General features: G+C 52.7%; 1 protein-coding gene across 1 annotated transcript; it reads right to left on the reverse strand.

Moving 5' to 3' along the window:
* Window positions 1-993: 993 nt before the first annotated feature.
* PRMT8 (protein arginine methyltransferase 8) lies at window positions 994-41113 on the reverse strand. Its single transcript, XM_052640812.1, has 10 exons — window positions 41084-41113; window positions 40546-40731; window positions 32261-32416; window positions 29649-29712; window positions 23292-23434; window positions 22633-22720; window positions 14047-14162; window positions 7940-8090; window positions 1529-1650; window positions 994-1077 (listed from the first exon to the last, which is right to left on the reverse strand). Exons 1-10 carry the CDS (start codon window positions 41111-41113, stop codon window positions 994-996), a joined length of 1140 nt encoding a protein of 379 aa, XP_052496772.1.
* Window positions 41114-70849: the final 29736 nt, after the last annotated feature.

The raw sequence follows: 70849 nt of genomic DNA on the forward strand, positions 1-70849 counted from the left end.
CCCGATGTTAGCCCATGTCCACTGACCCCCACTCCAGAACCCTCCTCCCATCCCCGAGGGTCACAGGGGAGATGCCTTCAGACAGGTCCTAGCTTCACGGCTCCCTCACCAAGCAGCCGCCTTCCTTTTGAGAGCAGCACCATCGGATCTTCTGTCCCACTGTGGCCTCTGACCTCCTCCCACACCACCTCCCCCCACGCCTCCAAGAGCACGAGGAATGCAGCCGCCCCATCCCTTCACTCTCATGTGCATTTATTGAGCGCCCACGGAGTGCGTGGTCCTATGCCCAGGGTTCGGAGCCACAGTCTAGTCAAAAGGAGACCGGAGCTAATACAGAGAACGTTTCATAGCTGGGAAGGGCTGGGGACGGGAGAGAACTAATCACAAAACAAATTTCTATTGGAAAGCAACAGAATCTCCTCTGAGAGTAATATATGTTCTATGCACGCACACACACACACACACGCACACACACTCCTGTGATGAACACGGACGTCACCCGCTTGACTGTATCTGCACACACATACAGGTGCGCGGGGTTAAGTAACTAACCGGGATGCTGTCCGCGCACGCGCACCGCCGCACGCACGTAGAGTCTGGCTTATGCTATCAAAGACACTAGTCTCCAGGTTCTAGAGAAGCAATCTGACCTAGATGCCTGCAGCATGCAAAACTTGAGGATCCGAGAGTCACGGTTAAGGAGGACGATGGGGACACGTGTGGACTCCTCCATTGGGGCCCGGCTGCCGCGCTGGCCGTGGCTCAAGGTCGGGAAAACAGAGCCTCTGAGAAGGGCCCCCGGGAGCAGAGCCGAGGGGCTGGGGGCCCTTGGTCCAGGGGCAGGGCCCTCGGGAGGCCGGCGGAGTTCACCAGTCTCGAGGGCACTCCAGGATGGATCGTGTCGTCCTGCAAACAGGGTCCCTGGTGGCCGAGCTGCAGATGGAGGCGAGTTTCCGGGCTGGCTCGCTCGCTCTCTGCAGCCTCCCACGTGTGCTAACGCATTTTGTAGTAATTAGATACAGATGTTTCGCACAGCTGTCCCTTAAAATCCAAGTCTACTGTGAAATCGAGGTCTCGCTGCAAAGGAGGAGGAGTCGGGGCGTCAGCACCAAGGAGCCCTGGGACCACGCCCCTCCCCGCGGGCGGAGGGCCGCGCGCATCTGAGCTGCTAACGGTTTCCAGCTCAGGACACCCCACAGACAGCCCTTACGAGCCTTTTCCGGAGCCTCATTATCATCTTGGGAAAGTCGTTGCTTTCTAACCTAAATCCTTCCTGTGAGAATATAGAGATGTCCCCTCCGGTTTCAACTCGGGAAGAGTGGAGCGGTTGCTTCTCAGAGGAAGAGGCCCCAGACGCCCCCACCCCACCCCCAACCTGGCCAGCTGGAGGAATGCGAACTTGTCTTCCAGGCCACCAGACACGGTGGTTTCCTGGCTCAGCTCATCCCAAACGAGATGAAACCCATGGCCACAGTCTGCCACCTCCCCCTCCAAACCCCCAACTCCCCCCATCTCCCCCAGCACTCACCACGTTTTTGGCATTTGGCTTCATGGATATAGTTCCGTAGATCTCCTCCCCTCTCCGGACAGTGAGGTAATCTTCCAGGTAGAAGACTGTCTGCTTCCAGTGGGTGTAGGGGGCATCAGGGGCTGAGGGAGAGAAGGGAGAGTCAGGAGATGCCTCCAGGGACTTTCCTGGTGGTCCACTGGCTAAGACCTCTGCGCTCCCAGTGCAGGGGAAAGTGAAAGTCGCTCAGCTGGGTCCGACTCTTGACGACCCCATGGACTATACAGTCCATGGAATTCTCCAGGCTAGAATACTGGAGTCGATAGCCTGTCCCTTCTCCAGCAGATCTTCCCGACCCAGAAATCAAAACGGGGTTCCTGTATTGCAGGTGCACTCTTTACTAGCTGGGCTCCCAGGAAAGCCCCCAGTGCAGGGGGCCAGGGTTCAATTCCTAGTCAGGGAACTAGATCCTCCATGCTGCAACTAAAGATCCCACGTGCTGAACTAAGACCTGGTACAGTCAAATGAATAAGTATTTTTTAAAAAGTGAGAGAGAGATGTCTCCAGAAGGGCTGGGACCCCACCTGGAAGCTGCTGGGTTTCTTTGGGACATGCTGAACACCCTGCCCAGCCCTCTCGCTGGGTCAGGCGCCCAAGTTGTGGCAGGCCTCCCCACTCAGCCCAGGGGTTCAACTTGTCATTGACTTCCCACCCCCTCCAGACTGAGGATCTTAGTGGAGAACCAGAGGAGAAACAAACTGACATTACAAGGTCATACCAAGGGTGATATTAACACAAATGAATCTCAGAATGCTGCTGTTTCATTGGTTCAACAGAGTGAAGACTTGCAGACAAGTGTAGGGGAGAGATATGGAGGGTAGTCCACCCATTCTCCTGTTAAATGACACCAATCACGCCAACTCCACGGCTAACCCAGTTTCCCCAATTTCATGGATATCCCAGCCCTACAAATAGTTTTCCCTGCCTGCCTCTCTGCCCTAGATCAGTGGTTCCTAACCTTTTTGGCATCAGGGACCGCTTTTGTAAAGGTAATTTGTCCACAAACCAGGGGTGGGGGGTGGCTTCAGGGATGATTCCAGTGTACTGCATTCATTAGGCACTTTATTTCTATTATTATTACATCAGCTCACCTCAGATCATCAGGCATTACATCCCAGAGGTTGGGCACCCCCAGCATAACCCATCCTGCTACCCTTGGCTCAGGCCTGCCGTGAGGTTTTGGCTGAGCCTTCCTACCTAGATAGAGTAAAAATTCAGAATGATTCTCCTTCCATGGACCCAACGCTGGTCCACAGCTCACACCTCATGCATGAACCAAAGTCACACTGACTCTCGCACCTCCCATGAAATCCCATCCATCCTCTGGGCTCATGACAAATTCTACGACTAGATGAGGGGTCCTGTCCCAGCAGCATCTGTCCCTCAGACACTCTTCCCTCCTTAACCACCAGCCTCTCCCTTCCTCATCCTCCAAGGTCAATTCTCGGGAGAGCCTCACCTGACCACCCAGCTGGATTAATGGCGTCCTGAGCCTGTGTGGTTACTGTAGTGGTCACACCACTGCATAACCATCTCTGTCTCTTTTTACTTTCTGTAGTCTCCACAAGACTGCAGCCTCCATCAGGATAGGGGTCTGATGGACTATTACTATTACACCCTTGGAGCCCATCACCACCCTTGCTAGGTCTGTGAGCACCGAATACACGGCTGAAAGTAAAAAGCCAGAGGGGGTCTGGTGTGAGGCTTCAAGGTACCCAGGTATGTTCAGCAACATTGAGACTTTGGAACCAAAGGATTGTAGAAGAATACATCTTACAGCCAGTTCCTCTTGCCCTGCAGGCTCTTACCTTCCTCCACCAGGAGGCGTGACTCATGAACACTGATTCACTCTCTTTGCTTACAACCAGAGCTGAAGGTGGGCAGCCTTGGGGAGGACTTTCAAATACTTCCAAGGCTGTTGCATGAAGAGTCTGTGGCCTTATGGATGGCTTTGGAGGCAGAACAAAGGCTAGGCCCTGGACATCATCAGAAGGCAGAGATTTAATTCGCAGGAAGAATTGGGGCTGTCCCTCAGTCGTACTGGCCACTGGTGGTCCAGCCTGAAGGAATTCACACACAGCCTGCCTGGAGATTTATTGTACCCCCAGTGGGACCAAGATCATTCAACCCTCAGGATCTATTTTAATAGTGGTGAAGAGTCTGTCTGTGTCCTTCGTAATAGACTAGCTTGATCAAATGTCAGTGCTTTGAATACAGATTTGAGTAGCCTTCAATGTGTGTGTTTGGGAAATCGATGCAAAGTCAAGGTCATGGGGAGGGGAAGCAGCCTGAGCATTTGGAAGGGCTTGAAGGAGGATCATGAACATGGAGTTTGTGCTGCTCAGATTGTGAATCTCCAAACATGTCCAGCCTTCCTGGCCTCCAAGGCATACTGCAGTCCATGGGCAAAGTCCAGCTGTTCCCAGTAACTTCTCTGTCAAGGGCACCTAAACAAATTGTCAAAAGATAGTTTCCGGGGTGTGCAGAGAATGGCAGTGAGTGACTGATAGCACTCTCGCCCCCACCGCCACCCACATCAGCCCAGACAGGTGCCTCTCCTGTTCTTAAAGACCTTCAGGCAAGGAGATTCCAGCAGCTTCCTTCTGTCTCCTAGTCAGATGCCCTGGGAGACTCCCAGAGACTTCACTGACTCAGATCTGCCAGCCAGTGAGCCCAGACCATCCGCCTCTGATGCTGGCCCCCCAAAACGTGCCAGCCTTGAGTTGGAGGAAAGGGATTTTTTTTCCCTCAACATCAACATCAAAAAGTTAACAACTTCCCCAAACATCTCATTTCTGTGATGGGTCCACAGACTCATTGTCTAAAGCAGTTTTTTCAATCTGGAGTCTCCATCAGGGTCTCCAGGAGAAGCTGATTGCAATATAGATGTTTTGACTCTGGTCCTAGGCATTTGAAATCAGTAATTCTAGGGTGTGAGAAGGGAGCAGATCTGCTGAGACATAAAAATCTTGTGTAGATACACAACCAAGGCCGCAAAGGCTGTGCAGACCCAGTCCTTCAAACTCTATACATCTTTTGGGTGGCTATCAGTGGAAAGGACATTTAATGAGGCAACAAGAGGCCCAGTGTCCAGCCTCCTCCTCCACTGTGACTCTGGAACTCATGTTCTACATCTGCAGAAGGTTTATCTCCTGAGGGACTGTAAGGATTAGGTGATGGGAAGGTGGGGAGGACACACCGAGCGTGACCATCTCCTGTTGCGCCCACGTCCATGTTCCCAGCGTAATTATCAAGAGCTCTCCTCTTTACTCTCAAACTGTCCTCAGTTGAAAGATGAATTGCATGGTCACCTTATATTTATATAACATATCAGGCCCAGATCAGGGTATTCTTAAGCCATTGCATTAGGTGGTTATTGACTCTTTGTGGAAAGCGGTATGTCATGTCATTTATCCATCAACTATGGCTCTGGTTGGTAAAGCAGGGCTGCCACACTGTCTTGGCCTGGAATGTTCTAGGACTAATTCCCCAGAGAGTTGCTGTGCACAAAGGTGAGCCCTCAGCATCACTGTGGACCACGACATCTGGAGATGTGGTCAGTGAACGGGCCTTTCCCTCCCTCCCAGCCCCAGCTACAACTGTCAAGGTCATATGAGTGGCTTTTAAATTTCCATTATGATGATACTGTCATTCACTCCCTCATCCATGCATTCGCTCCCTCATTCATGCATTCGCTCATTCATTCAGCAGACATCCACTCAGGATGCCCGTCATACACTTGACATGGTCCTGAAAGTGGGGAACGGCAGCCAGTACAGCCTTGCCCCACGAGATCCGACAGCCTACGTGAGAAGACACTCGGGTAGCTGGCCAGAACATCCAGCGGGAGTTGTGACTGGTTGTGACAGAGGCTGGGAGTGGGGCACACAGGGGCCAGTGGGTATGAACAGAGGGCCCTCTCGCAGGAAGGTTTTTCCTGGTGCTTTTGGAGACAGAGTGGAATCCGGCCTTCTGGTCTCTTCCCAGTGATTAAGGGGATGGTAGTTCTTTCTGGAATTTAATACTTCTTCAGCTGTAAATTTGTCATTCTATTCCCTAGGGTTTTCAGAAGCTTTTCAGAGAATTCAAGACTATGCATGAAGAAGCTTCTCTGACCTGAGAAGCTGACTCAGTGTCACAGGGTAGCCAAGCTGGGAAAGGGGCTGCCAGGCCACTGAAGTCCATCCATGCCATTTCACTCATAATGAGCCCAAGGCCCAGAAAGGGACCCACTCAGATTTATCTCCACTGCCCGCCACCCTCCCTTGCTGATTCCTGGAAAAACTAATACTTAACCCCAGGCCTGCTTCTACTCAGCACCGCCCGTCCACCCACACAGTCTCCCCAAGGGGCCCAGTTCACGTTTCCTACCCCCACCCACAGAGGATATGTCCAAGAGGTGGGGCCGCTGGGCCCGCCGGCTGGTTGGCACAGCCCAGAGCCCTGCGTGGCTGTGCCCATTTGCAACAGCTTCTGCCCAGAGCTTCGGGGGGAAGACACGGGCAGAGCCATTAGCAGGGATGGTTTCCAAGCTGCACAACGTGAGATGCTTTCCAACGTGTCTCCTGGAGCAGCTCCAGCCCCTGGGGGCCCATGGGAAGTAATCACTTAGAACAACCTGCATTTCAACTCAAGTTCAAAGCTAGCTGAGACCAAACAATACCTTATTTAGGCCTATACATACGCGTGAAACAACTTTTTAAAAATAGCAGGGGATAATTAACCCAAAATTCAGGATAATGTTCATCTGGAGGCGATGTGGGGAATGGGATAAGGGGACCATCCAGGTATATGCAAAGATGTTGGTAGCACTGACGTCCTTGAGTTAGGTAGTAAGCTGCAGGGATTTATTTTGTGACTCTGAATTAATTTAATCTCCTGTGTTATCAGTCATGTCTGACTCTGTGACCTCGTGGACTGTAGCCCACCAGGTTCCTCTGTCCATGTAATTTTCCAGGCAAGAATACTGGAGCAGGTCACTTCCTACTCCAGGGGCTCTTCTCGACCCAGGGAGTGAACCCATGTCTCCTGCTTGGCAGGCAGATTCTTTACCACTGAGCCACCTGGGAAGCCCCCTGAATTAATTGACTTACATTTATTCATTATAAACCTTATTGTATTATGCTTGTTAATAATGTATTCCAGTTTAATATTTATATTCTAATTAACAATAGTTATCTCTTGATATTAACTAATACATTTACATTCTACTACTAATAAACTTATTTCTAGTCACTATTTCATTCAAATTAATAATACTTTATTTACAATCTAGTTACTGAGCTAGGTGGCAAGTTCACGAGTGTTTGTTGTATTAATTAAAATATAAGCAAAAAGTGAACGGCGCGTGGCAGTATATCATGAGCCACGAGTTAGGATTAATCTATTTCTGTGTATCTGGGGTCCTTAAACACAAAGAGGAAATACTCTTTCCTTGGTGGTCAGAGTGCAGAGGGTCTGAGTAAACCCGACCGCCAAACCCATGCCAGCTGGTAAAGATGGTAAGAAACATCTGTTACACGCTAGACCAAAGCCCTATGCTGACATCCACCAGAAACAGACCATGTCAGGGAGAGAAAGACCCCAGCTGGGAGCTAGCTACAAGGCTGGAGCCCAGAGAACCCTTGCCTCCTGACTTTCTCATTTCCGGCAGCAGAGTGGGTGGGCCCTGCGGGAGGCACATCCCAGGGATGGAAGAGGGAGAAACAGCCATATGGCTCCACCCTTGGCCTCCAGTCACAGCCGTGAGCCGCCAGAGGGCTCCTCCTCAGCCCCACTGTCCCACCCCTCACCACTGAAAGGCTGAGTCTCACCCATCTTTCAAGGTTCAGGTGAAATAGCCCACTCCCTGTGGGCTGAAGGAAGGGGAGCGGCTGATAATGACCGGGACCACGGTCCTCTGGTTTTCACCAGGGCTGGTCTGGCTGATGGAGATCAGAGGACCCTGGTCTTGGTGGTCAGGAGACATCACCTCTGGAAGAAGCCCTCCTGTGAGGAATTAAGGTAAGTCTCTTGCCTGCTCTTTGCCACAAGAAAGCCTCACACCCCTCCGTACCCTCTCCCGCACACAGGAGGTGCTCAGGAAACACTAAATGAATGCGCGTGCATTCAGAAAGGCAGCCCCAACACCTGCCCCTGCCCACCCGACGCTGGCTCTCAGCGCTGGCCACGGCTGCTACAGTTTTTTACCTTCTCCTCCTAGCACCCAGAACTGTGGCATTCCTCCAGGACTGGAGAGGCTTGCGAGGTGCCAAGTGAGGATCCCTGGCTGATGCCCCCAGGCCCTTGCCCCACGTCCAGGCCGGGGAGGTCACATCCTACAGAGCCTGGGCACCAGGCCGGGTGGGTCTGGAAGGCCAGCAGGAGGCTCACCTGTGGAAAACCCCATTTTCTTGTGGCACTTGGTAAACTCGATATTGAAATAGGTGACCAGGGCGTGGACGTAGTCGTTGCGCTGTACCTGCAGGCAGAAGGCAGACGTGAAGGACAGCTCCTCCGTCTTCACCGTGTAAATGTCCACCTCCTGCAGTCCAGAGGAGAGAGAGTGCGGGTCAGCACCTCTGCCGGGTCTGGGTCCCGCCTGAGGCTTCATCCTCCAGGGAGGCTACAGACCGCAGACTCCCCTGGGTGTCACATTTCTTGGGACCACGTCCCAGGCGCACCTGCCACCCTCCCACAAGCTCCCCCACCCTTTCTAGGGTGGAGTCTGCTCAGTGCGTGCGTGTGTGCATGCTCGGTCGCTCGGTCCTCTCCGACTCTTTGCAATCGCATGGACTGTCGCCCGCCAGGCTCCTCTGTCTATGGGATTCTCCAGGCAAGAATACTGGAGTGAGCTGCCATTCCCTTCTCCAGGGCGATCGTCCCGACCCAAGGATCCGACTCATGTCTCGTGTCTTCTGCACTGCCAGGCGGGTTCTTAACCACTAGCGCCACCTGGGAAGCCTCGTACCAGGGGGCAAATTCCAAGGAGTGGGGTGCGGGGGGGGCACCCGAGACCCACTGCATTAAAGCAGCCACCTGCTCCATCAAGCCCTCCCGGATTCCAGCAGAGCTGACTGCTCACTTCCCTTCGACAGGAGGCACTGAGAACCGAGCCCACACCATCACAGGCTGAGCCAAGGGAAGTCTGCTGACCATTTATCACCAGCCGGACACTTAGATACATAGAAAGGGGAAATAAGAGGCAAGAATTTTCCAGTTCTAGCTGGGAATGGAGAACACAAGGATCTGATAACTCGAACAGTTTCAGTCAGACCGGGAAGTGACTGAAAATCAATCTTGGGCGGCCGCAGGAGTCGTGAATGACGGTTTGCAGTGTGGTGTTCTCTCTGTGCAGAGGATGCTGACTGACGTGGGCCAGCTCCAGTGAGACAGGGCAAAGCTCCCCAGGCACCCAGACCACTTTCAGCGAGGCCTAACTGCCGGGTTGCACAGTAGGGACCTCTGTCCTGAAAGCTCTGTGTGAAGCAGACAGACACCTGTGTGCCTGGAAATGGTTCCCAAGAGTGTGCCTGAGACCTGGATGATTGAAGATGCTGGGAAAGTAGGAGAGAGGGGTCTCAGGGGATGGGGGAGGAAAGACAAAGAGGCTTTTATCTCTACAGGTTTCTAGGATGAAGAAAGGAGTCCCAGGACCTTCAAAACCAAGTCCTGCCTCCACAGGGTGGACAGAGGCAGGAGCGAGGCCAAGTCAGTGGCCAACCCAGAGCCTTATTACGGTGCAGGGTGGCAACTACAATACCCGATGACCTGTTGGTTGGGAAGAAGGAGTGACTGCAGGTGTCGGGGACTGTGGGAGCCCCTGATGTCGGTGACATCACTTCAGATAAGCCACGCTATGCTTCTAGAGCCCAAGGATGGGGAACAAGGACTAAAGATCCTTGTGAGGCCAGGTCGGGCATCCAGAATCCAGCGGAGTCAGAAAGCTGGTCCCCTGTTACCCTGGGAATGCATGAGCCTGAAGAGCATCCCCAGGAAGTTAGTGGCCCTGGACACCTGACCACCCCCAGGCAGGATTCGCTCACTGCCTATCAGGCGGCCAGTCCTCCCCGACGACTCCAGTCAGTAGGTCCTACTTCGAAAGCAGCCTCTGTAGCTTCCACCCGCAGAACAAGCCAATGCCCGCTCCTGCTCACGCGGATCCCCCAACTTCCTCTTCTCCGGTGGAAACGGCCTCTCCTAAGTCATGATTTCATCTCCTTCTCCCTCCTCGCTGGGGCTCCCAGGCGGCGCTGGTGGCAAAGAACCCGCCTGCCAGTGCAGGAGATGTAAGCGACATGGGTGCGACCCCTGCGTCGGGAAGATCTCCTGGAGGGGGAAGGGGCACCCGCTCCAGTATTCTTGCCTGGGAAAGTCCCTGGACAGAGGAGCCTGGTGGGCTACAGCCCACGGGGCTGGAAAGAGTTGGACACAACCAGGGACCCATTTCTAGCAGCTATGTGCTGTGTGTGCGCTCATTTGCCTCCTGACCCAGGGATCGAGCGGGCATCTCCTGCACTGGCAGGCGGACTTTTTCACCATTGTGAAGCCTGGGAAGCCCCACTTCTAGCAGCCTCTGACCTCCAGGACCACCCTGCTGGCTCCGACTGCCTTTAGGCAGGCAAGCCCCTCCCCCACCGAGTCCCTCTCAGAATCATTGTCCTTTCCACCTGGGACCAGAGTGCAGGCACCGGGGGCGTGGTGGCGGGGGGTGTCCTTCATTCTATGTCACCCTGTTAGCTTGGGCCACTGCCTCATCGGGGCGCCTGTCTAGCTCCAGCACCCGTCAGCTCATTGGTTATCCCTCCTGTGCACGTGTCTGGAGGTCCCTCCAACCCGACAACTCTCAGAGCACCGGAGCTTAACTGGGTCTTTGCTGGGGGCTTCAGCTCAGTCTCCAGGGCTGGGCTCGTGGTGTCTACACTCACTAGCTTCTCCATCTCTTTCTCCATTGGGGCCAGCCCACTGTCTTCAGGCTCCTCCCAAGGTCCCTGTTCCTGTCCCTGTGCCCTTGGCCACCAGCCCAGCCTGGTCTTTGTACACTGCTTCTGGCTCAGCTCAGCGGTCGCACCACCTCTGCCCCCATCCCCACCATTAGCCCAGAGCTCATTAGACGTGGGGACTGGCCGTGACGGTCTGTGCACCTCGGTGTGTGACCTGCCCCTAAACTCATCATTTTCCTCCTAACACTGTCTTCCAGCCTGACGACTTTCCCTCCCATCCACCCCAGGCCTCCCCTTCAGTGTGCATTTGTGTGAGCTCAGTTATGCCCGACTCTGTGTGACCCCAAGGACTGTAGCCCGCTGCGCCTCTGTCCACGAGATGCTCCAGGCAAGAATACTGAAGTGGGTTCAGACCAACCCACCAACCTCTCTAAGATGGATTCAGACTATGCTGCTCCCTGGATCTAAAGCCTTCCAGAACTTTCTTGGACTCCCCTGTAAATAGCCCAGGCTCTGGGCCTGGACACAGAGAACAACCTGGGAAGGACGCCGTGTGACTCACCTGAACTTGGTTCCTTCCTCCTCTGGCCTCCCCTCACTTCCTCACCACTCTCAGCGTGCGCAAGAGCACACATGCACGCATACGCACGCACGCGCGTGCGCGCGCGCGCACACACACACACCACCCCATTTATCAGGGATTTTGTCTCTATGGGGGTCTCAGATGTCCATCAGCAAAATGTCAGCCACCAGTGCTCTGACCGCACTCTCTAGGTCCTCTGGATATTTGCCTCTAAACAGGGGCCTCTGCAGGAACAAAAGCCGTCCAGACTGAAAGTCTGATATACATTAAAATGGGTGAGACAGAGGGGCAGCTGCTCTTTTGGACTGCCCGCCCCCGCCCTGCCATCTGTGCCTCAGAGACACAAGGCCCTCTGGGTCAGATCCCCCCTCCTCTTAGGCTCAAAGTCTCCAGAGTCAGAGCCCTGATCCCTCTGCCAGAAAGCTTCCTCTTTCTGCAGCAGCAACAGCAGTAGCTCTGAGATCCCCGGGGGGACCTGTGACCAGGCCTCAGGCCACCCCACCAGGCGCAGGGCTCCGCAGGCATCGGTGACTCTGAGGAGCTGGGCCGCTGCTGTCCCCACTAAGTCATGTTACAAATGGACGTCTCCGAGCAGAAGGCTGGTCAAAACAGAGTCTTAATTATCATCAAGTGTCACAAGCCGCAACGTTAATAGCGATGAAAATAGCAATTAAGTGTGTGAAGAAGGGCAAGTGTTTTCCCAACAGACCCAGGAAGACAGTGCTGAGCGCATTAGCAAGAGCTGACGGACGGCTCTCCTGGTGGCAGAAGCAAACACAGCCGACCTTGTCCTTCTCAGAGAGTGCAGGAAGGAAGGTGACTGGCCGGGGAGGGCCCAGAGCTCCAGTTTCTGCTATGCCCCCAGCCCCAGGCTGCACTCAGGAGAGACCCTGGCCTGTTCCTGGCTGGGAGGGGGAGAGGAAGGAGGGGAGACAGAGCAGGCCAGTCTAGGACCAGCAGTGGGTGTGCACAAAGGCTGTGGCCACCCTGCCAGGTAGGGGCAGAGAGTGACCTGGGAAGGAATTTCATCCCCTATGGGAAAATGCTTAATGGCTCCATGTAGCTGCCATATGCCACTTGGGCAAATTCAACAGCACCAGGCAATTTCCACTCATACTACAATATTTGCAGGAATGTTTGGCACCATGGGTGAATTATTTGGGGGTGTATTTTGCTGGACCTGGGCTTCCCTGGTGGTGCAGATGGTAAAGAATCTGCCTGCAGTGCAGGAGACCCAGGTCCAGTCCCTAGGTCGGGAAGGTCCTCTGGAGAAGGGAATGCCTACCCACTCCAGTATTCTTGCCTGGAGAATCCCATGGACAGAGGAGCCTGTCCTGTAGATCCCCACGGCTACACAGTTCATGGGGTCACAAAAAGACAGGACAGAGCAGCTAAGCACATGATAGTTTGCTGGGCCTTGTTTGGAGCGCCAGAAGGAAGAAGCTTCATGGACAGAGGGGCCGGTGGGGAGAAATAAAAGGACGTTTGCTCGTCATTAGTCCTGCCTGGACTCGGAACCGGCCGAGGTAATAGGTGGCAAAACCCTCCAGCATGAGGACAAGGCTCTCAGGCAGGATAAGAGGGAAGCATCTTTCATCTGATGGGACTTGTATGAGGTTCACCTAGTTTCATTTGTCCTCCAGGGACCCTTCTAAATCCAAGAAGACAAGGGTTCCTTATCAAGAACACAGTGACCAGGGACCGAGGACTGACTGCTCTCGCCTGGACAAAACAGCGTTTGCATTCATCCTGCAGGAACCTCCCCTTCCCCCAGTGGCCCTGGGCTCTTCCCTGTCCCGTCCACCAGAGCTCCTGGAACTGCAGTGATGCTCACTGGACCGGAGCGGACAGGTGTGTTTCAGCACAATGAAGGCTGGGGGGAGGGCTGAAGACAACTGACACAATGAACCCAGATTCTTTGATTAAAAAGTGAACTTGAACCCTGTGAAATGGATGGCTTTCTGGACTTTAAGAAAGCAGTCAAGTACCAAGAGTTTTCCTTGGGTCAGGAGGATAGGTCAGCATATGTAAATACAGATACTTAGACAAAGGGCTGGAAAGGTTAACCCATTGTGTGGACAGTGGTTACCTCCAGGGGGAACGTGGGGTTGGAAGGGTGGGGAGGTCAAGGGGGGCTTTTATCTGTACTCCAGCAAAAGGGGCTTCCCAGGTGGCACTAGTGGTAAAGAATCCACCTGCCAATGTAGGAGACATAAGAGACGCCGGTCCGATCCCTGGGTCCGGAAGATCCCCTGGAGGAGGCAATGGCAACCCACTCCAGTGTTCTTGCCTGGAGAATCCCGGGGACCGGGGAGCCTGGCGGGCTACAGTCTATGGGGTCACAGAGTCGGACAGGACTGAGCGCACAGGCACACAGCAAAGCTGGCGTGTTTGGAAATTTAGTAATCGGAGTACCCTGGGGGAGGACCCTGGTGAGCAGTTCTCCATCTGCACTGAAGACAGAAAGCCGTGGAGGACAAGATATGAAGCCGTGTACAAACCAGGGAGCCCAGGATGCGGTGAGCCCTGCCCGGCCACTCACAGGTACGCTTGGAAGCAGGGGAGTGTGACTCTGACTGCATACCTGATTGAGGTTAGGGATTTCTTCTCTAAAGCTGCTGTCTTGCTCCGAATGGAGGGGCTTCCCCCGACCTGAGCCACCAGGACTTCTCTCTCTGATGCTCCCATTCCCCCAACACACACCCCTGCTCACATCACCAGCAGATATGCACCGACCACCCCCCAGCTGTGCCACCGTGGAGTCCACTGGCCCTCTTTCGACAGCTCTGCTAAGGGCCAGCGCCCGTTCTCACTGGTCACCCTGGGCTGCCGGAGGCTCCGGCCGGCCGAGGTGGCCTTGCCTCACAGCCGGGGGCCCTGCAGGAGCCTGGGTGGCCTTGGGCACAGGCCCAAGCATCCAGGTGGCACAGTCGGCTTTCCGCACCCCCAGGCCCACGCAGGATGCATCCACAGACCTTGATTAAACAGGCGTTGGTTACCACTTGCTTTGGATCCACGATGTCCACCAGGGGCTCCTTCATGGCAACGTCCCGAATACAAGTCATGTCAAAGCCATAGACGTTCTCCCACCCTGTGGGGACAAAGCAACACGTGAGGGCCAGCAGTGGGACCCCCAGAAGTCCCTGGGCCCCCCTGAGTCCTAGAGGGTGGGCGGCAGCTTGTGTTCCCTGGTCTGACAACAGGAGAGGTGCTTGCCTGGTGGAGAGTTTCACAAGGTGCCAAACGTTCCTTCACATCATCTAATGTGCACAGGTCCCAATTTAGGGATAGGAAAAGTAAAGCTCAGAGAGGGTAAGAAACTTCTCCGAAGTCACACAGCTAGACTCCTGTCAGGCCAGGACTAGAACCCAGATTCCTGACTCTTCTGTATCTGCTCTCTTCCCTTCTCTCTGAGCCTCAATGTCTCCTAAGAACTCTCTCCTCCACCGTCCCATTTCTACCCCACTGCCTCAGCTCCATCCCGCCCCACAGCTATAAAGCTGTCTCTCTTCCTCCTCCCTTTCCCACCTACTGAAGCTCTCATGAAGCAGAAAGAAACATGGGATTTCCTGGTTCATGAAACAGGCTGCCGTCAGAATCCCAGTGCCACCTTTTACTAGCCAGCTGCCGCTGCTGCTGCTAAATCGCTTCAGTCGTGTCTGACTCTGTGCGACCCCATAGATGGCAGCCCACCAGGCTCCCTTGTCCCTGGGATTCTCCAGGCAAGAACACTGGAGTGGGTTGCCATTTCCTTCTGCATGCCCTCATGCAAATCTCCTGGCCTCTCTGATCCTCTGTTTTCTCAACTGCAAAATATGAGGTGGGGAGCCGGGGTGTCCAGCAGAGGCCTTGCTTTTCTCACACACCACAATGTCCTCATTAGGACCCATCCCATGAGACATATCCCCCAGGTGGGGCACAGAGCACCCCAGCAGTGCCTCTTAGCCCCCAGGGGCTGTTCATAAGATGCATTAATCAGGGAATGGATTCAGGGTTCAGGGTTGGAAGTCAATGAATGCAAGTCTGATGGTCCAAGTGTTGGTCACTCAGTCATGTCAGGCTCTTTGCAATCCCATGGACTATAGCCCACCAGGCTCCTCTGTCCATGGGATTCTCTAGGCAAGAATACTGGAGTGGGTAGCTATGCCCTTCTCCAGGGTTCTTCCCAACCTAGGGACTGAACCTGGGTCTTATGCATTGCAGGCAGGCTCTCTACCATCTGAGCCACGAGGAAGTCCATGATGGTGCCAGATCACCGATAAATGATGGTCATCACTGCTACCACTGATTGATCACCCAGTCCTGGCCAGACCTATCACTGACTTTCACTAGCAACCCCATGAGGATGCCTCGATACAGCAGATGAGAAAATGGGGCTGGCAGCAGCTGGCGCTTGGCTTACATGTATGTGAGATACTGGGCTGGTATCCCACAGCAGGGAAACCGTGGCGCTGGGGCACAAACCCTGTGTCCTTACCCTTGAGCTGCACCGACACAGTCGTGACAGCAATGCCAGTTGCTCTCCCCACAGTGCAGAGCCATCCCCAATCTTTTTGGCACCAGGGACCAGTTTAGTAGCTCAGCTGGTAAAGAATACACCTGCGGTGCGGGAGACCTGGGTTCGATCCCTGGGTTGGGAAGATTCCCTGGAGAAGGGAACAGCTACCCACTCCAATATTCTGGCCTGGAGAATTCCACAGACTGTATAGTCCATGAGGTTGCAAAGAATCAGACATGACTGAGTGACTTTCACTGGTTTCATATAAGACAATCTTTCCCCAGACAAGGTTGGAGAGGAGGTTTCAGGACGACTCAAGTGCATTACATGTGTTGGGTGCTTCATTTTTGGTATTTTATGTGAGCCCCACCTCAGATCATCAGCATTAGATCTGGAGGTTGAGGACCCCTGCTTTAGCAGAGTCTCGTTACTGGGTGGCTGAATCTCACTTGTTCGTTTACTCAGAGGAGTTTAGAAATACATTGAAATAGACTTGCTTTTCTCTTAAATCTTACAGGATTAAATTATTTTTAAATGTTCACCAAACAAATGGAACCATAGGAAACTTATGTCCCTCTGTGTGTTTCGGAGATGGGGGTGAAATGGGGGAGGCGCGAACAGTCAGGGAATGCTGTGTTCCTTTCACTCAGGATCTTTTCAAGGGCACACAAAGGCTTTCCTAGAAGAGAAGAGGCTGAGAAAATAATCATCTCCTAGAGGGCAAGCACTTGTGCAATTCTGGCTTGAGGATTAAATGCCAGTCATATCCCATTTTATACCCGAGGCTGGAGCCAAACTCCCAACTGAGCCTACCTATGTTTGCGGCTTCCCTGTTGGCTCAGATAGTAAAGAATCTGCCTGAAATGTGAGAGATCTGGGTTCGATTCTGGGTCAGGAAGATCCCCCAGAGAAGGGAATGGCAACCCACTCCAGTATTCTTGCCTGGAGAATCCCATGGACAGAGGAGCCTGGTGGGCTAGAGTCGATGGGTTGCAAAGAGTCAGACACAATTGAGCAACTAACACTTAATGTTTGGGGAAGCGTGGTGACAGCTCCAGAGAAGATCCCCTGCTAGAGTCTGGAAAGAGCTGTCCATGCTTACCCAGTTAGAACATGCACACCCACACACACTGTCTGCTTTTAAAACCCTTTCTCAAGACACCTACCGCTACACTTTTGTTCTTGCCCTCCACCCTCCTTTAAGTTAAGGCTCTGTGAAAGTGTATCTGAGAGTCTATGTTAAATGGTTAAAATCCTGGGTTTGGGCTTCAAACCTTGGCTCTGTTTATTTGCTGTGCGACTTCAGGCAAGAATTTAACCTCTCAAAGAGCTGATTTCTTCTTTAAAATAGAGACAATGAGCTTATAGTTACCAGGGGATGGGGGCGGGGAAAGGATTGGGAGAAGGGATAGTTAAGGGATTTGGGGATGGACAGACATGCATTGCTATATTTAGAATGGATCACCAATACAGCATTCAGTGATATGCGGCGGCCTGGATGGGACGGGGTTTGGGGAGAATGGATACATGTATATGTATGGCTGAGTGCCCCTACTGTGCACCTGGAGCTATCACCACATTGTTACGCTCCAATATAAAATAACAGGTTTTTAAAAATGGAGATGATGATGATGACGATGATAGTTGCTCTATAGGGTTATTATGAGGATCAAATGTGATGATATATATAAAGTTCACAACAGGGTCTGGCACATAGAAAGCCCTTGAGATGTGATAGTTACTGTGGTTACGTGGTTGAGCTCTGGCTTTGCCATCATCCAAGCTTGTGACCCTGGCAGCTTGGCCCCCTTCTTTCCGAATTGTTTGTAAAGTGAGGAGTTTGGTCCACTGGTTCTGTGTTCCAGAATCATCTGGGACACTTCTTAAAATACAGATTCCTGGACCATAACCAGACCTACTGAATCAGAATCTCCAGATTTGGGCCCCACGGAGATGGGATTTCCAAGTCAACATAAGCAGTTCCAATCAGTTGGTAATCCTTGGGCTCCGTGATCTTTGAGGTCCCTTCCAGTCCAATTTTCAAATGGAGTTAAAGTCTCAAATGGCCACTGTGACATCTCCAACCACCTGTGGAACCCCTCTCCTTCTGTATCCTCAGCACCCTCAACAGAGCATCTGGCACAGTACAGGTCCACCAATAATGCTGGGTTTTTTAAGTGAATTTATTAAGTTTAATTCATTCATTAAATTTAATGAATTTATTCCCAAATATTTAATGCCTGCAACTGCTTCACAACACCTGGTTAATTCATGTCTGATCTTCCCGGGCAGATGGCCCTACCTCCAGTTATTCAGTGACAGGTTATCTAGGACATTAGGGTTTTTTCCTCTCCTTTCCACTGACCATGCATTTCCCACTAGCTTCTCTACCACACGTGCAGCAGGGATGGGCGAGTATACACACCAAGCATGTTAATGTTTTGTTGCAATCGTCTTATCTATTAAATGAGTGAATATGGAGTGAGGGTTATCAGCCACCAGGAAAGTGTTAGCTAACTTTCTAGGGATTCAAAAATAATAACAAAAGACCTGCGAAATTTAGTTTATGGATTGAAACAAACTCTTGAAAAGGACCACACCATGGTGCACGGAATGTAACTAAAACAACAATGAAGTCCAGACCTGCCAGCTAGTCCAGACTAGGTGAACTAAATTCCCACTTGAATGGACTGGTAGTGGAAGAGGCATGCTCTTCTCTGGGCACAAATTATTCATCTGTCTCTACTGTCCAGCACTACTCACAATGTCCAGCATTAATTAAAAATTACAAAACACATGGAAAAGAAAGAAAAATATGACCCATTACCAAAAGGAAAAATAGTTAATAGAACCAGACTCAGAGCTCAGGTAGTGGGAATATGGAACAAGGATGTTCAAGTACTTTAATAAATATTTTAAAGAATCTAATGCAGAAAAAACATGCATGAACAGATGCAGAATTTCATCAGTGACATAGAAATGCTGGAAATGAAAAAAGTCACAATATCAAAGATGTATAATTCTTCCAATGAGCTTATGGGCAGAATGGATATATATTAGAGGAAATAATAACCTGAAAACAAAGACAGGAATATGAAGTACTGGAAAACAAGCTTCACTTTTCAGTGGAGAGATCTGTAGCTATATTCCCTGTCCCTGTCCTGGCCCCAGTAATTTGGGCTTCTCTGCTAGAAATAGTGGGGGAGCCTCAGGGAAAAATAGAGCAGGTGGCACCAGGCGCCACTGACAACTCCTCCTCTAGATAGAAAGGAAGGTATGTATAATAGTTTAATACATTTTAAGCTCTCAGATCAAAGTCAACTCCTTGTGTAAAATAGGCTAGAGCCAGGCAATAGAGCTCGGATGTCAGGGTGGTGGAGAAACTCATGGAGAGCACCTGAACCCTCCAAGAGGTCCTGCCCACCAAGCCTCCAGCTACAGGCACCACCATCTCTATGCGAGAGGTCCCTTGTCATCTTCTCATCAGCCAGGAAGCCGGTGCCCATCCTCTGACCCTCAGCAGGTTCTAGAGTCAACTACTGGGTAAGAAAATCACATGGAATATCTACCCAAATTCCTTCCAATTTTGAGATTCTAGAAATCTTCAGAGTAAACAAAAAAAATTAATGATTGCACCTCTGTCTGGGAATCCTCACTGGATCACTGGTAAAGAATCTTCCTGCAATGCAGGAGACCCTGGTTCAATCCCTGGGTCAGGAAGATCCCCTGGAGGAGGAAATGGCAACCCACTCCAGTATTCTTGCTGGGAAATCCCACGGACAGAGGAGCCTGGTGGGCTACAGTCCATGGGGTCACAAGAGTCGAACATGACTTAGCGACTAAATCACTGTCAACCACACATTGGCACTTGCCGTGGGTGCTTGCCTTCTACCTCTACAAGGATTAAATCACATGCTGCTGCAGCGGGTGCCCTCCAACACCCCCTGAAGAAGTCCAGGGTGGAGAGCAGAAACGAGGCACTCTGTGCTCCAGAAAGCTGGCAGGACAGGTCTTCAGATACATGTTCTCAGGAGTTGATTTTAAGAGCCCAATTCTAGTACCTCTTCTATCTAGAAAAACACTAAAGTCCTTCATTGTGATGACCGTTTCTCGTGACTAACAGAAGCTTCACAAGACCAGCAGAAACTTTCTAAAAAAATAAATGTGCCTGACCACATGTCCTTCCCCTTTACCAAAATCACATATATACTGTTCTTCCCCCGACGTCTTTGGAGCAGTTTCTCAGAGCCGTCTGAGGTGCTGTCTCCCAGGCTGCAGTCCTCATATTGCCCCAAATAAAACTTAACTCGTAGCTCTCACATTATGCTTTTTTTTCTAAGTCGACAACGCCGCCGCCGCTCTCACCACCATCACTTTGTACATTCCTTTGCTGGTTTACTTCTATTCCTTCATTAATTTTCTCATTCATTCACTTAACAAGCTGTGCGTTGTGAGCCTGGTACATGCCAATGATCTGTGTGTGTGTGTGTGTGTGTGTGTGTGTGTGTGTGTTCTCTAGCAGTTGGTGAGCAAACTGAGGGCAATATCTGAGTTTCACTCATGCTTGTGTTCCCATGTTGTGTGTGACTGAGAAAAGAGGGGAGGAGAAGGGCAAGGAGGGGGCGAGGAGGGGACAAACTGTTTTCCTAACAATTTTCTTTCTGAAAGGGATTGGGCACAACTCCTTCTCCTGCCCTATTTAAGATTTTTCTTTTTTAGCCGGTTCTTGAGCCATCAGAATTTGCTTACAATTGTTCCCTTAGCAACCAGCAACCTTTATGCTTTCACTTCAGATTTAGAACTCTGAGTAACCAAAATCTCTGTTTATTTAAAACAGATTTCTAAATGCGCTTGCTTCCTTTCCTAAAAACAGAAACAGGTCATTTTTTAAAAGAAATGTTTAAATAGAAAACTTGGAAACTATGTTAAATAAAATGTAAAGGTGCATTTGATTCTGAGTTTGCGGGGAATGCTGTTGACAGACCCCAGAGATTCCACAAGAGATTTTTTTCTTTTTCAGATGATGTGAAAACTGCAATAAGCAGGAGGAGACTCAATCCCATGGTCTCCGGTCCTGGGCTGGCACCTGAGTAGCAGCCAGTGCCCCAGGGCTTGTCAGGGCCGATCCAGTCCTCATGGCAAGGTGCGTGAGGTCAAGGTCCCGAACAGGATCCAGGCAAGGAGGAGGGTGAGATCTGTTTGCCTTTAAACCATGAGGAAGCTCCTTAAAGCGCCAAGCTGAGGGTCAGAGTTCAATCAGTTTAGAGCACGTGAGAACAAAGAATGTGCCTGTAGGTTCTCCTCCAAACACAATTTATACAGTTACAGCAAGAACTCCAAAGGCAGCATAACCATACAGCTCCAGGGCAAAATATGTCCTATTTATTCATGCATTTGATCAACATTCGCTGTTGAGCTGTTTCTGAAACCTATCACGAGAGCGCATCTGGCCTAGATTCTGAGCCTCTGGAGGCCAGCGAGCTCAGCAGTCAGGCTCAGGGCCAGGCCCACAGGCAGGAAGGGGCTTAATGACACAATTGGGGACCAGGTCCAGGCTGCCACGTGCGGCATCAACTGTCACGCCCCTTATATACATCATCTCACTTCATCCTCCCAACACGTCTATAGGTTGGGGGAGTTTTATTTCAGACCAAGGCTCAGAGATGTTAGGTGACTCGTTCACGGTCACCCAGAGGATATGAAGCCAGAGCTGGCCACCTTCAAAGCACCATCATCTAACCTCCTACTTCTCATTGCTCACTGAACGTTAGAAATGATGCCAGATGGGCGGGAGGGCTCAGACAAATGTCCCATTTCCGTCTTCTCCTGACCTGGCTCTGAACATGCTCTGAGTTTATATTTCCAGAAAGGTGCGGACGCAGGTGGACGCACACACTCCTTGGCACGGCCCAGCAGCACAGACAACGACTAGACGTTGTTGGACTCTGGAGTCCTAGCCTCTGGGGGCCAGGAGCTAGTCTGTTCTATCTGGGAACCCCTCCGTCACAGGGAGTCTAGACGAGAGGTGTTTAGCGCTGTGCTGGCAGGAACCCAGATCTGCGGAGACTGTTGGACTGTTTGGAGTTTCTGCTCATGCTTGGGGTTGGATCATGCGTGTGCTCACTTGTATGTGTGCGGGGGGTGGGGGGGAGGGCTGGATCGTGTGCATACTCACTTGTAAGTGTGTGTGGAGGAGGGGAGGTGGTCTTTGCACTTTGTCGCTTTAGTTAGTTCTGGCTAAGGACCCAAGTCTCTCTTTAAACCTTGTGTGTGTGTTCAGATGCTAAGTCATGTCTGACTCTTTGTGACCACTTGGACTGGAGCATGCTAGGCTTCCCTGTCCTTCTAAACCTTATGGAAGCATAATCCGTTTAATCACATGGAGGACCAGGCTTGTATCCCTTGAGAACAGTCACTCTTTAAATGAAACAGAATCAAACGACTCTTTGGGGACCAGATCAAATGTTGGAGAGTTGTGCGGGGGTGGGGGATGTTTTTCCTAAGAGAGCACCTTTTCAACTGATTAAGCACAAAGAGCACAGATTGGGATAAGCCCCCACCCCCACCCCATTGCTCCCCCACCCACATGCTCAGCCTCCATCTCCCTCTGTATCTTACTTATATGAAGGAGAATCAATGTTATGCTGACAAATTTCAGGCATACAAAGGCAGAGTTCAAACGACTGGCCTGGCTGGAGACCCTCCCTGCCCTTATGTGGATGTTAGGGAGAAATGACCTTTAGTAGCTTGCAGCCACCTGCCGGCTCTGCAAAAATACCTCAGCTTCTGCTGCTTCATTCATTTTCCATCCACACTGTGCTCATTCTCTCCTCGCTTTACCTCCCACCAGCCACATTCTTATTTCCTCTCTGTAGAACCCCCACCCTTGGAACCAGCGGAAAACATCCAGAGAGAAGAATCCGGAAAAGGTCACAGGTATAAACTCCTCAGAGTCACAGCAGCTGTGTCCACGAGACTGACCACTCATGCCCAGCCCTCTGAAGTGCTTCCTGCCCCCCAAAGCCCCCCTAAAAGCCCAGCAGAGAATGCAAAGGTGACTTACAGTGGATTTTGAAGTCCTTGTACTGTCTGTCCTCAATTGCTACCACGTACAAAGCTGCCCGGTCTGGAAACATAAGCCCTCCAGGTTTCTGTTGATGAATTGTGGGGAAATGGGTCTCGTAATCTATTCACCTGACAAAGACATACATTTTTGAACTGCACATAGAGTCACCAGACAAGCACCCCCTCGCCAGCATTCCTCATGCAGCAGACTGTCACCTCGGCCAGGGAGAGGGCTGGGTGGGGAGGCACCAGGAAAAACCCAAGGGGCCGAGGTGGGGCCCATAGGACAAATGTGGACGGGCAGAGATGTGTCCAGTGAGGGCGGTGGAAGATGTTTTGACTTCTCAGTCTGGAGAAGCTAAGGTCAAAAGCACACTGGCTTACTGGCAGCCATGCAAACCCTTAGTACTTGTTGACCAGCATAGACTTTGGACAGCAAACAATGGGTCTATTATGGCAAAAAAGGCCAAGGTTAGACCTACGAACGCTCATTCTGTCCCCCAGAGGCAGATCTAGTCTAAAGAGAGGGGTCTGGGAGCAGTAACCCTGTAGCCCAGGTCCTCTCTGAAGTCCTCGTAGTCTCCCTCGGCTACAGGCGGGGGCTGAACAGCCAGGCAGCCGGCGGGGCGACCAGGGGACAGCATGCAGCAGGCTCACCAGCCACTTGTCCCTGGCGAAGATGACGGTGGCGAGCATCGACTCGTAGAACAGGCAGTAGCCCATCCACTCGCTGATGATGATGTCCACCTTCTCCACGGGCAGCTCCACCTCCTCCACCTTCCCCTTGAATATGGTGATGACTGCAAAATAAGAACCCCACGGCCGCACTTTGCAGGGACCCAGGCCAGGAAGCACCCCGCATCAGGACATGATCAATCTGCAGGGGTCAGCGCGGTTCTGATTCTTCTCTCCCTTCACCATGCCAGTTTATACTAAGGGCTGAAGACTCCTTGTGTGGTTCCTCCTGAAGTGTATTGGGCAGTTAAGATCAAACCAGTCCATCCTAAAGGAAATCAATCCTGAAAAGTCACTGGAAGGACTGATGCTGAAGCTGAAGCTCCAATACTTTGGCTACCTGATATGAAGAGCCAGCTCATTGGAAAAGACCCCAGTGCTGGGAAAGATCGAAGGCAGGAGGAGAAGAGGGCAACAGAGATTGAGATGGTTGGATGGCATCACTGACTCAGTGGACATGGATTTCATCAAGCTCCTGGAGACGGTGAAAGACAGAAAAGTGTGGCATGCAGCAGTCCATAGGGTCGCAAAGACACGGCTGAGCAACTGAACAACTAAGGGCCCGTGCTGTGCTAAGCCCAGGATGGACACTAGGTCCCAACAAGTCCTTGAAGCAGACACAGCATTCTCATTCTCATTTTTAAGGAAAGTGAGGCTTAGAGGGGTTCAATGATCACTATGGAAACAGAGCCCAGGTCTAATAACCAATGACCCATACCCTTGCCAGGGCCCCAACCCCACGTCAGGCTACCGTGACAACTCAAACTCACAGGAGGCTGAGAGACTGCTGCCACTGCATCTGTTCACAGCCTGGGCTCAGCCCCAAGGATGCCTGGCTAGTGTTGGAGAAGAGGGGACTTGGTGTTTTGACAAGAGTATGGGCTTTGCACTCAAGAAAACTGGCTTTAAGTGCTGGGTCTTCTCATGATTAGCTGTACCACTTTCCACAAGTTACTTGACTGAACTCCAGTTATCCAGAGAACAATCAGGAGAAGTGACATCTACTTGGCAAGAGGCTGTACTGATGAAATGAAATGACACAGGTGAAGGGCAAGCTCGCAACACACTGACATTGTTTCCTTGGTGATTGGATGACTGAGACGTAAGGTGCATAGGATTTAGGCAAAGCCCCTGCTCTAAACATCCTCTGCCCCTGAGTCCCTTCCCAGAACTGTCCCTCCCTCTACGGCAGGAGAAACTTCTCAGTTGAGTTTTTGATTATTCAAGACAGACATACACTTCATCTGGGGGCTCATTTTGCATTCATTGCTGTGAAGATCCCAGCAAAAGCTATCCTGGATGCTGCTGTGCAATTGACAGGGTGATGGATGAGTTGGCTGGTTCCATCAGAACCTTTCCTCTAGAAGGAAACTCATGCTTCACCATCCTCTGAAAGACCACCTGGTGCCTGAGCTTTTCTGGGGAAACTAAATGATGATCTGCGTGTGTTCAGTTGTGTTCAGACTCTGCAACCCCCTGGACCGTAGCCCACCAGGCTAATCTGTCCCCGGGATTCTCCAGGCAAGAGCACTGGAGCAGGTTGCCGTTTCCTTCTCCAGGGCATCTTCTTGGCTCAGGGATCGAACCTGCATCTTCTGCACTGGCAGGCAGATTCTTTACCACTCTGCCACCAGGAATTCCCCCAGGATGTCAAAAGAGGATGCCAGAGTCTAGGCCTGAGCCTGGATGGGAGGGGAGTTCGGGGGAGAACGTATATGTACAGCTGAGTCACTCTGCTGAAACTATCACAACATTGTCAATTTGATTCCCTGGTGGCTCAGTTGGTAAAAAATGTGCCTGAAATGTGGGAGACCCAGGTTCGATGCCTGGGTTGGGAAAATCCCCTGGAGAAGGAAATGGCAACCCACTCCAGTTTTCTTGCCTGGAGAATCCCATGGACAGAGGAGCCTGGTGGACTACAGTCCATGGGGTTGCAGAGTCAGACACGACTGAGCGACAAACACTTTCACTCTCAATATAAAATAAGGCTTCCCAGATGGCAGCGTCATAAAAAATCTGCCTGCCAATGCAGAAGTGGCAGGTTTGATCCCTGAGATGGGAAGATCCCCTGGAGAAGGAAATGGCAACCCACTCCAGTATTCTCGCCTGGAGAAATCATGGACGGAGGAGCCTGGTGGGCTACAGTCCATGGGGTCGCAAAGAGACAAACACGACTGAGCACACGCACACTAATATAAAACAAAAAGTTGAAGAAAAATCCAGGCCTGCTGTTCAACCTGGTAAAAGCCACTGGAGACCCCCGTCCTGCATCTGCACACAGACAGGATCACGACCTGACCACCCACTGCTGTTTGTGGTGTAGACACTCCCACCCTTGCCCTGTTCTGGCTCAGCCGTGGTGTCACGGGCAGCAGGGCTGGGAGTGAGGCCCTCGCCCACGGTATGAGCAGAGTCAGACACGCCTGGGCGGCCACCCCATCCAAAGCAGACCCCAGCTTTCTCAACTGCTCCATCCTGTCCTCCAGAGCGCTGCACCATTTGTGATTCTATTGGGATGCTGTGTGTCCACTTGCTTTTGTGTCTGTGCCCTCCCTGAGACTGTAAGCATCATGAGAGCACAGAGCTCATCTGTGCTCTTCTCCCCAGCTCCCCTGCATCTGGCCCGGGGCCCAGACTGTGGGTGACATCCCTCCCCCAGGGGTGGGTGCATGAACCCAGTCCTGGAATTATTCATGGGCTGCCTCTGAGGGAAGCAGCCATTTCCAAGAGCCACTACAGGTTCATTAACAGCCATTATATCTGATTAACCTCATCCCTTCTTTGGACCAGCCTATTAGTCAAGTTAATGAATGAAATAATCATAACAATAGCTAACATGTATTGGCTGCTAATGGCACATGTACACTGTCGTGCTTTACACAGAGCTGTGCTGGGAGACACTTAACAGGGGGTTCTCCAGGAAGGAAGGATACCCTGACTTGCAGCATCTGCCTGTTTCTCCACATAAATACTCCCACTGAGGCCAATTTCAAGCCACCAAATGCCCTGCATCCATTTTGCAAATTCACTGAAAATATGGTAGCTCTGTGAAACCCTCTGTGGTCTGTCTCACTGTCGTTCCCATTTCCCAGAGCAGGAAATGGAGGTACAGAAGGTTGGGTGCCCAAGATCACAAGCTGATCTTTTGGAACTGAGGGTGAACCTGCCAGAGTTCTCAACTACCATGCCAGGCCCCACGTCCGGACTGGCAAGGCACCTTCTCCACAGCCTCTCTGGAGTGGAAGCTGACCGATTATTGTGCAAATTCACAGCTGTTCCCTGACTGTATTCAAAGGTGCTGGCTCAGAGCTGAACTGGATTAGACCCGCCTACAGGGGCCGCCCCACTGCCTCCACCCCAGCTCCTCCTTATGTAGATGGCGCCTCACAGAGAACAGTGATCCCCAAAGAGCAAGGCTCTGGGGACTCCTGCGTACGTGCTCAGTCCTATTGGACTCCTTGCAACCCCAGGGGCCGTAGCTTGTCAGGCTACCCTGTCCATGGGATTTCCCAGGCAAGAATGCTGGAGTGGGTTGCCATTTCCTCCTCCAAGGGATCTTCCCTACCCAGGGATTGAACCCACATCTCTTGCATCTCCTGCATTGGCAAGCAGGTTCTTTGTCACTGAGCCTCGAGGGAAGCCTTCGTATTTGCCTAGGGACTCCGAGTAGATTATAGTGAAAGTGCCAAAGTGAAACTCGCTCAGTTGTGTCTGACTCTTTGTGACCTCCTGGCCTATACAGTCCATGGACTTCTCCAGGCCAGAATACTAGAGTGGGTAGCCTTTCCCTTCTCCAAAGGACCTTCCCAACCTAGGGATCGAACCCAGGTCACCTGCATTGCAGGCAGATTCTTTCCCAGCTGAGCCACAAGGGAAGCCCAGCAGATTGCAAGGAAGAACCAAACCTAACAACATGAGGCTTGATATGTAGATAAGGTGTGATTCTCAGTTTGGATTCAAAGTATCCACAGACTGGACAGAAGTGAGGAGTTGCAGCTAGGCAGACACATGTGGGTAGATTGCAGATCATGGCTGATACCAGCTGAGCGCCAGTGTGGCCTGAGGTCCCCACAGCTGCTAAGGGAGCCAGAGCATCCTCTGCCAGGGTGAGAGGGATGCTGGCACATGGCCCAAGGAGAAGGGGGCTGAAACCAAAGCCACGGGTGAAGGAACGGGGGCTGTGTCCCTGCATCTGTGAGAGTAGGGCTGCCAGGTGAAGGGGCCCCTTACTCTGTGTGGTCCCAAAGTGATGACCCAGAGCATTGTGGTCAGGCTGCAGAGAGGCAGACTCCAGCGGAAGGAAGTTCTTCAAATCATCACAGCCCCAGGTGGCTGCTGGTGGGACCCTCATCAGGGGAATCATCCCAGGACTGGATGGCCGCAAGCATGGAGGGATGCTACAGGGCAGAGAATTCAAGTATCGTCTACAAAAGGCTTGGGATACGTGACCAGGAATGAGCAAAGTGCAGAACATAAAGCTGGAAAGATCTACAGTTAAGGCTTGCTGTACAGGCCCATTGCGTGTATTCACTCTAATCCCCCCGTAATCCTGTGAGTTGAGTGTGGCGGCGTCTCCTGCACCAGGAGCCAGGGCTCAGAAGGGGAGCCACCTGATGAAGCCCTTCCTGCTGCCTCTCTGTGCCTCACACTCTCCTCGGGCTTCTGCATGCGTGACCTTCATGCTCCAGGGCAGAAGAAGAGAAAGGAGGGCCCGACTATTCCCTTTAGTGTTCTGAAAAGTCAACAGATTAGCATTTGTCTTCTAGAACTATGGGTCTCCTGGGCGGGCAAAGAGAGGAAGTGGCGGCTGTCAGCCCTGGTGTCCGAGACGACACCCTGATCTGAGCACGTGTGTGGGCCACGTGGGTGGCAGGAGCCACGTGAAGGCCACACGCACGCCTGCAGGTGGCCGTGTGGAGGTGCACGTCTGCCTGGGAACAAACCCATCCAGGGAGCCGTACGGAGGTGGAGAGGGAGGGAGATTGATTGATTCTGGGTAGCAGGTATTTTATGTCCTGGGTTGTTATTTATGTCTCTACACCTACGCTCCCGAGACCCACACAATTGGCTGTTGCCACGTTTCAGAAGCATTTCCATGGAAGCCAAGCTGTCCTCTTTCTAGTATACATGCCAAGGCAGAACACGCTTTGCCTTGAAAAGACCACCCCGGACCTGTGTGAAGAGGATAAGCATGGGCCATGGGGGTAGCCATCCACCTGGGGACAACTGTTTGTCCCTCCCAGGTCTTTGCCTCCATAGCACAGAATCAAATGTGAGCCATTGAAACACAGAGCAGGGAATGATTCTCTCCTGGAGCCACGAGGTGGGCTGAGAAGATGCCACCAGCAAAAGACAGGCCAGATGGGGTCTGAGGCCACGTGATGAGCAGGGGCTCACCCTTGGAGGGGCGTGGTCAGCAGGGGCAGCCAGGCTCCGCCCACCTGAGCCTGAGCCCAGAGATCGGGCATCCACGCAGGGGCCTGCCCAGCCAGGGGTGGGAGCCCAGCACTGCCTGGCAGGTGGGAGAGCAGGAGGTGGTGACCACACACAGGAAACCGATCCAGTGTGTGCGCGCACACTAAGTCGCTCCAGTCGTGTCCGACTCTTCGCGACTTCAAGGACTGTAGCCCACCAGGTTCCTCTGTTCACGGAGATTCTCCGGGCAAGAATACTGGGGGATGGGAGATACAGGAGTTATTCTGATTAGGGGTCCTCATGAGGGTGAGCATATTCAAGATGAGTCCCAGGGGGAGGGGCCAAGGAGATCACAAACGCCTGGGAAAGGAATGAGGAGAAGAAGGGAAGGAAACACAGCTCCTTGTGCTCAGACTAGCTGTAAGAGGGTCTCACTTCCAGGGGCAAGCTACTTGCCAAGACAGTCCATCAGCAGCGGGGCCTGTGGGCATGAGAAGATGACCTTTCTCCAAATACAGAGCCTGGGATCTGCTGGGATGTTGCTCAGTGGACACAGGGCTGGAGGCATTGAGAGGGAACGGGAGGAGGAGGGACAGCTGGGGCCAAGCAGAGGGCTTGGAAATGAAGGTTTTAGCCTCAGGCTGGGCTCAGCGCAGGCTGAGCTGGGACAGACGTGCCCTTGGCCGGCCTGGCAGGGACTGGGAAACTCTGAGCCCTGTGGACACAGTCCTACTAATAAGGCAGTGGCTGGCCTCCACCTTTTCAAGGCCAAGTGGTCTTACATCAGTCTCTGCCACCCAAACAAGGAAGTACAAACCCCTCGCCCCCTCCCTCCACAGGAAAGCAGGCAGAGGTGAGTCTTACTGTTGTCCAAGTGGTTGGCCTTAATGATCTTCTCTGAGTAGTCAGAAATACTGGAGCATTCAATCTGGAGGGGATACAGAGCAAAGGAGCCAGGCATTAAAAGAATCACAGCACGCAATTTAGGGCCAGTAGAACAGAGGTGCTCAGGAGGTGCTGAGGCCTGGGGGTGCGATGACCTACCCAAGGCCACATGGCTACTTCGTGACAGATGGAAACCTAACCTGCAACACTTCCGAAGCACAGGCCAGTGGCTTTCCCACTAAACTGGCTGCTTTTGCCCCGCAGTGGAGAGCTTGGCCTCTGACTTGGGAGATCTGGTAGGAACAACCAGGCCTGGCAACTCCCCTGGCATGGCCACTGTCTTGGGGGTGGTGGGGTGAAGGGGGTGGGAAGGCAGAGCCCCCAGAGCGACTATGAGCCTTCCTGCTGTCATTCTCCTTCCCCTGGCCCTCCCTGGCTAAACGGGTACCGTCCCCAAGAAAGGCCATCGGAAAAGGGCAGGTCAGGGACTCAGGACGTCTTGAGACCCTTCCCCGCCCCATGGGCAGACTTGTGTTAACCCTAACTCCTTCTGCCATCTCCACCTTTGAAAGAATTGATTCTTCTTAATCTAGAAGTCTTGCCAGGCTCTCCACATCTCCTAGGTAAAGTGTGAGAGTGTTAGTTGCTCAGTCGAGTCCAGCTCTTTGTGAGCCCACAGACTGTGGCCTGCCAGGCTTCTCTGTCTATGGAACTTCCTAGGCAAGAATACTGGAGTGGGTTGCCATTTCCTCCTCCAGGGGATCTTCCCAACCTGGGGATCAAACCCCAGTCCCCTGCATTGCAGGCAGATTCTTCACCATCTGAGTCACCAGGGAAGCCCCTCCTAAGCAAAGGGCTAAGATGCTCAAGAAATTCATTGACTTTCAGCTGAGAGTAAGACCTTGTGGGAACAGCAGGAGAACAAGCCCCAGTCTGACGGTAGAAAACCTGTTTCCCGGGTGCTAGAAACAGAGGAGCAGCCATCAAAACCTGCAGCTGAAGCCCCCTGACTTGGAAGCGAATGATGGCTGCCCTGCCTTGCTTGGCTCTGCCCTGGGCTCCTGTGTGACTCTGGAGCTGAGCGGGGACCTCAGAGAGCCCCTGAAGGGAGGACAGAGGGAGTCACAGGGGTGTACACCAAGCCCTGAGGCTCTGTGAGCACCTTGGAAGGGAATCAGTCCCTTGACCAGAAGCCCCCATCCTGAGGAAGAGGCCCCATGAAGGAAGGAAGGTTAGAGGGTGGGGAGAGGCAGTGCCGTGGAGACAGCAGGACTTGGCCGTGTGCAGCCGGGCTGGCTCTGCACCCTCTACTTGGACCTCAGCAAGTACATCACGGCTCTGCTGGTCAAGGCTACACCAGAGGGGCCTTGAGACCGCCCTGAGACCCCTTCCAACCAGGACCTGGGTATCTTTCAAGTCAGGCGTGTAAAGTGAAAGTGTCAGTTGCTCAGTCGTGTCTGACTCTTTGCAACCCCATGGACTGTAGCTCGCCAGGCTCCTCTGTCCATTGAATTCTCCAGGCAAGAATACTGGAATGGGTTGCCATTTCCTTCTCCAGGGGATCTTCCCAACCCAGGGATCGAACTCCAGTCTCCTGAATTGCAGGCAGTTTCTTTACCATCTGAGCCATTAAGGAAGGCATGGAGGGGGATGTTGTTCAGGCAGGGGGTTGTGAGGTGCAGGGGAGTTTGAGGGGCTCTAGTCAACCAGGAGCCTGGCAGGGGGCAGGATCTTGAGACAAGCTGCAGGATGGTTCAGCTAATGAAGGACCATCAAAAGCTTCCCGCCGGCCTCTGCATTGGGCCGTCCTGTGCACACGCTGTGTGTTTAACTGCAGCGTGCCTTGTATTTTGATCAAGATGAATTCCCGTTTTCCAGCCCTAGACCCACTATGTCAGCCAGCAGCTCAGAGCTCTGCTTTCTCAGTTTCTCCCCAGTTCTGGACCCTCCCAGCCCCCCGTCCTGGCGCTGCGTCCAGCTGCATTGCGGGAGCTCTCCCAGTGGGTCCCCCATCACCACCTCTAGCTGGAGAGGCTGTAGGAGTCAGAAGAGCAGGATGAAAGCTATCAGCTTGCCTTTAAAGAACAGAGGAAGGAGACTGTCTCGTTAGCGCTGAGGCCCCCTCCCAATTCTGCTAATAAAGACTGGGCATTTGACTTGCACCAAGCACTGTGCTAAGCACTTGATTTGTGTATTAAACTCATCCCCTCCTTGTAGTCACCCTGAGGTACAGAAGAGAAGTGAATAGTCTGGGTCATACCTATTGGGAGTGGAAGAGCGGAGATTCCAACCAGAGCTCACAGGTGTAGCCACCCTGCCCTGCCTCTCAAGCCCACATAGGACTAAGGACTCTGAGGTAATGATGAGCCCAAAATGGTTTCAGAAAAGTCAAAATCCTGTATACACATCAGCAGCTCCAGGGCAAGGCCAGGAGCAATGCCCAGGTGACAGGGAGCTAAGGAGCTTGCTTGCCTCCCGAGAGCCATGACTGACTGCCTCCTGCAGGGTGTGTGTGACCCCAGCAAGGACGGGAACTGGGAAGGGCCAGAAGGACCAGGAAGGGCCAGTGTCCCCACAGAGGCCATGCTTACCCCGAACACCTTCTTGGCCCCTGCCTTGGCAGCAAACATGGAGAGGATCCCGGTGCCGCTCCCCACGTCCAGCACCACCTTGTCCTTGAACACATGTTTGTTGTGGTACATGGAGTTCCGGTAAGTGAGCGTCCGCACCTCATCCTTCAGCATCTCCTGTGTGGAAGGAAAGGCAGAGTCAATGTGTTTAGGGCACCTGGCCACACACCTACAGGGTCACACGGCCCCGGGGCTGTCCCGCCAAGTTCTTCAGGAACCTCAGCTCTGTCATGAGGACAAGCCACGGAAAAGCATGGCTAGGCCAGGGCACCCGCATAGGACACACAGTGCCCTAAAAGTCTGCCCCGGGAAGGTCGCTTTGTACCCTCAAAGGAGGTTAAACTCCCGTCCAGACCTGGGAAGGCTCCGATTTCTCAAAAACCAAAATAAGGGGGAAGTATGAGCACAGTGTGAGGGATTTAAGTTAGACCCAAAGCAGAACTTTCTGTTGTGGTGAGAGAACTGTCATTCTTGCTCCTTTCCTGATTACGTGCCCTGGACTTCAACTCCACCATGAGACATGGAGACAATGACCTTACACAATTGCCTGAGGTACCAAGAATAGCTCCTAAGGAACAGAGCTTAAGGATGGGTTCTCTGAATAAGTTCTGAGTTTTCTGGGATTGGTTCTCTGATCTGATTAGATTTAAAGGCATTAATGAATCTGTTGCCATTGGTGAAGAGGGCTCTGGTGAAATGGCAAAAGAGTTACTCAGATTTTAGCCTTAGATATCTGTGATTAAGTTCCTACAAAAGACAGGACTCTGAGTGACCAAGTATTTGCAACCTTAGAGCATTTTAATGGGGTGGATTGATTGGTTGGTTGGTCATTGCTAATTGTACTAGAAAACTTAAAGGAAGAAAATGATGAGCTCAGGGACTTAAATTCCCAGCTCATTTAGCACCTGAAAACTTCTATGACTTCTAGGAGGAAAAAAAAAAGGAAGAAAAGAATAAAAGCGGGGCGTGAAACTCTTATTTTCTTGCAAGGTCAAGATTTCTGAAAAGCAAAGCCAAAGTCTAATCTTGTCTGAATGACAACATGGATTGAATCCCCTATCCTTGCAGGGTCTCTTTGTTAAAGTTGAGTCATTGACTGGGAAAAAATGAGGTCCTGAGAACTGGAATGGGAACATACAAGCAGATTCGGGTAAAGCTGGGACTTCACGTTCCTAAATTGCACAGTCTTGTCTGCCAGCAAAAGCACCTTCTACCCTTGCCAAAGAAAGCTTGTTTCCCTTTTCCTGAAGAGTCTTACCCGTATGCACTGTGCTGTGCTAAGTCGCCTTATTCGTGTCGGACTCTTTGCAACCCCATGGACTGTGGCCCATTCTCCAGGCAAGAATACCAGAGTGGGTTGCCATTTCCTCCTCCAGGGGATCTTCCTGACCTGGGGATCGAACTCGTATTTCTTACGTCTCCTGCGTTGGCAGGTGGGTTGTTTTTACCCCTAGTGCCACCTGGGATAGGGTTGGTGAGGGTGGTTCTGAGGAGTATTTGTGTTACTTTGCAAGCAACTGTACCAGTATGGGGCTTCCCAGGTGGCGCTAGAGACGAAGAACCATCCCCACCCCCGCTGATATAGGAGACGCAAGAGACCTGGGTTTGAGCCCTGGGTCAGAAAAATCCCCTGGAGGAGAGCATGGCAGCCCAGTCCAGTATTCTTGCCTGGAGAATCCCAGGGACAAAAGAGTGTGGCAAGCTACAGTCCATGGGGTCATGAAGAGTCAGACACAACTTAGTGACTAAACAACAAGAAAATAGCAAGGCACAAAGAGTGACGCAGGAGGAGGGGTGACGCACACCAAAATAACTACACGGTACTTCTAACTTATGCAGATGGGAATCTGGGGAATAGTTGCGGGGGGGGGGCGGCTGCTGTTTAAGAAGAGTGAGAGAACAGTTGGACGGGAACATAAAGTTGGGTTGAGCCCAGTCTATTGACATGGGTCCGTGAGCAAAGATTGTGGCTTCACTGTTTTACCTCCAGGGGCTTGGAGTGCCTCTAATGGTTGTGGTTGGTCAAAGGAAACATGGTCAAAGTCAGTTGACGCTGAATGAATTGGAAGTGCCAGCACATCCCTGATAAGCAGAAAAGGAAGGTATCCAAAAAGAGTCAGGGAGATTGGAAAGTTAAAACACATCTGTCATGCGAGACCCACACACCCATGTCAGAGAACAGACCCACCGCTGTGAGGCAGAAGTTTATGGGGGAAGTCCAGCATCCTTGACCAGCTCTGTGTGCCCTTCTCTCTAGGTCAGAAATTACGCTGGGAACTGAGATCCAAGTTACCATGGGATCAACATCCAGCTGGGATCCTGGGGTAGCAGGGGCCAATTTGTAGCATGTAATCGCCAAAGATGCGGAGAGTGTGAAGGACAGGAGAGCCACAGCTGTATTTGTAAGAGCTTGGCTCACCAAACCCTAGCGGGCGACTGGTTAATTAAAATACTTCTAGAAAATAAGTCATGAGAAGCATACTAAATTCTTACTTGTTCTGTTTCAGCAGAAAAGCTACAGGTCTAGTGAATGGAAGTCTGGCTTGAATCACCAAAACAGGGTCATCACTCCTCAAGGGATTCCCAGACCTAAGCCAGTTTACAGACTCAGAATTCCTCGAATGAAAGGGAGGCTGCGTTATAGGAGAAGAAGCCTTGTCACACTGCCTAAAGTGTGTACTGTCCATCTTTCTCCACGTCTTCCTCCTAGAAAACCTGTAGGCATTTAGTAGTGTGTCTTCCTTGGAAAAGGAAAATAAACAGGTTTTTGAGGATTATTGGGCACTGGCTCTGAACTATTGGATCACTAGTTTCATGAGATCCATGAGACCACGAGACTATTTCCAGGAAACCCACATCTGCATTCAGTTTGTCCATTTGGCCTGTGCCGAAGAGAGGTGGAACTTCAAGAGTGACCATGGATCCTCATAGTCAGGTGAGGACTGCGACTGCAGGGCTGTCTCTGATGTGGTTTCATTGTTTGAGCAAATCAATCCAGAAGGTTACTGGCCTTTTTTAAAATCAATTCTAGATATTTATCCATCCATATTTTTTCAAACTTTTTTTTTCTGTCCCATTCTTTCTCTTTTCCTCTTGAATTCTAATTACTCACATGCTTTACCCCTTAATTCTGTCTTACAGTTCATCGAGCCTCTGTTTCACTTGTCAATTTTTTTCTCTCTGTTCTTCAGTTTCAATGATGTCTTTCTTTCCTGTCCTCATATTCATACATATTTTCTTCTGTGTATCCTATTTGTTATTAATTCCACCCAGCAAATATTTGGTTTAGATACGTATTTTTCAGTTGGAAGATTTCAGTTTCGCCTATTACATCCATTACCTCTCCCTAGAAATTTTTAAGAATCATTTTTATTATACTGATAGCTATTTACAAATCTTTATCTAATCAGCCCAACACCTGGGCTGCTTGTAGATCTGTTTCTATTGACTGTTTTTTCTCTTGACTATGAACAAAATTCTGTTTCTTCTCAAGTCTTGCCACTCATTCTTTATGCCACGGATGGTGTCTAAGGAACAATAGTAGCTGAAGTCAGTTGTTTCTCTAAGTGGGAATGGCCTTTCTTTCTAGGCTGCTAGAATGGTGAGTTGGTCAGTTCAGTCCAATCAGGAGTTGAGCAGGTTAGGAGTCGAGTAGGATTCATTCAGATGGGGGAATTTAATTCATCTATCAGGGCCTTGGAATTCAACTACAGGAGCTAAAAGTATTTGTGCTTGCGTTTCAGTCCAGCCACTGCTTCCTGTGCCGCCCCAAGGCTCATATCTTTGGTTATCTTAGAAGCTGCATAAGGGGATGGTTTGCTTAGACTGAACTCATGTCTCAGTCTAAATACTTTGAAAGTGAGTTTGTGCCTCTCCTTCCAGAAGCTCTCTGAGACCAAACACTGCAAGATCGCTTGACATCAGAAAAAAACAAGGCCGCAAAACTGAGAGCCTTCAAGACTGCAAGATGGCATCCCCGGAACCAGGCACGGGGCACAGTGTGTAATCCGTGCTCTATAAGGAAGAGGCCAAGGCACCTGCATGCAAATCATAGCTCCAGTGAGCTCTCCGGCAGGCCCAGAGTATCATTCATCCTTCTGCGTCTTAGTCTCATTTGAAAAATGGGATAATGAGAGCAGCTATTTCATGGGGTTGCTGTCATGACCAAATAAGTGAAGGAAGTATTACAAAAGTGCTTAGCTCTGGGTCTTTGTGAAAATGAGGACCCTTTCCACCTCTGGGAGGAGACTGTTGAGGGTGAGTAGGGAATGGAGGCAAAAATATGACAAAGATTCAGGATTCTCCCAGTCATACTCATAATTCAAACTCCTCACTGCCTTTCCCAATGGAATTAGATCAGCCCAGCATCTCTGCAGATCCTTCTATTGCTAAAAGGGATCTCCCCAGGGTCCCCTTCAATTCATCATCTTTTGTCATTTCTTTGGCCCCCTTTGCCCTTCCTTAAGGCTCCAGGCCACAGGAGTTTGGTCCAAAGGCACTAGTTCTGGGGGAAGAGAAGTTGTGACATAGCAAGGCTATCTCCCTGCCTCCCCACCCCTCCCCACAAGCCCTTGCTTTAATCCCTCCTGAAAGAGAACAGCCCAGAGACATCTCCAGACACTCAGACAGGGGCATGCCTCTCTTAGGTGGCAGCAGTTCCCACCCGCAGCTGTGGGTGACTTTGTCTCCTGCCCACTGAACACATGGCAGGACATTGACAAATGGCTGGGAAATGCAGCCCTGAGGAATCTATTTCAAAAAGAACCTGCAGCAAGACTGTCAAAAGAAGAGAGCTGGCTGGGAGCGGGTGGGGCGCCCAGGGCTGGGGGGGAGCTGGGAACACGGCCCTGCTGGGCTTGATTCTTCTGGCAGCTGAGGCGGGATCTCAGAGGTCGTGGGGCCAGGTCGTGGGGCCAGGTCGTGGGGCCGGGCCCCTGTCCTCTGCACACAAGGACATATGTCGCTTCTGCTCCTTCCTTCTCGCAGAGGCTGTGGGACAGGATTCACGGTCCTCCTCTCCCTGTCTCTTGCCTTCCCAAGGCCAAGCGTGGAGTCAGCTCTGGGGGGGCCATAGGATGCAAGACCAGAAGTGTTCCGAATCACCTCCGACTGTGCCCTCCAACCTCCGACGGTGCCCCCCACCCCCCACCCCACCCCCACCCCCCCCCCCCGCCAACACACAGCACACTGGGCACTTGTCGTTTGTATTTCCAGACTAATCAAACCCAACCCTGGCCGCACCGTATTTCCTAAACACTTGCTGGTCACTATGAATCAGTGAGCTGGTGGTACCGCTGCCGGCCCACGTGAGGGGCTTGTTGATGATGGGAGAAGCCTGCTGAGTGGCCAGCTCGGTTCCAGGTGGGCTGTGAGATGTGGGTCTTGTACAGACTGGGGAAGTAAAGGCATCCCCATGAGCCAGCTGGCATAGAGAGGGGATCTCTGGTGTTTGATAACAGAGAAATGAACAGGTGCTCTCTGCAAAGGATCACGGGAGGAGGCCATCCACATGCCCCAACCTCCTTTCACAGCGGACAATCACAGAGATGAAAGGGCTGGAGGGGAGTTTAGGGGTGAAGGGAAGCTAGTTAGCCCCCACCACTATTAAAGACTCCTACGTTTCCCCAGGGGCCAGGATCTAGGGATGGCCCCCCGTGATGACCTGAAGGATTTTAGCTGGGTCATCAGAAGTACTTCCTGATGCAAAGGTCTGGTAAACTATTCTAGGACAGGTTACTAAGGAGAGATGTGAACTGCATGACCTGAATGTAGATCCTCTGTCTACTCCAGGTTCACAAGCTCATTCAGTCCACACTCCACTCACATGTGTTCACGAGCAGGTGTGAGTTTTCCAGGGACACATGAAATGGAGGGAGCCTGGTCATACTGTCTGTAGGAGGTGAGCCTGGGTGGCTCCCCCCAGGGGACATCAGACGCTCCAGATGCCTGGCCATGGAGGGACCAGCAGTGCCCAAGTGAGGAGACGACCCTCTAGTTCAACAGACCTGTACGAGTCAGACAGTGTGCTGAGTGCCTGAGTCAGAGGCGGGAACCCTGACCTGAAGGAATCGTAGAGGTGTAACAGCTCAGAGAGAACATCCTGCCCACATGTGTTGTGGTGGGTGGAGGGGTCAAAGGGAGTGGGGCAGCCGGGAGGGGCACACCACAGTCAGCTGGTCCCTAACAGGGGGCCCAGGAGGGCATTTGGGGACCCCCAGAACTATTGGCCCAGTCGTTCAGGCAGTAAAGAATCTGCCTTCAATGCAGAAGGAAATGGCAACCCACTCCAGTATTCTTGCCTGGAGAATCCCATGGACAGAGGAGCTTGGTGGGCTACAGTTCACGGGGTCACTAAGAGTCTGACATGACTGAAGCCTGACTCAGAACTGCTGCCTCTTCCTAAGATCCTGCTCTGAGACAGGTACCCAGAGTCCCAGGCCTGTCCTTTAATTAGAGGCAGGGTCCTGAGGAGGGAAGCTCTTGAGAGCACCCTTCCTGCCTCCCTAGGACAGGGCTCCATCCACCATCCCCACCCAGATAGAAAAGAAAGAAGAAAATGTTAGTCGCTCAGTTGTGTTCAACTCTTTGCAACCCCATGGACTGTAGCCTGCCAGGCTCCTCTGTCCATAGGATTCTCCAGGCAAGAATACTGGAGCAGGTTGCCATTCCCTTCTCCAGGGGATCTTCCTGACCCAGGGATCAAACCCAGATCTCCTCATTGCAGGCAGATTCTTTACCGTCTGAGCCACCAAAGAACGCGAGCTTCCCAACCCCAGTGGGAACTGCCAAATGTTGCAGGCTCAGCTCCCCAGGGCTCCCTTGCCCGGAACCCTGGAAATAAACACAAGGCCCAGCCCCTTCCCTGCAGGCCCCATGCTCTGATGTGGAGAGCCATCTTCAGAGGGGGTCAAACCCCTTCACCCTTTACCTCCATGGGAAACTGCAAAGGGGCCAGCAGGAACAAAGCCAAAGTTTCCAGGAAGAATGAAAGAAAGACCCGTTTAAAACGTTATATAGCCTAGAAGTTAGGAGTGAAGCCTCTGGGGCCACAAACGTGAAGGTTTCATTTCTAGCTCTGCCAAGTATCAGCTTGAGCACCAAGGAACTAGCAAAGATGAATGGAGGTTGATAAGATTCTTAAGGTCATATAGCCTCATCTGTGAAATGGGGACAAATAATAATACCAACCTCGTAGGGTTGGCCTGAGGAATAAATGAGTCAGTAACATAAAACTCCCCATGAGCAACACCCAGCGTGAATGGAGTAGGCACTCAGGAAAAGAAAAAGCTGCCTATGACTTATTAAACACGCTTTTGGCAATGCAGCGTCACTGTTTGGATACAGGAAGGGTTTACAGAAGCATCTAATTGAAAGGGGAGCTCGGAGACTTCTTTTGAAAAAGCATTTGCATAGCAAGCGAGCCTTTGTTCCTTTTTCAAAACGTTTTCCTACTGTAGGGGGATCATAGAAACACTTCCCTCATAGAGTGCTTGGGGCTTCGATCCAACGACACTTGCTGAGAAGAGGGGCCAGCCCTGAGTACGCGCTTGGCTCATCTCATGTCCGTTGTTTGTTTGGAGTGAGGAGGTGCTGGAGATGGTGGGGGAGGGAGGTAAGAAATACTGCCTGTGCCCCCCCCCCCCCCACTGCAGCCAGGAAGTGCTTATTACGAGGCTCTGTTCTGTTCCGCAGCTATCATCAATCTCCCCTGCTATGGAAGAAGACAGCCTTTAGACATAAGAACTTCCTGAGAATCAATCAGGGTGTCAGACAGGCCCAGGTTCCCAAGGAAGCCTGCTGACCCTTCCTGGAGATGCTCGCTGGTCCAGGGAGAACTTGCGGACCCGTCAATGCCTGAAGCCAGCACATCAAGATGCCAGAAGGACCCCAGCTGCAAAGCGTCTGGTAGCAAGGACCAAGGATGTCTGGTCTTCTTGGACCTTCAGGCTCAGGCTCAGAAAGAGGCGAGGATGCTGGACCATAAAACAAGGACCCCAGAAGCGTCTCTTCCTCTCCGACTGAGAAACACCCAGACACATGCTTTCCCTTGCTCACCAGCTCCAGGCCTGGCCCTGATCTCTTACCTGGGGAGCCCCCAGGATGGAGACAGGCCCTTGGCCTTGAGCCTCGGGGAGATCTCCCTTAAAGACAGCAGAGAACTGCATGCAGGATGCTGCCCTAAGAAAACGTGCGGTCGCCGCAGGACCCAGCTCGCCTCGCTTGGCCACCAGCGCAGGACGCCGTACCTCGTGGATCCCAAAGTGGGCGTAGGAGTCAAAGTAGTAATCCCTTGAGGTCATCTCCTCCGGGTTCAGCAGCTTGGACATCTTGCCCCGTCCTGGGCAGCTGGGCTGAGTGGACACGTGGTGGACACACTGCACAGGCTTGGCTGGGACAACCGGCTGTGGGGGCTGAGAGGGGGGGCTGCTCACCTGCGGGAAAGAGGAGGGGCAGGCATGAACAGTGGCCACCTCCTGCCCTCTGAGACTCTGCCCTCCCTCTTCCTCTCCCTCCCCTCCCCTAGTCCAGCTTCCATCAGCCCCACCAGCCAAGTTGACAAAGGGATGGTGTCCCCAAGCTGATGGTCGTGCTGTGTGGGTGGCAGTGTGCTTACCTGGGAGCCAAACCTACCTGTTGTTTAGTTGCTAAGTCGTATCTGACTCTTTGCAACCCCACGGGCTAATAGCTCCCAGGCTCCTCTATCCATGGGATTCTCCAGGCAAGAATACTGGAGTGGGTTGCCATTTCCTTCTCTAGAAGATCTTCCCAACCCAGGGATCAAACCTGTGTCTCCTGTACTGGCCACTGAGCCATCAGGGAAGCCCCCTGAATTTAACCCAGTTCTGTCTCCTACTAGTTGGTGACCTGGGGCCATGTATGCCTCAGTTTGCATATCTGTCAAATGGGGACAATAACCTTTCCTTAGAGGAGAATGAAGGGAAAGAGGTAATAGCGTCACATAGCGCTCCATAGCAGAATGGCTGGAGTATGGATCCCAAGGGCCAGCCCCCTTAAACATGAATCCCTGCCACTCACCAGCTGCACAACTTTGGCCAGAGGTATTCACCTCTTGGCGCCTCAGTTTCCCCAACTCTAAAATGGGAATATAAAGGTCCCCACTTCGTAGAGCCGTCCTGAAGACTAGGGACGGTGGTATCTGGAAAGGGCTCAGAGAAGGGCCCAGGGCACCATGAATGTGTTTGAAGAAAACAAACCCCACCTGTGTTCTTAGGCAGTTCAAGCCCCTGGACTTCTCTCCAGCACACAGGCAGCCCCCAGCCCCCGAAATGAAGGTCTCTTGGGTTCTGGTTTCTCATGCGTGTTGTCTGCCCTCCCCCAGCTTCTGGTTCACTGTTTGACTCTGAACTTCAGCAGAAGTTGCTCTGAGCTGCGAGTGCCCTCACTGATAGACAACCTCCTGTGAGTGCATGGCCCATCCCTGGTTCCCTGACCCGACAGCCAGCTCTGTTTCACCCCGCTCAGCTGCTGCACAGCACTGACCAGTACCTCCTCCTCCACCGGCTAAGGGGAGGGCAGAGGAGGAGATGGAAGCCCAGAAGTTCAGGTTTCACTGCAGAAGCATGGTTCTGCTAGGAGAAGATTGCCTTTCCCAAAGTGTAGGAAATCCAGGTGTCCCGAATTTATAAAAGTCTACTTTAAGTGATGAGTTAATACGTATAAAGAGTTTAGAACACTTTCTGCATATAGTAAGCACTTTATTATATGAACTATTGGTTAGTTAATGCTGAAGCTGAAGCTCCAATATTTTGGCCACCTGATGCGAAGGGCCAACTCATTGGAAAAGACCCTGATGCTGGGAAAGATTGCAGACAGGAGCAGAAGGGGATGACAGAGGACAAGATGGTGGGATGGCATCACCGACTCAATGGACATGAGTTTGAGCAAACGCCAGGAGATGATGAAGGACAGGGAAGCCTGACGTGATGCAGTCCATGGGGGTCACTAAAAGTCAGACATGACTTAGCCACTGAACAACAACAACAATCATTAGTAGTAGTAACAATATTCCGAGTACACTAACATCTCCTTATTTATGCCTCAGTTTTCTCATCTGTGTGCCGGGTCAACACAGACTTACTCCTCTCCAGCAAGGGAAACAGCGAGGTCCTAGGACAGAGCAAGATCAAGAAATCCGAGTCCATCCCCTCCGCTGTCCTGCAGACATAGCCCCAAGACTTCCCAGAGCCCTGGGCTGGAGGGGAGCGAGCTCGGTGGGTGGTGATGGTCCCGTTTTCCTGGTGTATCTAGGCTACAGCCTCTGGGAAATAAGCAGACTTCCCAGTTTAGCAACATCAGATTCCAGGCCGGCACTATCCCGGGCTGTCTGGCAGGGGAGGCAATGGGCTGCCTCATTAGAATGCAGCAGGTGCACCCACCCTCCGCTTGGGATGTTGGTCACGGTCTCTGGGAGGCTAAAAATAGACTGTGTCAATTGCACACTCCCGTGCTGGCTGCAGAGTCACCTCTAACGCTGGAGAGGGCTCTGTGCATGAAGCTGACCCCAATCTTGACTCCGTTTAAATATATTAAGGAGATAGAAAGTCCCAGCTGGACTGGGCTCTCCCACGGTCAAGGTCACAGGGGCCTCCTGCATCCCTGAGCTCCAGGCAGCTCTGAGTCCAAGGTCCTTGCCACAGGCTCCATGAGATTCTTTCCCTGGTGCCAACTTACAAAGTGCCACATGTGCCTCCCATTGCATCGCGAGGCAAATGATGGATGGATTCAGAGCCGTTCATCTCAATAATCACAGGTCCGGGGATAAGGAGTTGACTGTGACCCAAGCCTTGGTGCCAAGGCTGTCAGCCTAGCTCAGCCTCCTCCAGAGAGAGGGGACTTGCGATCTGCCTATTGGCGGCCAGGGTGCCCTGTCCCAGGGGGCTGGGGTGGGGAACAGCAGTGGTATGATACCTCTAGGCATCACTGCCTGTTTCATTCCACAAACACCCGCTGAACTTTGGCAGCCGTGAGCACTGTGCGTCCCGTGGAAGAAACAGACATGCAAGTACTGCGCCCTCAAAGAACTTGATCTAGTGGGAGCCGGAGACCCTTGAGGCTCCACTGGATGGTGGAGGAAGATTTGTTTTACAGGAAAAACTCAAGCAAACTGCTCTGGGCCGGGGCAGGGGGGTGGGGGAAGGTGGGAATGGGGGGTGGTGTAGGTTCAAAGTACAGAGAAGTCACTTCAACTTGAATATTCAGAGAGACCTTAGATGGTGGGGCTTTCTCCATGGATTTTGGTGGCTGAGGATGACGGGAGGGAGTTTTAGAAGGACATGAGAGTTCCAGGAAGACGTGGCTTCAGCAAATAGGCAAAGGGTGGAGAAGCAGTGGAGCTTCTTTGGGGAACATGGCCGGGATACTGGGAGATCGGACTGGAAGAAATTACAGTCAGACTAAGAGGCTGTAAATAAATACGAGATTGAGAGGGAGCTGTTGGTGGTTTGCAACAGGGGACCTCTAGGTTTGAGCTCTACTTGAGGAAGAGTGATGTGCTGGCAGCCTGCGGGGGGCGGGTGGGGAGCACGGAGAGTGGGCAAGGAGGAAGGATGTGGGGGAAAGTGGGGCTGGGAGGCAAAGTGCGAGCCTCCGAGCCCGGTTCCAAAGTCCAGATACTGAGCCACTGAGCCACTGTGGTGTCAGAGGGGCTGCCTGCCAGAGAAATCGCAGAAATAGAATCCACAGGAGCTGGCAACTGTCAGAAGGCAGGGGAGAAGAGAGATGCTGCAATCAAAGATGACTCCAACATTTCAAGCCTGGCTGACTAGGAAAGAGAAATAAGCAAGTCAGCACAGTTGGACACGTCACTGCACCGTACAAGGAAAGATGTCCGGCAGGCAGGCGGTGACATCGTCCCAGCTGGGAAATGCCATAAACACAGCCGAAAGGTCAATGGGGAAGTGAGAAGCACGCCTCTGACACACGCGGCAGCGAAGGTTAATATCCTTCACACGGCGGAAGTGTCAGCTGCTCAGCCGTGCCTGGTGCTTGGCGATCGCATGGACTGCAGCCCACCAGGCTCCTCTGTCCGTGTTATTCTCCAGGCAAGAACCCTGGAACGGGTAGCCTCTCCCTTCTCCAGGGGAATCTTCTCGACCAATTTAGGGATCGAACTTGGGTCTCCTGCATTGCAGACTGGTTCTTTACCCCTTCAAATGGAGGGAACCCTTACAAGCCAGCCAGAACAAGAGGAACCTCTCCAACATAACACTGAACAGAGGATCTTACGGTCAACTCCCATGAGGATCACCACAAATGGCAAATTAACATGCTGCCAGGACATTCAGTCTCTCTGGAAACCAGATAACTTCCAGTGAACACGAAAAAGTTATAACTTTTAAATTCCGAATAAGCACAACTCTCTCCCTACCCACTCCAAAAAAAAAAAAAACCCTAAAACTGCATTTGTAATGATTGCAGAAAAATAAGTGATTTTGGATACTTCCAGTGCTAGTGAGACTTTCTGGGAAAATAGTTTGACAAAATGCATTAAAAGTGGTAAAAAGCACAAATCCTTTAGCACAGCCATTCCATTTTTTTTGGAATATATCCTAAGGAAAGAATCGTGGGTAATCATAAGCACGTCGCTGTAAGAATTTGGTGATGACTCTATTCATCACGGCAGGAAATGATTCAGGGGCTTCCCTGGTGGTCCAGCGGTTAAGACTTTGCCTTCCAGTACAAGGGGTACAGGTTTGATCCCTGGTCAGAGAGCTAAGATCCCACATGCCTTTTGGCCAAAAACACAAAACATAACACAGAAGCAATATTGCAACAAAATTCAATAAAGACAAAAAAGGAAGAAAGAATATGAGCCAACCTGGGGTTTTCACAAAACAGAACTGATTGTACAAACCACGGAGCATCTACACAGCCGTTTCAAATGTGGCGGAAGAGTGTTTAATAACAGAAATGTGATCGTGACGAACTGTGGGTTGAGGAGCGCCAGTGGGAGAAAAGAGAGCATTTTTAGAACTGAAGCCTCTTCATGCCTGTGAGTGCGGAGGGGAGGCCTGGGGAAGGTCCTAGAGTCGGCGGCAACTGTCTCAGCGTGTTGGGTTGTGGACAGTTCATTCTTTCCATCCTTGTGCTGGTTCACGTATTTTTAAATGTACGCCACGAACCAGTACAAGTTTTGTGAAGAGCCGAAAGCAGAAACACTGGAACCGTGATCCCAGACCTCAGATAGAAGCTTAGGCTGGCTCTCTGGATTTGGAGGCCGTCTGCAGAGGAGGGGGCCTGAGGGGTTCACTTGGGAGAGACCTCAGGGAAGAGGGTAGAGGGGGTGAGGATGGGGCAGCGAGAGAAGCACCCTCCTCTGGGGACCATGGAGGCACCAGGGGGCACGGAGGAGAGGCTCAAGAGGATGTGTCCTCACGCCTTTGGTTCTGTGACGGCCCCTGCTCTGAGGACATGTAACCCAAGCGCCGCACTCCAGCAACCAGACAAGGGCACCAGAACAAAGCCATCCTCGCTCCGCCTCTCGTGTCCAGAGGATGCTGTGCTCAGGAAGCTGCGTCGTCAACTGTAATGCAGGAGAGGGCTCCATGCGTGAAGCTGCCCCAATCTTGACTCCACTTAAATACATTAAGAGAAAAAAGTTCCAGCTGAACCAGGCTGCTGCATGGTCAAGGTCACAGGGGCCTCCTGCACTCCTGAGCTCCATTCTACTCTGAGTCCAAGGTCCCTTCTGCAGGGCCCCCTGAGGCTCTGTCTGGTTCTGGTAACCATTTCCACGTGGCTGTCTCCGGTCGTGCCCTGCCCTGCCCTCCCCGCTCCTCCGCAGGGCCTGGGCTCAGGGCACTGCTCTTGTGGAAAATCTCCCACTGCTGCCTGCTCCCCAGTCTGCTCAGGGTCACCTTCCACTGAGAGGATTTGCGACTTTGTCTTCTATTCTTAGTGCCCACTGCGGATCAGGACTCCTCAGATGCTGTGACCTGCCCCCAGGTCTGGCCTCTCCCAGGGCGTCTTCAGCACAGCTTCTCACCAGTACCCGTCGTCTCCCTGGCCCACCGCATTCCACTGCAGTCAACAGGCCCAGGCTCCTAAATGCTGAGATATTAGATAAAGGGCTGTGGAAACGCTGAAGCTGGAGACTGGAGAAGGGCTCCCTGCAAAAGTGGTGTCCAGCTGGTCCTCAAAGGGTGGGTGGGAATTCCACGGGCAGGGCTGGGGATTCAGAGACAGAATTTTTTACCTAGCCCCACTTCCACCTGAAAATGAGGGTAGATGATAATGGTGTTGCTGACGGTGATGGTGGTGATGGTGGTGATGATGATGGTAATGACGGTGGTGCTGGTGCTGGTGATGATGGTGGTGGTCGTGATGGTGGTGAGGGTGATGATCCTTAACAGTGACTGAGAGCCCACTGTGCGCCAGGCACTATGCTAAGCACTTCACAAATATCCCATAAACGCCTCGTAATAACTCAATGAGGTAATGAAATTTACAGGTGAGGAAGCTGAAGCTCAAAAAATTCAGTCACTTCCTAAGCCCAGAGTTAGTGTGTAACAGCGCCAACACATGAACCAGTTATTGTCTGTCTGACAGAAAAGCCGTGCTCTTGACCCCAATACTGTGGTTGGGCCAGTTCTGTCCCACCAAGCTTGACAGCTTCTGCTGGGAGCCAGACTCTGCACTCAGAAGTAGGTAGCAAAGCCAGCCCAGGCAGGAAGCCCAACCTGGGGTTTGGTGGGGAGGGTCAGAGGCCATGTGGAAGCAGAGGACAAGCCCTCGGTGGAGGCTGGCACAGGTAGGCACCTCGCCAAGGTGACTAAGTTCCAAAGCGAGTGGACAGTGAGCTCCAGGAGAAGTTGGGGTCTACGTGAGGAAGGGGATGTGTCTAAGGTCACGTGGGCAGATCTAGACCTGGGACCTCTAGGAAACAGGGGAGGGCGGAGAGAGGAGGGAGAGGATAAGCAGGGTGAAGAGCAGGGAGGCTGAGAGCCTGCAGGCGGTGGGGGGCAGGGGCGGCCAGCCTTTCTGCACCAGGCAGCTGAAGCCACCTAAGCCCGCTGGGCTATAAATGGCTGTCACTGGCGCTGGCCCAAGCCGGACGAACGATTTTCCTGAGAACAAAAGGCGCCACTGGAGGTGCCAAATCCTGCTCTGTCTCTAAATGTCAGGAGAGCTTTTTCTAACCTGAGCCTGTCCTCCGCAGCCGCCTGCCCAGCCTGAGGCCCCGCGGAGGGACAGAAAGGGACCTGCAGGGGTGGGGCCCCGGAGGGGGAGCAGAGGAGGGCGTGGGAGGAGGAGGGCCCCTGGCCCAGGTCTCACAGCCTCTTCCTTCCCAGCTGTCTTCATCTTCTCCCTAACCAGCCCTGGGTCACCCTTTTCTCCCCCTCATCGTACTGACTCCCAAGACTGCGATCTTGACCATGGTCCATGCAGCTGGTTAGTGACCCAGAGCAAGATCTTCTAGCACCATCTGTCTGCCTCTAGGAAGGGGGTCAGAGCTCCGCTGCAGGGGGACCATCCTAAGGGTGTGTGTCGGGCAGCACCCAGGCAGGCGTGGCTGTGTCGGGAACCGGGGCCCCCCTGTCCCCCACCACTGCCATGACCACACCACAGATATACAGCTTTCTTGCCTGCCTTGGGTCAAAGACGGGCCTGGTTCCACTGCTGCACCCGTGGTTCCCATCACCTGGGCTGAAAGAGGAGGTATCAGCAGAGGAAGATTGACGTCAGCCCCCATCACTCTGGAAGGAAAGACGGTGCAGTGGAAGCCAGGACCCAGCTCCCTGCTCCTCACCCTGTGATGAGAAGCCTGACAACCCAGGGATGGGTGGGGAGAGGGGTCCAGAAGCTGCTGGTCCCACAAGGCAGAGTTGTCTCCCCAGGCATGGCCCCTGTGCTTGTTCATTTGTCAACAGTCACTTTCACGCACCTCCCTTGAGTTGGCTTTTTAAAGGCACAGAGACCCCTGGGGCAAGGCCAGACGCTGATCCTGTCACAGACTGGTATCTCTCCAGTGCATGGTGTGAAAGCGTTAGTCACTCAGTCGTGTCTGACTCTTTGCTATCCCGTGGACTGTAGCTCACCAGGCTCCTCTGTCCATGGAATTTTCCAGGCACGAATACTGGAGTGGGTTGTCATTTCCTTCTCCAGGGGATCTTTCAGACCCAGGGATTAAACCCAGGTCTCCTGCATTGCAGGCAGATTCTTTACCATCTGAGCCACCAGGGAAGCCCATTGCATGCTGTCCCTGACTGCAACTCTGGCATCTTAGCAAAGCCCACCCCTACATGCTTTTTTCTAACTTCAGACTCACGCCCCTTGCAAGGCTATGCTCCCAAGAATGCCCTACCCCCGGGTCTTGCTGCCCACCCTTCTAAGTTCCCACCCTCCCTCTCTCCCAGTGGCTCACAGAGGGGCCTCAGGGTGGCTCTCGCTGGATGGTCCCCAGACCACTAGCAGCAGCAGCCACCACTTGGCGGGTTGTAAGAAACACAAGTACCCAGACCTCACAGGAAACACTGAGTCTCTGGGGTGGGTGGGGCCCCGCAGTCTATCCCAACAAACCTCCTACCTCCACCCCGGACTCTACTGCGTCCAGAGACTGAGAACTGCTTGTCTGCAGCTGAATTATTTTCACTTTGTTTCCCACAGAAGATATACTCCTGGAATCAAGGGTTCTGTGGTTGAGTGTGGGCAAAAAAAAAAAAAAGCCAAAGAAATTTCTTTTCTTTCCTCGCTTTCTTGAAATCAAATTGACATATATCATTGTGGAAGTTGAAGGCATATACAGTGTAACAATTTGCTGTATGTATAGACTACAAAGTATAAAGAGATTTCTTAATTGCAATCCTCTTAAGCCTTTAATTTGCTAAAACGAATCCTGAATCTCTAAGAGGCAACAAGGGTGTCTGCATGCGTGTGTGTGTGTGCTCAGCCATGTACAACTCTTTGAGACCCCATAGACTTGTAGCTCGCCCGGAGAAGGAAATGGCAACTCATTCCAGTACTCATGCCTGGGAAATCCCATGGACAGAGAAGAGTGTCTGGTGCTACCAATTTAATAGCTGGGGCATCCCTTTTTCCTGAGAGAGCTATAGCTGTCTCTAGAAAGCAGCGTTCTGAGGGAAATCACCTGGGGACTGACTGACTGAGGACCACCTACATCAGTCACCTTAGGGTGGGGCTCAGGCCCCTCCCCAGACTGACAGAATCTGATCCTCCAAGGGTCAGGACGGCCAGCCTGCACTTTAACCAGCTCCTCCACGGCTACCCACAAAGCCTGGTCCAGGCAGGATTGGGGGCAGCTGCCCACCTTCTTCATCCCTCGGTGACCCCCTGCTGCAGCCCTCGGAGGCCAGCCCGGCCCTGTCTCACTGCGATCCCCAGACAATGCCAGAGCCAGCCAAGGTCATCTGAAGGAGAGGCAGCCACGGCTTACAGAAAGCACGTTGGCTCTCACAGCTAAAGGCCTGGGGTTCGGTGAGGGTTCAGCCACCTGCAGGCTGGGTGGCCTGGGCCGGCCCCTAACTTATGGCCACGGCCAGGGTCACAGTGCAGCTCAACTCCAAGGGCGTGCATGGCGTCCCGTCGCTTCCTGGCGGCACCAGGCCATCTTTTTGTGGCACAATAGCCACACCTGCCCCATGTCAGGGTGGGCATTGCCCCCATGCATTACCGCCTCCATCTCCCAGATCTGGAACTGCTGGGAAGGAATCTTTTGGAGCTGTTGGGTCTGACCTATTTTTTTTTTAAATAAACTGGGGCTGTTTTCCAGCTATTAGTCACTTTTCTCCCAAGCCTCCACATATTAAATTTTCTTCTTATATCCTCAGATATTTTGGCTGCAAGAGATGTCAGGTTAATTGGCTGCTTGGCTCCTGGTTCTTCCTCCTTAATGGGCTCAAACAGCAGACCTGCCATGTGCCCCAACCCCTCCCTCCCTTTCCCCGCCCCGCTTCCCCTCCCCAAGCCGACAGGGGCCTGTCTCTCCTTTGACTGGAAGGACACCACCAAGCTCCTCTCTGCTTCCTTTATGGACAGATGTGCAGAAAGACCATCTCCTCCCCTGACCCTCATCTTGCCCAGAGTTGGATTAAGCCCTCATCCCGGATTTGGATCGCAGCATCCACGTGGGATCTGAGCTGGGCAGGTGACTCTACGCTCAGCATGGGTCGCCATGGAGACAGAGGGTAGCAGGCACAAGTCACACGCACATGGGGCACCTGCGGGTTCTGGTCTTCATCCTCTCTTTCCCTGTTCAGGTTATGATGCAAACTCCATTTAACCTTTCTGACCTCCAGCTTCCTTCCCTGTCAAATGGCAATAATTATGTGTCCAGACTTTTACAGGGTTTCAGTGATGACTGAAGACATCTTGTCTATAAACATTCAGAGGAAATTCTGAAGCGCGGTGCAGGAGGACACGGCGTCCATCTCCGGCCATCTGACTCTCTGCCCTGGTGCTATTTTGGGATGCTCCCTGGGCTCTTCTCTGGCACCGGGCATGGTGGCTTTGGCTGCTCTTAGAGCTCTGTTCCTCTGCCTACTGGACTCCGGTCCTCACCCTCCACGCTGTCTGTTCCCTGGCCACCGTTCTGCCCCTCCTCCCCAGAGCTTTCTGAGAACTATGCAGTTGCTGTCTTCAGGAACATGCCCATCACAGAAAGTCCGTCATTTTCTCCAGCCTCGACACCTGGTCTCTCCTGCTGCTTCTCAGTTCCCATGGCATCTGCTCGTCTGAAGCTACTGGTTATGTACTGTTCCGTCTTGTTGGCAAAGGGTCTCATGCAAACTGTCTCACAGCTGCGGGCACTGGGAGTTTCCCTGGTGGCTCAGTGGTGAGGAATTTGCCTGCAATATAGGGGATGCGGGGCATGCGGTTCAATCGCTGGGTTGGGAAGATCCCCCTGGAGGAAGGCATGGCAACCCACTCCAGTATTCTTGTCAGGAAAATCCTGTGGACAGAGGAGCCTGGGGGGCTTTAGTCTGTGGGGTCGCAAAGAGTCAGGCATGACTGAGCACGCACACATGTAGGTATTGAGTCTACAACCAAGAAGCAGATTCCTTCAGACCGGTAAGCAGACCTTCCGTGTCGCTGTTTCTCTCTTCATACTTGGCACAATGCTGGGGCTCAGTAAAGACATGTTGATTACAGCATCCTTGCATTCATCTGGGTCAATGCTGCCCTTCATAAATATATTATGCAAGGTTCCTTCCCACCGTGCAATCAGAGACCTTTCTTTCCCCTTGACAGGGCAGAGAGGCGGCAGGAAGAAAGACAAAACCAAGACAAATAACCACCAGAATCTGAACAATATTCAACATTCTTTGGAGGGTTCGGTAGTGCTCCAAATATCTTTACTGAGAAGTGTCCTATCTCCCAGGATTTCTAGAAGGAAATATCTTGCAAATACAGAATGCATTTACTAAGCCCCATCGTTTCATCTGTAGAGTCTACAAGTGGCTTCAAGTACAGATTCAAGTGTGTTCGTAGATGCTTTTCCAACAGTCTCTTCACACCCAAGTGGTGCAAAGAGAGAGCTGCAGATAACAGTGCCAAGGTTCAGAGAAGCTGACTCTGCCCCATGGCAGGACAGGTCAGGATCCCAGAGCCGGTCCCTCACAGAGACTCTGGCCCCATGATCTGTCTGATACACCAATGGCTGGAGAAAAACAAGCCACAGAGTCTTAAGTCACAAAGAAAATCACAAGTTGCTGTTGTTGCTGTTCAGTTGCTAAGCCATGTTCGACTCTTTGAGACCCCAGGGACTGCAGCACGCCAGGCTCCCCTGTCCTTCACCATCTCCCGGAGTTTGCTCACACTCATGTCCATGGAGTTGGTAATGCCATCCAACCATCTTATCCTCATCCGCGAGTTGTTGGCCAAAACCAAAGCCACATCTGCTTAATCCAGATTTTCGTCTGGTTTCCATGGACTCCTCCAGACACTTTCCACTCAGTTCCCGGAAACTCATTTGCTTTTAATATTAGTAAATATCTCTCCACTCGGATTCTTAGCAGAGGTGACTGACTCCTTTAATCAGAGGTTCCCAATGTGAGAATTGACTGAAAGCACAGATGCTCCAGCTAGAAAGGGAACACTGTTAGCCACCCAGTAATATCCAGATCTACTCCAGAGTGGCCTCGAATTAGCCAACGGCAGATCCCAGGAATCTGGGTGTTTCAAAGCACTCCCAGGCAATTCCGAAGATCAGTTTAAAAGCTGGAGAAAACATACGAAATAACAGTTTTCAAGACACTGAACACCAGGCAGTGAAAAACTGGATCTCTGAAAGATGGCAAACAAGGCGGGCCTACGATGACCCAGCCTACTGCCCGGTGTGTCTGAGCTGTGCTGTGGGGAATGGGAAAACTCAGAGGCAGAGCGGCACATCTCTCCTTGGTGGAAGAGACAAAGATGCGAGTCAGGACAGCGAGGCAGCTAGAGGCTGCAAGGCAGAGCGCTGGAGGGCAGAAGGCTCTACAGTGAGGGGGCTTTGGAGAACTGGAGAGAGAGTCCCTGCAGTCTTCAGCCAAGCCTGACCAAATCGTGCCTGTTAGGACACTACATGAGATCAAGAAAATACCTGCAAACAAGATAAAGGGACTGCTGGGATGTCCCTCACAGTCCAGTGGGTGAGAGTCTGCCTTTCATTGCAAGGGTCGCAGGTTCAATCCCCGGTCAGGGAACTAAGACCACACATGCTTCGGGGCAACTGAGCCAGGGCGCTTCAACTAGGACGCAACATAGCCACTATTAATTAATTATTTTAAGACTTCTAAAAAAAGAAAAAGATAAAGGGACTACTTTATGGTACCCACATAGAGTCAGGAAGAATTCTTGTCCCTCTGGACCAGCGTGGAAAAACTCATAAATCCTGAATACTCTGAAGAGTTGTGTTTTTTTTTCCCTTCGGTGATAAAAAGTTCGCTCTGGATTAGAGACTGCTTGCGAGTCCCTTGGACAACAAGGAGATAAAATCAGTCAATCTTGAAGAAAATCAACCCTGAATACTCATTGTAAGGACTGATGATGAAGCTGAAACTTCAATACTTTGGCCACCTGGTGAGAAGAGCTGACTCATTAGAAAAGACCCCAACACTCGGAGAGATTGCAGGCAGGAGGAGAACGGGTAACAGAGGAGGAGATGGTTGGATGGCATCACCGACTCGATGAACATGAGTCTGAGCAAGCTCCACGAGATGGTGAAGGACAGGGAAACCTCGAGTGCTGCAGTCCATGGGGTCTCAAAGAGTCGGACACGACTTCAGTTCAGCTCAGTCGCTCAGTCATGTCCGACTGTTTGCGACCCCATGAACTGTAGCACACCAGGCTTCCCTGTCCATCATTAACTCCTGGAGCTTGCTCAAGCTCATGTCCATCAAGTCAGTGATGGCATCCAACCATTTCATCCTCTGTTGTCCCCTTCTTCCCTGGTGTCATCCATCAGGGAATCCCAAGAAAACTGGAGTGGGTAGCCTATCCCTTCTCCAGTGGATCTTCCCAACCCAAGAACTGAACTGTGGTCTCCTGCATTGCAGGCAGATTCTTTACCAGTCGAGCCACCGGGGAAGCCCAGACACAATTTAGTGATTAAACAACAACAACAGTCTCCACCAAGGCCAGATGAGAATGGTGAGCCCCGATGTTAACTCACAATGTCCAGCAGCTGCCGAATGGGCACACTTGTTGCTCCTCTGAGCCAGCATCTCCACCCGGAACTCATGCATCCGTCCCCCCAGCATCCACTGTGGCCTTCTGGAGCATGGGCATCCGGCTGCCCTGATGAGGGTGGCCTGGCCAGGGCAGGGGCAGAAGCAGGGTAGCGGGCCCAGAGGATAGCGAGGGTCTGACCAGAGGCAGCGAGAGAAGGAGGAGGAGATGCAAGCCAACGATGTGAACAGGGCAGGCTCGGCAGGACTCTGTGACAGATTCTCTCGGGTTGGGGCCGAGGAGGTGAGTGTAGGGAGGCTGCTAGTGTGACTCCTGACTTCTGGCCTGAGTGGAGGGGAGATGCACTTGGGGTGGGAACAGATGTGCAAGCTCAGAGGTAAACGTAGGGAGCATAGTTTGGGTTGTGTAGGACTTGAAGGGCCTGCTGAACACTGAGGAAGAGCAACATAGCCAGGAGTGCAGGTCTGGATGTTTCAAGACATGGAGGAGGAAAAGGTCGCCCGGGGATGGGGAGCAGGGGTCAGCGTCACTCATGGGGGAAGCAAGAAGGATCCAGGAAGTCAGAGCTGTAGGAGTGGTGGGAGGAAGGACACGGGAGCCCGAAGAGCAGAGAGCATCAGGGAAAACAAAACACCAGCAGCATCTGATGCTGCTGCCATCGGTCGGTCAGGTGAGACTAGAGGCCATTGCAGTTGGTAACAAGGGGGTCTCCAAGGCCCGTGGTAAGATGTCAGAGGAGGATGATGGCAGGGCTGGCTGTGGCATTCTCCCTCCTCCAGGCCCCCGGCCTGGCACTCGGCCGCTGGCATCAGCCAGGGTACCAAAGAAACACAACATCCTGGCTCAGCCTGGATCCTGGGAGATAAGCCAGGTCCCAGCACTTCAGAAATAATGGTCCAGCAGTGCACACTGGGGAAAACAAAGAAGCACGGCGCTAACAGACTTGAGACTCAAACCTTCTCTTTCTTCTCCTCCATCCCATACTCGTTCACAACAGGCTAGACCTATGGCGTATCAAGTGTCTGGGGGTTAAGGCACAGCTGCTCGAGACTGGAATCGCTCCAAGATCCAGGCCTGCAGAGTCCAGAACCAAGAAGCTGAGGCTGCCTCCCCCAGAGCCACCTGAACTGTGAGCCCTTCATCTCTCTCAGACTTTATTTTCTTGGGCTCCAAAATCACTGTGGATGGTGACTGCAGCCATGAAATTAAACGACAGTTGCTCCTTGGAAGGAAAGCTATGACAAACCTAGACAGTGTATTCAAAAGCAGAGACATCACTTTGCTGACAAAGGTCTGTATAGTCAAAGCTATGATTTTTCTAGCAGTCATGTATGGATATGAGAGTTGGACCATAAAGAAGGCTGAGCTCCTAAGAACTGATGCTTTTGAACTGTGGTGCTGGAGAAGATTCTTGAGAGTCCCTTGGACTGCAAAGAGATCAAACTAGTCAGTCCTAAAGAAAATTAACCCCGAATATTCACTGGAAGGACTGATGCTGAAGCTCCAATACTTTGGCCACCTGATGCAAAGAGCTGACTCATTGGGAAAGACCCCAATGTTGGGAAAGATTGAGGGCAGGAGGAGAAGGAGGCAAGAGAGGAGGACATGGTTGGATGGCATCCCTGACTCAACAGATATGAGTTTGAGAAAACTCCGTGCTGCAGTCTGTTGGGTCACAAAGAATCGGACATGACTGAGCTACTGAACAACAACGACATATCTCTCCTGCCTGAAAAAGAAAGAGCCGGCTCTCAGCAGCGCAGAAGCCCCAGCCTGGGGAAGGGAGGCGGCTAAGCCAGCAGGCGGGGAGCAGAAGAGGAGGCGGAGGTTTCCAGAAGGTTTGCTCCCCAGCCTGGATAAACACCTCCCTATCACCCTTTGTTCAAGTCAGGACCCTAGGAGAGGTCAGCTCCCCAACAAGCCCAGATGGGCGGCTCCTTTTCCCTTCCTCCCAAACCTTCACTTTCTGCGCCACCTGCCACTGAGAGGGGAAAACATCTCTCGTGTTCAGCAGCACGAGTCCAGCACACGTGGGCATGTCTGGAAGGGGAGCCACGTGGAGCATGGCGATGAGCTGTCTCCCATCTCCGCTGACAACCTAGTCAAGGTGAAATGAACACAAAGTTGCCCGGGGTGGCACCTGGGGCAGCTGGGGAACCACAGCAAGGTTTATAGCTTGCATAAAACACCCCCTTTCCAAAGGTGCTCAAGATCTGGTCTCCATCTAGTTCAGGGGTTCCCCGAAACTCACGGACAGAGGAGCCTGGTGGGCTACAGTCCACAGGGTCACAGAGAGTTGGACACGACTGAAGCGAGGCACGCACACATCAGGTGGGATAGACGAGGACCAACTCAGGCATTTTTCACACGGGTGACTGAGAGGCAGAGGGCAGACGGCACCAGAGTCAGGGCCTCGGGCTTCTGAGCTCTTTCCATGCAACCTGGTAACCGCCTAGGGTCCGGGGAAACAGAGCAAAACATACAGGAAGGCCAGGGCCGAGACTCCTTGGGGCTTAGGATGGAGCCCGACTGCCTGGACTAGGGCACACGTAGCACCTTCCAAAGGCGGGGGCAGGGCCAGAGCTCTGGGTTCTGATGCCGAAGCAGAGCCACAAGAAGCAAGGGGGGATGAGCACAGGCTTGGCCGAGCATCAGGGAAGCCTCCAGTAAAACCACCAGAGCTGCCCTTGTGGACAGAACCTGAGGGCCTGGCTATATCGGCAGCCCAGTCTGCTGGTTTGACTTTCTTTCCCCCCTGGAGTAGGGAGCATCTTATTGTTAACTTTATAAATAGAAGAGGGAATGACAGTGCCGCCTAAGACAACCGTGAATAAAGGAGGCTCAGAAGAACCTGGGCGAGAAGTCACATCCCCCTGCAGAGCGCTGGCCCCTGAGCCAGAGCCTGGGGCTTCCGAGAGCCTGGGGCTGTGAGCCAGAGCCTCATGGTGGTTCAGATCGCTGGTGTGGGCACAACCACACCCCCCTTGCCCAGCTCCTGCTCATATCAGCCAACGATGAGCATCAGGCCCAGTGGGAAAGAAATATACTGGCTGATGCAAACCAACATCTGATGCAAACTGTGGTGTTGGAGAAGACTCTTGAGAGTCCCTTGGACTGCAAGGAGATCCATCCAGTCCATCCTAAAGGAAATCAGTTCTGAATTTTCACTGGAAGGACTGAAGCTGAAACTCCAATACTTTGACTACCTGATGCTAAAGCTGAAACTCCAATATTTTGGCCACCTGATGTGAAGAATTGACTCATTTGAAAAGACCCTGGTGCTGGGAAAGACTGAAGGCAGGAGAAGGGGATGACAGAGGATGAGATGGCTCAATGGCATCACCGACTCAATGGACATTAGTTTGAGTAAACTCTGGGAGCTGGCGATGGATGGGGAAGTTCGTGGGGTTGCAAAGAGTCGGACATGACTGAGCAACTGAACTAAACCAAATTGAACTGATGCAAACCTCCAACTCTTGTGCTTCAAGTGAGGTTTTTCAGGGGAGACTTCACGGTTTCTCTGCCTCCTCCTCCCGCCACAGAGGTGCACAGAATTCCCACAGCCCAGGCACAGCCTTGACCTACCCCAACCCTTTCTGAAACTTAAGGCTTGCCTGTTCAGAAGGGTATTAAACATATGCCCTCCCAGGTGGCTCAATGGTAAAGAATCCACCTGCAATGCAGGATAGGCATAAGATGCAGGTTCGATCCCTAGGTCAGGAAGATCCCCTGGAGGAGGGGCCTGGCAACAAACTCCAGTACTCCTGCATAGAGAATTCCACAGACAGAGGAGTCTGATGGGTTACAGTCCATGGGGTTGCAAAGAATCAGACAAGACAAGCGACTGAGTATGCACACACTTGTTTATCTGAAAATCGCTTCCCCAGTTTGTACAACTGTCCTTGTCTCTCTGCAGTCCTGCCTTTGCTGCTTGGCAGTGAATATCTTTCTGGGGCAGCTTACCTGCAACCTTTCTTTGGGTTGGGGGATGATGACTATAGCCTCGGAGACTTCCTTTTTAGGGGATCCTGTGTGACCGACAGTCCCAACCAGTGTAAAAGGAAGGGCGCCATAATGATTTAACACCAGCATCCATAGAACCGGCTTCCCTGGTGACTTAGTCAGTAAAGAATCTGCCTGCAATGCAGGAGATCTGAGTTTGATCCCTGGGTCTGGAAGATCTCCTGGAGAAGAAAATGGCAACCCACTCCAGTATTCTTGCCTGGAGAATTCCATGGACAGAAAAGCCTGGAAGCCTGCAGTCCACGGTGTTGCAAGAGTCAGATGCAACTTATCAATTGAACCACTACCACCATCCATATAACACTGTCCATGCAGGAAAAGTACGTGTCACAGTGATCATTCATAGGACAAAAGGTTTCTAACCTCTAACAGGTATCCGCTCCTATGCTAGGTGCTGGGATCCAATGGTGAACAGCACAGATGGAGCCCCTGCCTTCACAAAGTTTATGGTGGACTTGTCAACGAGGAAGTCAGCCAATGAGTACAGAGTGCTACACACTGCAACTGGTGTAGGATCTGCGACATGGGTAGGATCACATGGTGGAGAGTGGGGAGAGCTAAGTCTTACTTAAGTGAGGGAGTGGAGTCAGGGAAGGCTTCCTGGAAGAGGTGGCATCTAAGGTGAGATCTGAAGGAAGAGTGATGAAGGAAGGTGATGAGGGGAGGGAGGCAGGTGAGCGTAGCTAGAGTGGAGGGGAAGGACATCAGAGAACAGCGCTCTGGGGTGTGAGCTTGCAGAGCCGTCTAAGTCCTGGCAAGGAGGTGGGACCTTCTGCAGTGATAATGGGAAAGCCATTGAAGGCATTTGGGGAGGGGAGTGGCACAGTCAGGCCGCCACTTCAGAATGCGGGTTCGTGCTGCTGTGAGGACAGACCAAAGCCAGGGGCGGCTGGTGGGGGGAGGAGGGGTCGGGTGCGGAGCAGATGCAGAGTCAGGCAAGAGATGGGCAATGTGCCCAGGATGGCCAAAGGGGGACCCGAAAGAGGAGGACAAACTCAGGGCAGAGGACAAGCCAAGGAGAGGCAGAATCACCGGAGTCGCCAAGGAGATGGGACTGGGGCTTGTTCCTTGGGTGACCTCACACCCCAAGATGAGGACCAGGAAGAGAGGGCTGACGTAGGAGGAGGTGATGTTCCTGAGGGGCCCTGTGAATCTGAGGTCCCTGAGAGGCACTGGAGGGGGTTGTGACCGGTGGGCAGCCAGACAGAACGGTCCAAGCTTGGGGCCCAGCTTGGGGTGCAGCTGAGAAGCACCAGCATATTGGAGAGAGGGCATGAGAGGGTCTGGAGATGGCGTGTAGAGCAAGATGGGAAGGCCACCCACCCCTCACCGGAGGAAAGCAGCATCCGGGCCCCGTAACAAAGGTTGTGCATCGGCTGCGAAGCTGGGGCTCCGGACCTCCCTGACCCTGACATCCAGATCCATCTCTACAGTGTCTCCTCCCTGGAATCTTGTGCCCCACGTACTACACTCCCCACCACACTGAGTCACCATTCCCTGACTCCATCTCGGAGCTCCAGGCCAGCGGTGAAGTGTGTACCTCGTGTGTGCTACCTGCAATGAACTACAGACCGCAAGTGATAAGTTCATAAGCATGGGAACACGTGCTTCTACAGATGCCGTCCACACCCCCTCGCATAAACACGCCCGCTGCCCTGCTACCGGGATGAGGTGGTTCACACCCACTCTGCACTGGAATCTGAAAGGACACTTCATGCTTTGAACTGTAAACCGTCCCCTAAAAGCAAAACAAAAGCTAAGCTAATAAACTCAGAGCTACAACGGGGGGAAGAAGGAGAGAACATGTGTTGAGTTTCTTTTTCTCTGTCTTCTCTCGCGATCGTATTTAATCCTTGTTTGTGGACCGTGAAGTGGGTTTTAATCCCACAGGGATGAAGATGAGATGATCAAACTCAAGGCTGCCTCCAAAACCTTCCCCATCTGCATCCTGGGACCGTAGCTTTCATTCTGGAAAGCGGGAGCAGAGAGACTTTCCAAGAGAAGGAAGTTGGCTGGTGTACATGCTATGTGCAGGTTTATCTCCTTTATTCACTCAATAAATATTCATCAGTTCCCCACTCGGTACCTGAAGGCGAGAGTTGAACTAATGTGCATTAATAGAGAACATCCCTTAATTAGGAGCCAATGTACTCTGGCGATGGGCTGCAATCATTTTCTGGGGATCCTCTGGTTGCACCTCCTCGGAGAGCGGCTGTCATAACTGCCTGTCAGGGAGCGATGAAGCCCTTGGATGTCACATGCCTGTGAGAACTGCAGCCTTTCATTTCCTGGCAGCCCCAGCCGTGAAGGGCCACCCCTTTCCCTCCCTCCAGCTAACAAAAGAGGATCCTTCACAGCAGAGCTGCAGGTCAGGCCCTGATGGAGGCGTTTGCTAATCGCTGCTTCCTTTAGAGTGGTCTGCTTTCTACAGTACAACCCTCCGGTCAAGCCTCACCCCCGGTGAATACGTTCTCCTGGGTCCATGGCCAAGAGGGCAGTGTGTTTGACTTGGTGTTTAACACCTGACACGCGGAGGGAGACTGGGCCACATCTCTGTCCTCCCTCCCCTTCCGCCAGGCCTCAGTTTCCCTCTCAGGAATGTGGGGAGGGGAGCTCGATCCAGCCACTGACCAGTAGGAGTCACTCTCATCCCAGGAGCAGGGCTTGAGCGGGGCCCAGAGGAGGCTGAGAGGTCTGCAGAGGGTGCTCATTGCTCCCCGCTTCTCTCCACCTCTAGGGGCTCCATGAGGTTTGGTTTTCATGCTCTGGGTCTTGCCGATACCAGAACCCTGGACCCCAGCGTTGAGTGTGCATGTGGAAAGGGGTAGGTAGGGCAGCCCATGGGGCTTGGAGGACCCCGTCCGTCCTGAGAATGTTTGAATCGGTGAGTCCATCACAGAAGCAGGGGACACCTTTTATTCATCTGTGTGCCACCCTGCTCCTTTAAGACATTTCCAGAGAAGCCCAGATGATAAATCAGAGCTTGTCTTCAGCATCTCCCTGTGTGCCAACGTGAGCTTTATGTGAAGTCACTTGTTTAATCCTCGTAACAGCTTCATGGGAAAAAAGTGCTACCACCACATTATAGATGATTAAACTGGGACAGGTGATCATGTAACATGCACGCCTGAGGCCCAACCAGGCTGAGGTCTGCACCCGGGCATGAGCCCCAGGGCCTGTGCCCCGAACCTTCGCACAAAACTGCCTTGGGCCCAGAAGCCAGTGACCCATGTGGCTTAATTGTTTGGAAGGTGCCCACAAAGTCTTCACCCCTCCAGTCCTCCAGAACAGCCCTTCATGGAAGCTGGCAGTGGGCTCACGATGCTACCACCACAATAAGTCTCTGGCTACAGGAGAAGAGGATGACAGAGAATGAGATGCTTGGATGGCATCACCGACTCTATGGACATGAGTTTGAGCAGGCTCCAGAAATTGGTGATGGACAGGGAAGCCTGGCATGCTGCAATCCATGGGGTTGCAGAGTCAGGCATGACTGAGCGACTCAACTACTGCCAAGCCAGTCTCCTCGGAGGACCAGTGGATTGAACACATGGAGCCAGGTACAGGCTGACAGGCTCCACCCTCTTCCACCCATGGATGTCTATCAGTTCCTTCCAGCCCTCTGGCGGTGAGAGCTAGTGTGGAGCAAAAGTGAGGACAAGCTTCCTGCTGGGAAGGGAATAAAAGAGCGGAGAGAGGCCCCCATCAGTAGCAGAGCCCCCAGCTCCGGAGCACCTCCATTCTGCTACTTGGGGGCCTACAAGGTTTGTCAAGATACCCAACCACTGCGTTTCCATTTCTTCAATTACAACACAGGAATGAGAAGAGTTGCTTTGCAGTTTGTGTAAAACTAAACAAGGCAATACATACGAAGCACTGAACAGCGTGTCCAGCACAAGATAAAGACGTGAACACGGCAGCTCTTGCTATAATCCTGCTGCTACTCAAGGAAAGGGGACTCAGCCAAGGTGCTGGGGAGGTGCTGGGGAGGTGGACAGTGGGTGGACAGGAGAAGAGAGACTACCTCCACTGATTTTGCAAGTATTTTGAGCCCTGCTCATGGTCATCTGCAAGTCACTCTCTTCTCAGGCCTGTGACGTGTTGGCTGAGGTCATGGGTTGAGTCGTCCCCAAAAGATGTACTCAAGCCCTAGCCGCTGTCAGGGTTTCCCAGGTGGCTCCGTGGTAGAGAGGCATGCAGGAGACTCGGGTTTGATCCCTGGGTCAGGAAGATGGACAGTCCGCAGGAGAAGGAAATGACAGCCCACTCCAGTGGGAAATCCCATGGACAGAGGAGCCTGGTGGGGCTACAGGCCACAGGGTCACAGAGAGTGGGACACGACTTAGCGACGAAACAGCAACCCCTGTGACCTGTGAGTCTGACCTCGTTTGTAAACAAGACCTCGCCAGTGCACACGGGGGGCGGGGGGCAGATGGAGATGGATGCAGAGAGGTAGTGGTGTACCTATGAACCACAGCACAGCCGACAACCGCCAGAAGTGAAGAAGAAGTCAGCAAACACGATCCCCTAAGGACCTCCGGCAGGCAGCCCACCCTGCCGGCACCTGGATTTTAGAACATCTGGCCTCTGGAGCCGGGAGACAACAAATTCCTGTTGCTGAAGCCACCAGTTTGTGGTGTTTTGTTGCAACAGCCCGAACAATGAAATAAAACTACAAAGATAAATTAAAACACCAAGTTCCTGTCCTGAAGTCTCTGCTATTCACTTCATCCCAAGAAAGAAGCTGGATGAACGTTCAGATTTAACGATGATCAGACAATGGCCTTGGGTCCAACATTCAAAAACGTATACTTTGTTACTCAAGAGTTTTACCTGGCCCACTGATGAGGATTTGGGGCTCAGGGGCATCGTGGAACAAGGACTGTCCTGGCCTTAGGTCCCCGCCACCCTGGGGCACAGCAGTGATGAAAGCAGGAGAGAAAAGCCAGGGCTGGTGTCTTTTCTTTGGCTTCTTCCCAATCCACCATTTGTGGTTTCTCCAGTTAATTTCTGCTTTCTTTCTCTTCGTATTCATTTTGAGTATCTACTCTGGCCCTCCTGCTGCCGTCACAGCCCCATAGAGTAGAGAAGCCACAGGTCTCAGTGGCTAGAAAACCAGAGCTTGGGTTCCATCACTCACTCTCTGGCATCTTGGGCAAGCCACACTAACTTTCTGTGCTTTGGTTTCTTCATCTGTCGCATGAGAATAGGATGTAACTCGTTGTATTGTGTATGCTGTACAGGACGGAGCCTATGTATGCAATATAGGACGGCATCTCTTACACGAGACGATAGATGCCAAAGCATTTAAAGTGTCGTATGAAAGGGAGAGATATCTTGTTATGCACAATTCCTAGATCTTATATAGGGTAACAACTAGTTTTTAGTATTCTGTATCAGCATACACCAGAAAATTAGTGCCAAATATCAAAAGCAATCAATTAGAGTCTAAAGAAGGTAGAAATGGCATTGACTTAGGAGGAAACATGGTATTAACACCAACAATGAGGAACTCTGGTGTTGGAAAAATTTTCCTGCCTCTTAAATAACTTAAAGTTCCCATCCGGCTCTAAGAGTCTACGACTTTATAAAAATGTATACATTGAGCTATTGGCTTGCATAAAATTACATTTTAAAAAGAGATCCTTACAGACTTCTCTGGCAGTCCAGTGGTTAAGAATCCACCTGCCAACACAGCGGACATGGGTTCAATCCCTGGTCCGAGAAAATTCCATATGCTGTGGGGCCACTAAGCCCCTGCTCCACAACTACTGAGCCCGCTCTCCAGAGCCCAGGAGCCACAGCTACTGAAGCCTGCACGCTCTGGAGCCCACGCCCACATCTGCCACTGCAATGAGAAGCCCACACACTGGAAAGAGTAGCCCTCTCCCCCTGCAACCAGAGAAAGCCCTCGTGGAGCAACAAAGACCCAGTGCAGTCAAGAATAAAAATGAGTTTTTAAAAAAATCGTTACTTATGGGTCATCTGTTACAGAGCTGGGGAAAGTTGGGATGCTTGAGCGACTTCTAATAACAAAATAGAAAAGTCTTTTGGTGTGTGAAACATCCAACCGTCTGGGTACCCCTGGAGGGGTATATCTTCTCAACCCCACCTCTCCTGGCTAGTCCAGAATTTCAGAGGAAGGGGTTGGCATCACTCGGAACAGAGTTTAGTAGAGAGGGTGACACCCCTCGTGCAGTCCCAAATGCAAAAGCAACCAGGCAGTCTTTAATCTCTTTTTAGAACAGAACAAACCAAAGTGACTCCCATGGCAATGAAGAGGTGGAGCTCAGACCTACGAACTTCCTGACTGAAAATGCACGAGGAATTTGGTGAAGCTGCCTTCTCTGAAGCTCTGTAACTAACAACCGGGGAGCAACTGCATCGTGGGTGCAGGAAGTGGGCTCGGGATGTTCCTTGCTGCCCGAGCTTCCTCTCCTCTGGCCAAGCCCGGGCACAACTGACAGCAATGCCTGCCCATCACACACCACCACCATCCGCTTTCAGTTACCTTGGCAGCTCACATGTCGCCACGCTGCCCGTCCTTCCCCTGCTGGCACAGGAGAAGCCAAGGTGTAAATGCTGTTTTTACAGATTTTTCGCATGTTCCACACTGGAATGTGATAATCACTTCACATCGCAGTTAGCACAGAGGAAATGAAAACCACTCCGAATCAGAGACAGGAGTGCGGTTTCACCCTCTCTGACAGCCAAAAGCCAATGGAGGACTCCCCCAAGAGCCAAATTTTCCAGGAGGAAAACAAAACAAAACAAAACAAACGTGGGTATCTTCTTAATTCTCCTGAACTCAGTTCAGGATGGAAATCCGTGTTTGCTGAGGGAGAAGAAATGCGTGCAGACCATGGTTTTGGGGACCATTTCAGCTGGAGAAACAAGGGCAGGGTGAGTCCATCCTGTTGGCACTTTCCCGGCGAGGCTCCTAAAAGCTGATGGCTTGATGGTGATTGCGAAGGCCCCTGGAGCTCACAAGGCTCTAAACCCTTTGCACGAATTAATTCATTTAATCATCGCAACAGCTTTACGAGGCCCAGAGAGGTTAGGGGTGCCTTGTTCATCATAACAACACATCTACTGAGTTCAGAGTAAAAGCCAGGAGGTCTGGCTCCAGAGCCCCACGCTTGTTAGAAAGAGACACGATGTGGACCCCCAGAGAAGTGGGCCTGGGTCTTGCCAACTCTTGTCCCCTTCCTCCTCCTCATCCTCTCTCACTTTTGTGCTATAGGACCACACACCTAAGTGAGAAACCCTGAGAAGAGGGATCCATCAGCCAAAACCACCAACAGGCACCACGTCAGAATTCAGCCCCAGTCTCCCTGTAACTCACAGCAGCAGTGCCCGTTGGCGCCCCAACCCCAATATCCTATTGTAGTTTTCCCAGCCCATAAATATTCTCTCTCTCCTTGGGCCAGTAAGTCAAGATGACATTCAAAAGCCAGTCTCCAAAACGACTCCTTTGCTAAAACTGTGTTCACACCCATGGAGGCTTCCCTTTGAGGTGCTGAAACCCCAGTCAGGGAAGTCGGCACCATAAATAAAGCATCAGGCTCTCACTGAGCGCCCGTAAAGCAAGCAGCAGGTCCGAAGCCCTCCATCACCCACAGCTCCTAATTGGGCACTGTGATTAATCCGTTTATTTGCTATTCAGACGAACACCCCATAGGAAGAATGTCATTACCAACTATTAAGTGGGAACACGGGTAACCAAAATGTACCCGGGCTTGGAGCTTTGCAGCACCGAATTCCCAGAATCTCCTCTCATTTTGTGTTTTCCAGGTCCACAAGAACCTAAGCACAAAAGTGAGAGATAGGAGGCCCAGTTTGCAGGAAGTGATTAAGACCCAGAAGGCTCGTGAATTTGTTCATAATCCTATGAATCAGGCAATATTTGTCAACGATTTTAATTTACTCTGCATCAGGCCCAGTGTCAGAACAGGGTAGACCTGCTCCCTGCTACCTCGAAAGTTCTTTATCCAACCGGAGAAACAAATATATAAAAATGCAATTATCTTGTAACAGGGAAAGTGAGAGATAGGTGTCAGGACCACAGAAGGAGAGGAACACTCCATCTCCATAGGGATGGAGGATACATGGAAGAGCTATTTAAATGGAAGGCTGCTCAGAGGAAATGACCTTTGTATTGAGTCCTGCAGGTTGAGGAAGATTCCCCTCCCCAACCCCCCAGAGAGAAAGAGGGGGAAAGAGCAGCCCAGGTAGAGGAATCAGGATGTGCAAAGGCATTCAGGCATGAAGTCAGTGTTTGCAGAGAACTGCATGGGGCAGATATGGAAGGGTTAAGGACATCAAGTTTTATCCTGTGTCCTAAAGGGAACAGGGTGACGTGGTAAGTTTTGACAGCGAGTCTGCTCTTGAGCAGGTCTGTGCTTCTGAAAGCCCAGTGAGCAGTGATGACGAAGCTAGGCTAGAGAAGAGGACAACGGGAAAGCGCCTGCTCCCGAGTGAGGGTGGCAGCCTCACAACCGTGGCGGGCTGAAAAAGAGACTCTGATGGACCCACTAGGAGGTTCTGAAGGCACGTGTGGAGCAGAGCAGAGGGAGAAGAGGGTGCCAGGAGGGGAGGCGTGGGGGTTGATGCCCTCAGCTGAGGAGGAGAAGCGCACCTGAGGGAGGGAGCTGGAGAAAGTGGCAACAACATGGGCGATCCCCCCCCCCCCTCCGCCCCGCAAGCTGCACCCAGGATGCCCTCAGCCCCAGCTCCAAACCTGTCCGGTCAAGGGAGGCTTTGCTCACAGATAGTTTTATTCCCTGCTGTCCTTCCTGCATAGCGATTAGAGTATCTCTCCCTACCTTTACTTTGTGAGTGATCACTTGCTCCCTGTTCTCCTTGCCTGTCCCAACACAGCATCTCTTCCTTCCCAAACATCCTCTCTCCCTATTCTCTTGCCTGCTCCCATCCACACATGGCATCATTTTAGAAGTAGCCATGTAGGGACTTCCCTGATGGTCCAGTGGTTAAGACTCTGCACTTCCACTGCGGGGGTCGGGGGGCCGCGGGGCGGGTGCAGGTCCAATCCCTGGTTGGGGAACTAAGATCCATATGCTGCATGGTGCCGGAGAAGAAACAATCAAGGAAGCAGTATAGGGCAGAGGGCAATGAGTCAGAAGTGGGGGCAGTCTGTGCTCCGAGGCTGTCCTAGCCGGTCAGGTAACATTTAGAACTTGCTGGACCTCTCTGCCTCAACACCCTTATCTGTAAAACGGGGCTATGCAATGAATTCTAACCTTCTCTTATCTCCCAGGATTATGGTGAGGATAAAGTGAGATAAAGTGCTTGCAAACCACACCAACAAAAGTCGGGAAAAGGTGCTACCGAATGATCTGGATCAGCCGGCACTCCTGTCCACCAAACGGTGAATTCCTTGAGGGAGCAGCCTAGTGTCTTTATCTTTGGATCTCGAGAACCTAATTATTCCTGGCACAGAATCAGCATTTGATAAAGACACGCTGAGCTGAGAACAAGGAGAGCTACCACCATAGACACACACACCCCCCGAGGCACCCTTGCCCCTCTCTCACCATATACACGCAGACAAACCCACAGCACCCCACTTTCGGAAGTGCTGCTCTAGTCCTGGCTCATCCCCGAACAGGCAGTTACTGGAAGAAAACCAAGCGACTGTCACGCCGCCTGGATGCCTCCACCGGCGCACGTTGGCCCAAGTCTGATTTCCTCCCTTTCTCGGGGAAGCTGCGAGGAACTCAACCCCAGACTCACTCCCCGCCCCGGGAGCCCCAGCCGGATCCGCCCCTCCCCCTGCGTGCCAGGCGTGCGACGTGGGTTGTTTTTTTTTCCCCCTCGCAGGAGCTCGGCCGCCTCTACCGCTGTTTTCATTGATGCCTTGAGCAGAGCTGGCATGTGCAACCGCCGAGAAGGGGGAGCGTTGGAGCTGCGGGGGAAGCAAGTAAAAATAGCCTGGCGCGCGCACACGCGGCACTCTGCCTGCTCCGGACGCCTTGAACCTTGGCGGAGGTGTGGAGCTCACCACAACGAGCTCACCACAACAAGCTGACTGCGGACGCTGGCCAGGGGTCTGCGCCCGCACCCCGCGGGCAACAAGAAGAGCGCAGTGTGGGGGCCAGAGACCCGTGAAAACTTTTTTCTTTTTTTTTTTTTTTGGCAGTGGGCCGGGGGAAGCTGTTCTTTGCTGCCCGCGCTCCAGCCACATGGCTGCAGGGACTGCTACGTGCCGCTGGGCCAACGGATTCCAGAAGTGTGGCCTTGACTCGGAGCTATTTTTAGAAACCACTTCTGCGGGTGGGCGATCGCAGCGAGGAGGGCGAGGGGTTCCGTACAGACGTGCTCTCTGCCTCGCGCTACACAGCTTCCTAAATGCCCTCTCGCCGGTAGGGGACCGGGAGGGTCCCCGCACGCGCTGGCTTTGCCCTAACTCAAGGAGACACAGTAGCTCCTGGACACCCCGCTGCTCTCCCCCAGAGCATTTTTTTGTTTCGAAATCGACAGGGTATGTGCTGCTTCTAGTTCCTCGGAGAACGGGGATTTTAAAAAGCTTTGCTGCCTCCGCGGTGGGGCAGAGGGTTAGCTGCAGTTCAGACCCGGAGGGAAGACTGTTGGGAAGGGTCTCTGCCTCTTTGGGCATCCCACGGACGGAGGGACAATCCCCGCGCGCCACACCTCCGTCCCCGCCCCACGCTGCATATGGGCAACCATCTGTGAAAGGCACGGCAGCCCCACCAGACACCAGGCTATTAATAGAGTCCGGGAGTTTGTTCTCTGTCTTTTTCCTGCCACCGAGTAAGGGATGATCTTCACACACACACACACACACACACACCACTCCGCCCCCGCCCCGGCGCACCGTTCCTCCAGGAAGGTAAGGGGGCTGCCCACGCGGATCCCCTGCGTGACTACAGGTGCCAGGAGCCTACGGGCTGAGCCGGGGTCATGTCCGCAGAGTCAGAGCGAGGACAGGAAACCCAGCCTCTGGTCGGTCTCGGGACGCTGGGCTCTTGGCGGCTCCGAGCCAACTCGAGAGTCGAGAAAGGGCAGCTGCCGGGCTGCCGGAGGCGGGGGGCCGGAGCGCAATTTGCGGAGCTCGCACTACCTGCTCCTCCAAGCTGCTGCGGCGCGGCGCGCAGCCCCCACAGCGCGCGGGCTCGGTTGCGGCAGGCGCGGGCGCTGTCCCCGGTCCTGAAGGTGGCCGCGGCCCGAGCTCCCTCCCCGGGTTAGCACCCTCGAGGCGGCTCGTAGGTCCCGGGTTGCGGACCTCTCCCCTGCCCCGGTCTGGGCGCCAGGGTCTGTCGGCGGTGCCCCTGCCCCACCCCGGCGCGGCTCGGCACCCCGGAGGCCCGAAGCTCTCCGCGGTGCGGCGGGGACCGAGAGCGCGAGCTTGAAGGGTGACGGCCCGGAGGAACGGTCCAGGCCCTGAAGGGAAAGGACCTGGCCCCTGGGTCGCCCATCCAGGCTCGGCACAGTCCGCCACTCCGGAGCCCTAACGGAGCCCAGAGCAGAGGGCAGGGGAGCGCGGCCGCCCAGGGCTTGGGACTCGGGGTTGGGGTTGGGGTTGGGGTTGGGGTTGGGGTTGGGGTTGGGGTGGGGGTGGGGGGGCGCAGCGGGCGCGAGCGAACAGCGGGTGGAAGGAGAGGAAGCTGGGGTAAGAGGGACTCTTTTGCATTTTTCAAGAGGGAGGGGTCCTGAGACAGGCACCGTCTTTCCCCCACCCAGCACACACACACACACCACGCACACACAGAGACGCGCAAGCGGCCGGCTGGAGCAAACGGGATGGAGCTGAGAAAGTTTGGCACCGGGAGCGGCGCGGCGCGCGCTGGGGTCCGAGCGGCCGCGGGGTAGCCCGGCGGCCGCCGGGTGGCCGGGCCGGCCTCTGGCCTCCTTACCTCGGTGCTCTCGGACGCGTTCTCCGCCATCTTCCTCCTTAGGAGCAAGCAGCGGGAGGAATGTTTCATGCCCATAAGAGCCAGCGAGGGTTTGGTGGCACCGTGATGGGAGAAAGAGAGAGCGGGTGTCGCTTTAAAAGAGAGAGAGAAAGAGAGAGAATGGGAGGGAAAAAAAAAAAAAAAGCCCAACCCAGCCCCTCTGCCGGAGCGTCGGCCGGTACCATCAACGGCGGTAGGGTCTTCCCTGCCGAGTCCACTTTGTTTTATTCTCCTCGGAGTCCAGTCCTTCGCACAGATCCGAGCGGCTCAGGCGCCCACGACCCTCTCCCCGCCCCTCTCCGGCCGCGCTGCGGGCCCGGCAGGCGGGAGGCAGCCCCCGAAGGCTCCGCGGCGGCGGCGGCGCCGCCTCGCCGGCTGCTCTGCTCGCAAAGTCCGGCCGGCCGAGGCAGCCGGCAACTCCTCTCAACTTCTGCCGATCGGCGGGCGAAGCCACACGCTCCCTGCGCTTCCCTCCGGGGGCTGAGCCGGTGAGTGGGGGCGGGGAGGAGGCTGGGCCGGGCGGGCGGTGGCTGGGCGCAGACCGAGGGCTCCCGCGCCCCGGGGCCGCCCCCTCGGCCGGGCTCCGGGGGTCTCTGGGCCGCCTCCGCTGCCCGTAGCCGTAGACAACTTGCAGCGGGGTGGGGTGGAGGGGAGCGAGGGCTGCGCGGACGCGGCTGGGCCGCGCTCGAGGCTCGGAGAAGGCAGGCGCGCCAGAGCTGGGCGCTGGCAGGTCCTCAGCCCCGGTGTGCGTCCTCCCCGCCCCCCAGGACCGGCGCTGGGCAAGGCTGGGCCACGGTCACCTCCCCCCCACCCCACCCCATCCCACCCCCTCTCCTGCTCCGCTGCCAATTCCTGGATGCTTTCTTGGCGTTTGGGGTTTGGAGAGCAAAAGGGTGGCCGTCTGGATGAGGGAGGGTCCTTAACTCCTTCAACTCTAGGGCCAACT

This window comes from Budorcas taxicolor, chromosome 5 (assembly GCF_023091745.1).
Source record: "Budorcas taxicolor isolate Tak-1 chromosome 5, Takin1.1, whole genome shotgun sequence".
NCBI lineage: Eukaryota > Metazoa > Chordata > Mammalia > Artiodactyla > Bovidae > Budorcas > Budorcas taxicolor.

Bases quoted from the DNA above. Each gene is read 5' to 3' on its own strand.
- PRMT8 (XM_052640812.1), bottom strand. From the start codon at position 41,113: ATGGCTCAGTGGCCAGTACAGGAGACACAG. The intron at 23,435-29,648 runs GTAAGACTCACC...CTTATTTTGCAG, and splicing joins GGCCAACCACTTGGACAACA to TCATCACCATATTCAAGGGG. The intron at 22,721-23,291 runs GTGAGCCTGCTG...ATTCATCAACAG, and splicing joins TCGCCAGGGACAAGTGGCTG to AAACCTGGAGGGCTTATGTT.